Genomic DNA, 72,089 nt, shown 5'->3' on the forward strand with positions numbered 1-72,089 from the left:
AACGGATGTAAACAAATTTGTGCACAAATTGAGAGAAATAAGCTTTTTGTGCTTATGGAACATTTCTGGGATCTTTTATTTCAGCTCATGAAACATGGGACTAACACTTTACATGTTGCATTTATATTTTTCTTCAGTATACATTTCTAAAAAGATAATTCCACTTTGACATTATGGGGTATTGTGTGTAGGCCAGTGACAACTATTTAATCAACTCAAAATTCAGTCTGGAACAACATTTGGAAAGTCAAGGTGTGTGAATACTTTCAGAAGGCACTGTACCACATCACTTCTTACCATTAATAGATGCATTGTTTTAGAAACATTTCAAAGCATGCTCATCCGTATGTGGTTTTCGGGGTAAATATAGCAAAGAATTACAGCAGGTATATAAAAAAAATCTACCTGCCACAGTGCCTAGTGGACCAAAATGTTAATTTCAGTCCCTGGTGCTGATTCAATAAACAAAATGACTGCCTTCACTCAGCTTGGTTGTCAGAGATGGCTGCCATGGTGACTGATTCCCTGTTGACATATCACTGATTAAGCAGAGTGAACTGTCACAGTGGGAGTAGCCTATGGGGGAAGAGACGAGTGCCACTGTCGGCATCATTTCGGGAAACAACGTTAATGGAAAAATACTGAGAACAATTTCAGCTACCCAGGCTAAAAATTAGGGTGGCAAAAAAAGGTGGAGTTCATAACCTAATTCAAGTCTGCACTTGCGACAAAAAGGCCAACCTCTTACATCACTGAGACATTGTGCCAGATTACCGACTGCACTGATCAGCCATTTTGCCTAAGCCACAACAGTGTGATCTTGTCCATAATAAGCTTTTCTGTTGGGGTTGCGCTAGCAGAACTGAGAGTAGGTCTATTCTCCAAGCAGGAACAAAACCCATAACCCATTAGCGGTGGTGTTACTGTTCAGACTCTCATATGCAAACGCCACAGCAGACATGTGAAAGCAAAGTAAGAACCATTGTCAACCTTAGAGCTCAAAATCAGAGTAACAGTGATATTAAGTATGAGCGACGTCATAGGCTCATCACTCATTACTACGGTATATTGACTGGAATCACTTGTGGTTCTAGTGAACAAGGTTCCTTTGGAAACAACCTGACCAGATAATTGCAAATAAAATAAAACTAAAACTAGCATCCTTATGTAAAATCCCTGGCCGTTCACAATCCACCTGTAAATTGTTCCCACAGATTCAACTGCACTGCTATTCTACGCCATTCACAAAATTCCTCAAAATCCCCAGACACAAACCATTCATGAAGCGCCTTAACTTGACAGCTGGCTTAGTCAGGTGGGAGATGAGTCCACCACTTGCGTAACAGCCTTTACCAGTTGAATGAATCTGATGTGGAAAAATACTGCCTGGCAGAAAATAGAATAGATATTTGGCCAAAGGGGAATGATTTTGGGGCAGTTATGGACACCTTGCAACCTGTACTCAAAGCACTTAAATGGTGGCGCTGGGGACTAAGTTTCAAGAGCCCTCTTCCTCTAGTAACAGACATTTAGCATTATGCTCAATGCCCCACCCATACAACAAACCATAACAGCATTTCACACCCATTGGGCACAGACTGACCAAAACGCGCAAATAGTGCTGTGTCCATTCTGTCAACAGTAGTTGTACTTAGTGAGACTCAGACTGCCGAGGCTAATCATGACGATTTGCAACTATTGAGAATAATCAAATGGAAAATACTCCATGGTGAGCCGACTTGTGTTAGGGCAAGGTCTTTAGTGTTGTCTAGGCTTTATTGGTCTATACTAGTTTTAATTCCCACAGATGAGAAGGGATGTCAATTCTGATAGGGTTAGTGTACACTGCAGTTCCTTAGCTGGGATGTTTTTAGCTAAATAACCAACTTTTTGACTGCACATCCTGTATTTTGTTTTTTAGGCACAAGTACTGACTGGGAACTGAGCCAATAGGTAAGTTAACTAGTTGTCACTCATGTTACCTAGCTAACCTAGGTCGAAAGTATATTGTCGACCCAGTCAAGTCGTCACAGGTTTTTATTGGCCAAACATATGCGAGTGCACATATGATATTGATACCTGCAGGTGAGAAGCTACAAGTGTTGAAGGGTTGCAAGCTATATATTTGCCGCAATGGCTAGTAGTTGCTAACTATAACGTTCGCTAACTGGCTGTGTGACTCTTGCTTAAAACGCACTGTCACTACGTTTCTAGCTACTAACGTCGACAAACGTCTTCCAGAACATTCGACGAAATAAGGTGTTAATCCAATTATCCCAACATTATTGTGAAAACATGTTGCCGTGGCTAACGTTAGTTGGTTTATTAATGCGTCGCAAATAGAGCAATTAGCGTTAAACAGTGCATTGACAAAACCAAAGTAGCTAGTCAAAGAACGAGCTGGCTAGTTAGCATTAGCTGGTAACCTAACTAGCTACCTAACGTTAACCCGTTAGCCAAAAACGTCAGCATAATGCTAAATGACAATTTGTTCGAAATAAACAGCAACCAACTTTAATAACATTATACAGACTTCAATTAGAGCTAAATATAGTCAACTTTGAGATAAAAAGACAGTTCGGCACAATATTGTTCCACTGACTTACATAATATCAACTGTAAAAACAGTAAACAAGTTGCTATCGGAGTAAGGTTACAGTTAGCTAGGCCTCTGCTACTGACCCAATGAGTAATCATAGTCCTTCTGACAATTACAACACTATCTCAACTTACCTTTCACTCTCGGGGTTATTACCGGGCAGTTCGTTAACTGGCATTGTGGATGTGGTTTTCTCTTTTTCTCTGACAAAACAGTGGCTATTTAATATCGTCTGAAGGTTGGATTTAACCATAAGGCCAACAGCGTCCAAGACTGCAGATCCCTTTTGCTTCTCTCCTCACCAAATAATTTTTCTCGTAGGCTCAGGCTGCCACAGCATAAGGGGAGGGCTGCTCGAGTCAGCAGTCACAAAGGAAAGGGAGTGTCCTAAAACCATGACGTTTGATGAATTACATTTTGGCATTAAACCATAGAATTGGGAATTACAATAATTTAATAGGATCTCTATTGTCGTGACTGTACTTTCATTAATCTGATGACTGTTATTTATCAAATCAACTATGTTTAATTATTACCCGATTACCTGAATCATGTAACAATTAACTCATTAGGCTTTGGGGGACTACAAGAGCGGTTCTTTAAGGATCGTACCGTTTAAAAAAAAATTGTTACCCTAAAATTACATACCCAAATCTAACTGCCTGTATCTCAGGACCTGAAGCAAGGATATGAGTATTCTTGGTATCATTTAAACAGAAACACTTTGAAGTTCGTAGAAATGGGAAATGAATGTAGGAGAAAATAATACATGAGACCTGGTAAAAAGGTAATACAAACAAAAAAAACTTTTGAAATGCAAGTGTAATTTAGATTTTGGCCAACAGATGGCAGCCCTGTGTGTGAAAAGTTTCAGACTGATCCAGTGAATAATTACTCCCCTTTTTTTTCTCTACTGTGTTATTGACTTGTTAATTGTTTACTCCATGTGTAACTCTGTGTTGTCTGTTCACGCTGCTATGCTTTATCTTGGCCAGGTCACAGTTGCAAATGAGAACTTGTTCTCAACTAGCCTACCTGGTTAAATAAAGGTGAAATAAAAAATAAAAAAACATGACAATATTACATGACAATAGTTGGTATCAAGTCTGCCAGGAGTTGGCCAATTTGTACATAACTATTGAGAACATACAAAAATGATATGGTAATAAAAATTTAAGTTTACAGAAATGTCATACATGATGGATCATTAGCTTATACACTAACTTTCACAAATCTAGATTTTTTTAATTTAACCTTTATTTAACCAGGTAGGCAAGTTGAGAACAAGTTCTCATTTACAATTGCGACCTGGCCAAGATAAAGCAAAGCAGTTCGACACATACAACAACACAGAGTTACACATGGAGTAAAACAAACATACAGTCAATAATACAGTAGAGAAATAAGTCTATATACAATGTGAGAAAATGAGGTTAGATAAGGGAGGTAAAGGCAAAAAAAGGCCATGGTGGCAAAGTAAATACAATATAGCAAGTAAAACACTGGAATGGTAGATTTGCAGTGGAAGAATGTGCAAAGTAGAGATAGAAATAATGGGGTGCAAAAGTACAAAATAAATAAATACAGTAGGGGGAGAGGTAGTTGTTTGGGCTAAATTATAGATGGGCTATGCACAGGTGCAGTAATCTGTGAGCTGTTGGTGCTGGTGCTTAAAGCTAGTGAGGGAGATAAGTGTTTACAGTTTGAGATTTTTGTAGTTCGTTCCAGTCATTGGCAGCAGAGAACTGGAAGGAGAGGCGACCAAAGAAAGAATTGGTTTTGGGGGTGACCAGTGAGATATACCTGCTGGAGCGCGTGCTACAGGTAGGTGCTGCTATGGTGACCAGCGAGCTGAGATAAGGGGGGACTTTACCTAGCAGTGTCTTGTAGATGACCTGGAGCCAGTGGGTTTGGCGAAGAGTATGAAGCGAGGGCCAGCCAATGAGAGTGTACAGGTCGCAGTGCTGGGTAGTATATGGGGTTTTGGTGACAAAACGGATGGCACTGGGATAGACTGCATCCAGTTTATTGAGTAGGGTATTGGAGGCAATTTTGTAACTGACATCGCAGAAGTCGAGGATCGGTAGGATGGTCAGTTTTACAAGGGTATGTTTGGCAGCATGAGTGAAGGATGCTCTGTTGCAAAATAGGAACCCAATTCTAGATTTAACTTTGGATTGGAGATGTTTGATGTGAGTCTGAAATGCGAGTTTACAGTCTAACCAGACACCTAGGTATTTGTAGTTGTCCACATATTCTAAGTCAGAACCGTCCAGAGTAGTGATGTTGGACGGGCAGGCAGGTAGCGATCATATGAAGAACATGCATTTAGTTTTACTTGTATTTAAGAGCAATTGGAGGCCACGGAAGGAGAGTTGTATGGCATTGAAGCTTGTCTGGAAGGTTGTTAACAGTGTCCAAAGAAAGGCCAGAAGTATACAGAATGGTGTCGTCTGCGTAGAGGTGGATCAGAGATTCACCAGCAGTTAGAGCGACATCATTGATGTATACAGAGAAGAGAGTCGGTCCAAGAATTGAACCCTGTGGCACCCCCCATAGACTGCCAAAGGCCCGGATAACAGGCCCTCCGATTTGACACACTGAACTCTACCAGAGAAGCAGTTGGTGAACCAGGCGAGGCAATCATTTGAGAAACCAAGGCTGTCGAGTCTGCCGATGAGGATGTGGTGATTGACAGAGTCGAAAGCCTTGGCCAGGTCAATGAATACGACTGCACAGTATTGTTTTTTTATCGATGGCGGTTAAGATATTGTTTAGGACCTTGAGCGTGGCTGAGGTGCACCCATGACCAGCTCTGAAACCAGATTGCATAGCGGAGAAGGTATGGTGGGATTCGAAATGGTCAGTAATCTGTTTGTTGACTTGGCTTTTGAAAGGCAGGGTAGGATAGATATAGGTCTGTAGCAGTTTGGTTCAAGAGTGTGTCCCCCCCCCCTTTGAAGAGGGGGATGACCGCAGCTGCTTTCCAATCTTTGGGAATCTCAGACGACACGAAAGAGAGGTTGAACAGGCTAGTAATAGGGGTTGCAACAATTTGGCAGATAATTTTAGAAAGGGTCCAGATTGTCTAGCCTAGCTGATTTGTAGGGGTCCAGATTTTGCAGCTCTTTCAGAACATCAGCTGACTGGATTTGGGAGAAGGAGAAATGGGGAAGGCTTGGGCGAGTTGCTGTGGGGGGTGCAGTGCTGTTGACCGGGGTAGGGGTAGCCAGGTGGAAAGCATGGCCAGCCGTAGAAAATTGCTTATTGAAATTCTCAATAATGGTGGATTTATCGGTGGTGACAGTGTTTCCTATCCTCAGTGCAGTGGGCAGCTGTGAGTAGGTGTTCTTATTCTCCATGGACTTTACAGTGTCCTAGAACTTTTTGCGTTTGTGTTGCAGGAAGCAAATTTCTGCTTGAAAAAGCTAGCCTTGGCTTTTCTAACTGCCTGTGTATATTGGTTTCTAGCGTCCCTGAAAAGTTGCATATCACGTTCTGCATTAGCATCGAACAGCCCGTTCGATGCTAATGCAGAACGCCATAGGATGTTTGTGTGTTGGTTAAGGGCAGTCAGGTCTGATTAGAACCAAGGGCTATATCTTTTCCTGGTTCTAAATTTCTTGAATGGGGCATGCTTATTTAAGATGGTGAGGAAGGCATTTAAAGAAAATAACCAGGCATCCTCTACTGACGGGATGAGATCAATATCCTTCCAGGATACCCCGGCCAGGTCGATTAGAAAGGCCTGCTCGCTGAAGTGTTTCAGGGAGCGTTTGACAGTGATGAGTAGAGGTCGTTTGACCGCTGACCCATTATGGATGCAGACAATGAGGCAGTGATCGCTGAGAGATGGCCCGAGCGAGGTGGGTGTGGAGCCAGAGACAGCAGTGGGGTCAAACTGTAGATCCCAGTTCCTACATTTGAACATAAACATTGATTGTATCAAATAAAACTATGCTACATTTTATCTCTGAGACTCTCAGGATGACAAATCAGAGCAAGATTACTGAATGTAAGTACATCATTTCCCTTCAGAGATGAATGTATCAAACCTGTTGCTGTGATAAGTTGTTGTTGTGCACTCTACTCAAACAATAGCATGGTATTTCACTGTATTCGCTACTGTTAATTGGACACTGCAGTTAGATTAACAATAATCGATGCTTTCTGGCCATATAAGACATGTCTATGTCCCGGAAAGTTGGCTGTTGTATACAACGTCATTCTAGTCACATTAGTAACAACCTTCCCCGTTTAGGGACACCCACCCTGTAGAGGTTAAAGAGTTACCCTCTCCCGAATTAAAAACTAAAAAAGGTCTCTATCACATCCATAAACAGTCAACGTATAATCTCGTAACAAATCATTCTGAAGAGTCGTAACCTCATGCATCTGCAAAAACCTGAGCCTTACTTATGATTCAGTACTACACAAATTGGTTTAATTATTTATTCACTAGCTAATTAAATGGTAACACAGGGTAGACATACACACTTAATACATTAGAAACAGGTCCATAGCAGACTGACAACAACATGGCTGCTTGTACAAAAGAGAGAGGTGGGCGGGGGGCAGAGAGACAGAGACATAATACTTTGGTACATTTAGAAACTACTCTCACAGTGATCATATACTTTGCACACGAACCGCCGCCCGATTGGAGTAAGAAATCATGAATCTATTTACGTGTAAATGCCTAGGTTCTTTGTGTATTTGTCAGAATCAGTCCTTCTTGGAAAGAGTGTTGGGCCTTTGTGGCAGGCTCCGATTGTCTCCGATTGTCCGAAAGAGGTCCCCACCCATCTTCTCCTCTGCAGTCGTCCGGTATCCGGTGACTTGTGTTTATTTTATTTCTATTCGCTCTGAAAGATGCTTCTTTGAAGATTTGGCTAGCCAGTGGTGTAGATGGTTCCCAGTGGGGTGATGAGAGTAGCTTACTACTGTGGATTGAGCCAAGTAGTAGAATGGTTCCACTTCAGTTTGCTTTTCTAGATACTTTTATTAGGACAGCTAATCAGCCGTACCAGTGATTGTCCGGGAGGTGACTTGATCATCTCTACCTTGTGTTGAGATTGAGTTCAAACCACTTTAAAACGTGAGCTGCAGCTTGACGTCTTTCTTGTCTGCTATGCTAATTCTTAACCCATAATTTGATACAGTTTGTTCAAAAGGGGCAGCTCTGTCAGGCTGACACTCTCGGACCTCATTCAAGGGCTCAGTGACTACTTACTTGTACAAAGTTATAGTTTCTATAAGGTTACAAGGCGAGACCCAAATGCAGACACAGAAGGCAGATGGTTGAGCTCCGATATTTATTATAACAAAAGGGGTAGGCAAAAGGAAGGTCGGGGACAGGCGAGAGTTCATAAACCAGGTCAGAGACCAAACAGTACCAGGCGATAGGCAAGCTCGAGGTCAGAACAGGCACAGGTTCAGTGATCAGGTCCGAGGACAAACAGTACAAGGGGATAGGCAGGCTCGAGGTCAGAACAGGCTGAGTGGTCAGGCAGGCGGATTCAGGATCAGGACAGGCAAGGGTCAAAACCAGGAGGACTAGGAAAAACCACTGGTTGACTTGGCAAATCAAGATGAACTAGCACTGAGAGACAGGAAACACAGGGATAAATACACCGGGGACTAATGAGTAAAACAGGTGACACCTAGAGGTGGGTGGAGACAATCACAAAGACAGGTGAAACAGATCAAGGCGTGACAAACAATTTCCTCTTATAGTTTCTAAAATCATGTCCCTCTCAATGAAAACACTCATCAACAAGCATTTTAGAGCAAAGCCCATCCTCCTGGATGTTCATGACCAACAGAAGTATGGAATGGGTCACAAGGTTACTAATTGTTACGAATCCCTTTTGGCCCGACAGTCTAGGGGGGATGGTAATGAGACCCATAACATAACTCATGCAAATGATTATTGTGACAAAGTAAAAGTGTGAACGAAATAAGCTGGAACCAAGGAAAGAAACAATAAATATACAAAAACACCCCTAAGCTAGACTAGCCTACTTTAACAACAGCTAACTAACTAACCAAAAATACAGTGGGTGGTCCACCCAGTTCTAACTAGTGTATTTAACAAAGTTCACCTACGGGTAGTGTATGCCCATGGGCGACTTGTCTTGGTTTCCCCCTTTTCCCACCAGCAACAAACAAACACCATAACCAAAAACAATACTCACAGGTGATGACAAAGTGCTATGGAGGTGCTCAAACAAAAGAGAGGTTAAGACACAAAGCGAGAGTGAAACACAGAGACCTACAGACATGGCATTTACAGAGAGATTGAGCTCTAGAGCAAACAAATGATGGGGTTTTTAAACCATGGGGAAGGAACTGTGATAGGGTAGGAAATAGGAGGAGGTGTGTCTTCTGATTGATGATTGATTGTTGACTGATTGGGCAGTGATGATGTTCACCTGTGAGGGGAGAAGGAGAGAAAAAGAAACACACACAGGATACACACACAGGATACTTATCCGTATCCGTAACACTTGTATCCGTAACACTCCCACCCATAAAAGAGCAACCCTAGGGGTTGTGACTACAGTATTTCCATGAATACTCACAACAAAGCAACAACCTTGCAAAACATACAACAATTATTACACACGAGACAAAGCATCTGCCAACACATTATCTGAACCCTTTTTGTGGCGGATCTCCAAATTATAATTTTGTACATTCAGCGCCCAACGCATCAGGCGCTGGTTCTGGTTGTACATTCGGTGGAGAAAAACTAAGGGGTTATGGTCAGTATATACAATCACGGGTAGGGCACTGGAACCAATATATACTTCAAAGTATTGCAGAGCCAACAACAAAGCAAGAGCTTCTTGTTCTATTGTCGCATAGTTTGTTTGACATTTATTACATTTACGGGAAAAATAACAAACGGGATGATCCACTCCACTCTTGTCCTGCTGCAGTAGAACAGCACCAGCACCTCTGGCACTAGCATCTACCTTAAGTTTGAACGGTTGTTCAAAATCTGGAGCAGCAAGTACAGGTGTACTACATAAGAGTGCTTTCGCTGATTCAAAAGCTCTCTTACAATCAGGGGACCACACAAATGATCTAACCGGACTAAGCAAATCGGTCAATGGAGCAACTACCGCAGAGACATTTTTACAGAAGCTACGGTAGTAGCCAACCATCCCTAAAAAGCGGCGTAGCTCTCGTCTGGTGGTAGGTGCAAGGAATGCAGTTATAGCCAAGACCTTGGCATCAACAGGGCGCACCTGTCCATGGCCAACCTCTTTACCGAGATAGGTAACAGTAGCCTTCCCAAACTCGCACTTTGCCAAGTTCAGGGTTAGAGAAGCAGCTGCCAACCGTTCACATACTACCCTTAGCGAGTCAACATGATCTGACCACTCAGACAAATAAATCACTAGGTCATCAAGGTATGCACTACAATTAGGAACGCCAGCTAATACGGAGTTAACCAGTCGTTGGAAGGTGGCTGGTGCATTTCGCATCCCAAAAGCCATGACTGAGTACTGTAGGAAGTTGTCTGGGGTCACAAAGGCAGAAATCTCAGAAGCACGTGAAGTTAACGGAACCTGCCAGTAACCTTTTAAGAGGTCTAACTTAGTTACATACTTAGCAGCACCAATAGTGTCGATACAGTCGTCCAGTCGGGGTAACGGGAACGAATCTGGCATAGTGACAGAATTTACCTTTCGATAATCCGTACATAACCTGGACGTACCATCAGGTTTAGGAACTAGAATGCAAGGAGAACTCCAAGGGCTTGAACTTGGCTTAGCCAGGTCATTCTCCAACAAATATCTCACCTCATCCCTCATTATCTTCCTCTTGGAAGTGTTGATACGATATGGGTGTTGCTTGATAGGTGTAGCATTTCCAACATTAATGTCATGTTCCAACACATTGGTGCGAGTAGGAACGTCATTAAAGAGACATGGAAAACTGTAGTAGCCTCACAATATCATTGGCCTGTCCATCCGTTAAATGAACCAGACCTGACTGGATTGACAGCAGCATTTCTGAGTTGGGCAATCTAACACACTGCTGTTGAGTGTTGCGCAACTCCAATCCATCATCATCATCATCGATATGACAGTCCACTATGATAGCAGTAGTAGCAGAGGAGACAGCAGTACCTTCCTCTGTTTTTGAACTATCTAACTGTGTGATAAGCTTTCAACATGTTAATGTGACACACACGAGATTGGCGTTGTCTATCAGGAGTTTGAAGCACAGTCAGTTTCACTTATTTTATTTTCAATTAAATAAGGACCAGAGAAACGAGCTGACACTGAAGATCCTGGAACAGGTAATAACACCAGTACTTGGTCACCTGGCTGTAGTGGATGAGAAACAGCCTCTTTATCATAGTGTATTTTCATGCTCCTCTGTGAGGAAGACAGAGCTTCCTTTGCGAGAGCACAAGCTTGGTGTAGGCGCTCAGGAAAGCGACTAACGTAGTCCAACACATTCTCATCTCTGGTACACAACTCTTGGGACAAGAACTGTTCTTTAAGGACTTTCATTGGTCCTCTCACTGTGTGACCAAACACCAGTTCAGCCGGGCTGAAACCTAGGGACTCCTGCACAGTTTCACGAGCAGCAAACAAAACTAGAGGAACTCCCTCATCCCAATCTTTCTCAGATTCCAAACAATATTTACGTAGCATAGACTTCAGTGTCTGATGCCATCTTTCAAGCGCACCCTGAGACTCTGGGTGATAGGCACTTGACACACGGTGCGTAATTGACAAGGATTTTAACACCTGCTTGAAGAGCTTGGATAGGAAATTGGTACCGTGATCGCTTTGTACCACCTTAGGTAACCCGAATGTCGTGAAGAATTTTATTAAGGCTTTACTCACTACCGGGGCTGTAATCCTTCTCAGAGGAATGGCCTCGGGGTGTCTTGATACTTAAGTTAATTTTCGCAATTGCATTTACTTTTGATACTTAATATTTCAAATCAAATACTTAAGACTTTTACTGTAGTATTTTACTGGGTGACTAACTTTTACTTGACTAACCTATTAAAGGTGTCTTTACTTTCACTCAAGTATGACAATCGGTTACTTTGTCCCACCACTGCCAAGCTTGAAACATCATACCGAAGAAGACTCGAGGCTGTAATCACTGCCAAAGGTGCTTCAACAATGTACTGAGTAAAGGGTCTGAATACCTATGTAAATGTAATCCGTTTTATGTGTAATACATTTGCAAATCTTTCTAAAAACCTGTTCTTGCTTTGTCATTAAGGGATATTGTGTGTAGATTGATTCAACCCCCCCCCCCCCCCCCCCAAATAAAAATGGTCAATTTTAGAATAACAAAATGTGGAAAAGTGAAGGGGTCTGAATACTTTCCGAATACACTTTAAAATCTCTCCAGTGCTATATATATTTTTTTTTTTCAAAAGCTCTCAGCTGTGCCTGCCTGTCAGGGACGAAGGCATCTAAAGCAGGGCAAGCTATAAGACACTTACAAGTGAATTGCAATCAATTTCCACAAACTTCTCCCTCCATAGGAGAAAAAAGTCACAGGTAAGACTCATTCTGTCATTTATGAGTTCTTATAGGTTTGCATTAGAATGTAGTTTGAGAATAATTTGACAAGGACTGTTATTTGTCTATTTTAAGAAATGTTTTATTGGTCTATGCCTCATGCTTTATTGCGACTGATCAGCATAAACACGGTGCTTTCAGAAAGTATTCACACCCTTAGACTTTTTCCACATTTAGTTGTGTTACAGCCTTAATATAAAATATATTAAATTTAACATTTGTGTCACTGGTATACACATAATATCCCGTAATGTCAAAGTGGAATTATGGAAAGCTGAAATTAGTAAGAGTATTCAACCACTTTGTAGGAGCCACTCCTTAGTTGCCCTGGCTGTGTGTTTCGGGTCGTTGTCATGCTGGAAGGCCCAGCCACTACCCATCTTCAATGCTCTTACTGAGGGAAGGAGGTTGTTGGCCAAGATCTCGCAATACCTGGCCCCACCCATCCTCCCCTCAATACGGTGCAGTCGTCCTGTCCCCTTTGCAGAAAAGCATCCCCAAAGAATGACGTTTCCACCTCCATGCTTCACGGTTGGGATGGTGTCTTGGGGTTGTACTCATCCTTCTTCCTCCAAACACAGCGAGTGGAGTTTAGACCAAAAAGCTCTATTTTTGTCTCATCAGACCACATGACCTTCTCCTATTCCTCCTCATTGGCAAACTTCAGACGGGCCTGGACATGCGCTGGCTTGAGCAGGGGGACCTTGCCTGCGCTGCAGGATTTTAATCCCTGACGGAGTAGTGTGTTACTAATGGTTCTTTGAGACTCTCTTCAGGTCATTGTAGCCCGTGTAGTTCTGGGCTGATCCCTCTCCTCATGATCATTGATGCCCCACGAGGTGAGATCTTGCATGGAGCCCCAGACCAAGGGTGATTGACCGTCATCTTCAACTTCTTCCATTTTCTAATAATTGCACCAACAGCTGTTGGTAATGGTCCACCCATTCAGTTGGCCTGGCCCTTGCCATTATTACTGTCATTGGACCACATGGAGGAAACAGTGGCAACCACACTCCTTGGCCACCATGTTGGGTTTGTTGGAGATCTTGGTTCCATCTTGATCCAACTCCACCACCTTGAGGTCCTCATTGTCAAAAGGCACACAAAGGTGAGCGCTCCAGGGCCCCTCTGGACCTGGCTGTTCAGAAGGAGGGCCTGGTTGTTACCGTTGGTCAGGGGAAAGCGGTGAGGCTGTGCAGCCGAAACAGGTGTCCCTTCCCTGGGCCCTCCTGCTCCCTCTCCACCCCTATGTGAGTGAATTATTATTATTTTTTAAATAACTTGGCAATGCAATTAATGCACAGACATGTATCATGAATTTACATTGAGGCCTGCTCACTTGCTGGTGGTTCCTCACCTTCTTTGGGAAGAACATAGTTCTCGGGGCCTCTACAGCCTGTCCATCCCTGCCCACCTCCTTCCTCATCTGGACCACAGCCACCTGCAGCCTCTGCCTGAGCACCTCCAGCAGGGCAGGCCGCAGGGCCAGCTCCCTGTGGAGCCCCTGGAATATAGAGCCCAGTGTGGGAAAGGAGAACAGTGTGAGAGCTGAGGAGTTGAGCAGCCCAGCCAGGACGGTCTCACTGGACGACACCCCAAGGGACAGAGTGGAGAGAATGCAAGGTATACAGCGGGACCAGAGCAACCCATGGTTGTGACTGCATCTGTGGTGGCTGGACAGCACTGAGGAACTCCTGCAGCTCATACAGAAAAGCATAGGTCCTGGAGGAAGCAGGGGAAGAACTTGTCACTGGGAGAAGGACAATTACACAAATGTAAGAAAAATAATAATAAAATAAAGAAAAATACATTTAAAAAAACAAACAAAGCCAAAGCCAACTGCCCTTTCATTCATTCCTTTAGCCATTGAGAAAAGCACCAGGGGAATGACACTGACATCACTTCTTGCTCCTTCACCAATCATACCTTGTAGTTCAGACAACTTTTGCCCCGAGAAGGGTAAATAAGCTTTATAATATGCTTTCCTTCCATCAGCATGTAACTTGGAAAATGATAAACTGAACAAGATGAAGTGTTCTTCTTACCCGTATCTGGTGTTTTTGGGTCAACATTGATTTGCCATTTCAGGTGACTTTTGCCCTCTGATAGCTTTCCTGTTAGGATGAGGAACTGTGTTCCCTTAAAATACATACAGTCTGAAATGGGGAAAAGTGGGAGTCCGATACCAACAGCATTACACCAGTCTTGAAATGGTCTATGGTAAGACAAGAGACTTCTAAAATGTGAAAGACAAGAAGTTCAGTAATGTTGTAAATGAGTAGGTAATGAGTTCTAACCTGTTTGTAAGGCTGTAGATTAACTGGTGAAAGTGATGGCGCTTAAGGCTGCTGTTCTAGGTTTTCTAAAGGCAAGGAGCAGTATGAACTTGATCTTGGAAGGGAGGCAGAGAGTAACCCATTTAATTCAGAATCAGATCCATAACTGGTTGGGTGCCAAACATGTAGCCCATGTTTCTCTTTGTTGGTGTCTTCAGCTAGATTGCTCACACAGCTGGTGCTCCAAACTCCAACACCAAGTCAAATCCTGTCTCAGATCGCTTTCCTGGACCTAAGCTTCACAAATTGCTGAAAGCATATCCTCAACTACCTCTACATGAGCTGGTGTACTTCCAAAATATGGAGTGTCCCCACACTGGACAGCATCAGTATCAGGCAGAATGTGCACCACAGCCTCATGGCAGCCCGTCATGTCTGGATCTAACACTTGGTTTGGTTCAGGTCAGCAAGGGAGAATGGTTTTGTGTAGTACACTGCCTCAATACCATGTGATGTGTCCATTGAAAGATGGGGGAAACATTGTTTCCTCAACATGTAGAGGAACAGTATGCTAAAATAAATTCTGTCAGACACCTGGATAAGTGCAGTGAAATGGGTTGTTTTACATTTTCAGCCATACTAGTACAGCCACCCTGGGGCAAATTAGGGTTAAGTGCCTTGCTCAAGGGCATACCGACAGATTTTTCCCTTTGTTGGCTCAGGTATTCGAAAAAGCAATCTTTCGGTTACTGGCCCAACACTAACCGATAGGCTACCTGCCACCCAAAGCAGTGAATACTATGGTGGGCTGAGAAAGCTATGGAAAGGAAGCACAAGACTACGGAGCGTTGTGTGTGTCGCAGATTGACACCTGGCCTCCCTGTGGGTGAGGATAGACTGGGGACTGACAAATACCGAAACAAAGATAAGGACGCTTGGAGACAGAAAAACATGAATGTAATCACATTTCTAAAGGCCTTTCATGGACAACTGGCCGACTCTAAACACTATCCCCTCGTTTCAATCTCCTGCCTTTTCTTAGTTTTTCTACAAAATGTTTTCTTCCAATGCACAAACAGATATTGGAATGTTCATTGAATTGCCTCACAAGTGGCTGCTATTAAAGGTGACGAATTGGATGACAGATTAGACACATTTGCATTCAAAAGTCCTCTCAGCAGTTATTCTAAGGACAGTGGGATGGAGTATGGATGTGCTACATGCTAGATAGATTACAAGTGTGTGCGCTAAATAGGAGCGCCCTTTACATCTGACCGATTAAAGGATCTCTGATGGCCAGACCATGAGATGCTGCTGTTGAGACCTCTGGTGTTGAGAAGGGCCTCCTGGACAAATTCCACAGCTGCAGCCTTCTTTTGCAGACGACCAAGGTCATTGAGTTGAGGCTGTCCTGCTTGGTGGTCAACCATGCCAAGTGATAAAACCAAGGTTCATTTAAAAATTCCTGCAGGGATTCACAAATCCACAAACAAAATTACAAGAATGGTAATTTAACAGCTTGAAAACAGACGTAATAATGCAAAACACTATTTAACAATGTGTACTTCAGAGTAATCCCAGAACATGTTGTAAATAATAGCTAGGCCTACAGGAAAATGGTAACAAGTCCATTATTTCCCCAATTGTGGACATTTTTTTCTGAAATATGCATTCCCCACTAGACAGACAGAACTGAAGAGTAATTTCTCAAAACACTTGTCCATTTTTGGGCAAACCGATAAGCCTAGCTTTGTACATAACGTACTACTCTAATAGTAGTAGAAAAATTATGAACTTATCCCACACCTGCATAGCGTCATTGTGGGGCTCCTTCACTTTAAAGCCTAAAAATCTTGAATAAAAAGCATAAAGAACACCTTTTTAATATGCATAATATCACCAATAAGCAGAGACGGAAATGAAACACTTCATAAGAAAACATTTTATTAATCATAAAAAGCTAAACAAATTTCAATTTGTCATTAATCATATTTAAGATAAAAGCACCAACACCAAGAGTTTCCATGACAACCCAGGGTGTTTTGGAAAGTAGGTTTGCCTATTGCACCTCAAACCTGCCCTGGCTTTACTGAGTTAGTTAAATTAATTCCTTCAACTACACAGCGTTCTCCTATGTAAGGATCACAACACTGAAGGTCAAAGGACATTTCATTTTGAGAAAGAGGAGAGGGATTGAGACGTGTGAGAGAGTAGGAAGAGATGAGGCTTTTCCACGACATCTTCAGACTAGTCGAACAAACCTGCAGTCTTTCGCTGGCGTGGCTGGATGTGTGTGACAGTGAGAAATTGAGACGACAAACATACATCTAAGGCAGTTTGTCAACTCATAGCACCAATATCAATTTAAGTTACATCAAAATATAAATGCGGTCCCTGGTCCTGAGAAAGGGAGAAACATAAGTCCCAGTTTTAAGATAAGTTGGACATACAGTATTCAAAGTGTTATAGCATTTCAAGTTCCTGAGAGAGACTTGGCAGGATTCAGTCTTGGTATGTGGAAAAGTCTTCACTGTAAGTTATGCATTGAGAAAATGTATAGAGCACTATATGACTTCAATATATATCATCCACATTTGCCAGAGAGATCATAGGCGTAGTTCTTCAATGGACATATTAGAAATGGGGCATGTTGTAAAAGTTTGTTAAAACCTGAACAATATTCACTACCCAATACTATTCTCACTCCCACACACACATTGCCACTCCAGCCAACTAGGAAGTATATATATTCAGATTAAAAAGTAAACGAGAGCCTGTGTTGAAGTTTAAACCTTCCCCCTCTAGCACAACAGGAGAAGTGTATTAATCAATAGCTGCATTTTCCCTCATTTTAAGTGTAGGAGAGCACCGCACTGTCTGTTTAAGAGTATTAAAACTTGATCTGAATCTTGTCATAAAAGCATAATTGATACCAACTGTGATGAAATCAAACACCAAGAAAAAAAATGAAAACAATAATGACAAAAAAAGGCCTGTCAGCACTGTTAACAATGGAATTCGCTTTTTTGTTCATGTCTGACATGAACAAATCATTGTCCTCACTTCACTTGAACAGAAGGGTTGATAAACATTCCTGGTTACAAAGCACTCGTTTACCGGACCACATTGTGACTAATGCTTTGAGTCATTTTTCTTTGAGGGTATAGGTGAAACAAACAAAACAATGAAGAGAAATTCATGTCCTGCTGCTTCACGTCCTCAATTAATAAAGACTCATCTGGCAATCAGATCAAAAGGAAGCCTGATTGTTGCAAACTCACATAATACCTACTAGTTATTCTACTACCAGTTATATTGGAACAATTAACATGTAATTACAAACAGATGTAATATGCTCACGCTATGGGAAGGAGGCAGTTTTAAGACATATCCCAGGCAGTAGAAATGAGATGACATTTGGTTTTTGGATGCACCCAGAACATTTTCTGAAATCAGTTTGTGTGGTTGAAAGAGCACCAGTATACGTTTTTCTTTAAAAAGCATAAAGTAAATCTGATACAATCCAGACAGTCTAGTTTCAGCACAAAATCTGTCTGCATGTGTTAAGCACATAGCACAAGCGTCGAGTTTCTCTAGATAAATATATACAGTATCAGTCAAAAGTTTAGACACCTACTCATTCATGGGTTTTTATTTTTTACATTTTCTACATTGTAGAATAGTGAATAGATCAAACTATGACATAACATATGGAATCATGTAGTAACCAAAAAAAGTGTCCAAACTTTTAACTGGTACAGTACATCTCAGAGGAGCCCTCATTGACACTGAATAGTCATGGTGTTTCTCACTATTAAAGCACTGGCTTAACAACTCTGCACCTCTGTCTCCCTTGGGTCCTGGCCCAACCTGTTTGACAGGTTGTAGAAGTTGGCCACATGTCAGCCCCCCCCCCCCCCCAAAAAATAATTAAATAATACCCCAAAGCAATCTAGGCGTTTCATATTCAGCAACACACCCTTAAAATTAAGTTAAAAATAAGAATACAAGAAAAACATTTACAAATAGTCCTGAACAAGTGGCAAGTTTCTGAAAGCAAAAGGGTGTTTCGCAGTATGCCAAAAATACTGTGTGAAAACATCTAATGAGAGCGTTACCTATTGCCTTAACTCTGAGCCAAATCGTCTGCAGTTGTACACTAGTACAACAATTCAAAAATCTGATTACTACACTTTAAATACGAGAAAGAATGCCAGAAAATGGCATTTAAAACGTCCCTGTGTACAAGAAGCACCAAGTATCGACAGTTATTGATGTTCTTAATATTGTATAAATAAAATGAGGCACAGTCCAGAGTTATACAGATTGTAGCACCAATGTTTTCAGACTACGTTAAGTACACACTTATACCTAATGCATTCTACACTGTTACACATTTCAGGAGAACAAAATAAACAAAAAACATGACAGCATAAATATAATCAAAATTATACACAATTAAACAGTCAGAATGTCTCCCATTCACAGTACAATGTTGTTTACAAAAATGAAATAAATCAAGTGAAAATTGCCCAGTAGTTTGTTGTTATGCATGCATTTACCAGTGTGTGGGTGAGGCGTGTTCGTATACCAGTGTGTGGGTGAGGCGTGTTCGTATACCAGTGTGTGGGTGAGGCGTGTTCGTATACCAGTGTGTGGGTGAGGCGTGTTCGTATACCAGTGTGTGGGTGAGGCGTGTTCGTATACCAGTGTGTGGGTGAGGCGTGTTCGTATACCAGTGTGTGGGTGAGGCGTGTTCGTATACCAGTGTGTGGGTGAGGCGTGTTCGTATACCAGTGTGTGGGTGAGGCGTGTTCGTATACCAGTGTGTGGGTGAGGCGTGTTCGTATACCAGTGTGTGGGTGAGGCGTGTTCGTATACCAGTGTGTGGGTGAGGCGTGTTCGTATACCAGTGTGTGGGTGAGGCGTGTTCGTATACCAGTGTGTGGGTGAGGCGTGTTCGTATACCAGTGTGTGGGTGAGGCGTGTTCGTATACCAGTGTGTGGGTGAGGCGTGTTCGTATACCAGTGTGTGGGTGAGGCGTGTTCGTATACCAGTGTGTGGGTGAGGCGTGTTCGTATACCAGTGTGTGGGTGAGGCGTGTTCGTATACCAGTGTGTGGGTGAGGCGTGTTCGTATACCAGTGTGTGGGTGAGGCGTGTTCGTATACCAGTGTGTGGGTGAGGCGTGTTCGTATACCAGTGTGTGGGTGAGGCGTGTTCGTATACCAGTGTGTGGGTGAGGCGTGTTCGTATACCAGTGTGTGGGTGAGGGTGTTCGTATACCAGTGTGTGGGTGAGGGTGTTCGTATACCAGTGTGTGGGTGAGGGTGTTCGTATACCAGTGTGTGGGTGAGGGTGTTCGTATACCAGTGTGTGGGTGAGGGTGTTCGTATACCAGTGTGTGGGTGAGGGTGTTCGTATACCAGTGTGTGGGTGAGGATGTTCGTATACCAGTGTGTGGGTGAGGGTGTTCGTATACCAGTGTGTGGGTGAGGGTGTTCGTATACCAGTGTGTGGGTGAGGGTGTTCGTATACCAGTGTGTGGGTGAGGATGTTCGTATACCAGTGTGTGGGTGAGGATGTTCGTATACCAGTGTGTGCAGGTTGGACAGGCTGCAGAAAGTACCACTACAACCTTCAGTGGACAAAAGGTGACATGTAAAACATTTTTTTTACCCATCCCCTGTGAACTGAGATAGGGTTCCAGAGACTTGCCTGAATACAACACGGACCGTATTAAAAGTCCCAAAATTACACCTGCATTTTTCATCCTATCAGTGTTTCAGCAGGGCTATAAAAACAAAACCAAGAAGCTTAAGTTAGAGTAGTTGAAATTCCTACTTGTGAAGAATGCACACTGCGTTGCAGGTCCCTACTCCCTAGCTGGCTCTATAAGTAGTGATTATCAACTGACTGTCTCAGTAATTGAATCCTGTTTCCCCATTACATCCTCAAGTCTTTCTGCTGTTCACTTCTATACATTTTGACACAGCATTCAAATGAATGAGAAGACCCTAGAGGCTTACTATTACATTTCCAGAAACTGTTGTTATTAACATAAATGATCACACCAATAACTTTTTTCCTCTGAGCTGACTATAGTGCTGTCCCTGCACCAGGGATGTTGCCACAGTGAGGGAACACAAATATGTTATCCAGTGTGTTTGAACCAACAGCTTCTCGTTTCATACTGTATCCTAAAGCTAATGTGGTCAAATCATATTTAATTCACTGTAGAAATTATCAGGGTTAAAGGTCAGCTAGCAGAGCGACAGAGATGCAGTCACAGCTGCATGGTCCCTAGTCCTGTACAGAGTCGGGTTAAACTGGTCTAGACTGTGTGTAATATATATATATTATACACACACACACACACACACACAGTGGGGCAAAAAAGTATTTAGTCAGCCACCAATTGTGCAAGTTCTCCCACTTAAAAAGATAATGCCTGTAATTTTCATCATAGGTACACTTCAACTATGACAGACAAAATGAGAGAAAAAAAAAGAAAAAAAAAAATCAAGAAAATCACATTGTAGGATTTTTAATTAATTTATTTGCAAAATGGTGGAAAATAAGTATTTGGTCAATAACAAAAGTTTCTCAATACTTTGTTATATACCCTTTGTTGGCAATGACAGAGGTCAAACATTTTCTGTAAGTCTTCACAAGGTTTTCACACACTGTTGCTGGTATTTTGGCACATTCCTCCATGCAGATCTCCTCTAGAGCAGTGATGTTTTGGGGCTGTTGCTGGGCAATATGGACATTCAACTCCCTCCAAAGATTTTCCATGGGGTTGAGATCTGGAGACTGGCTAGGCCACTCCAGGACCTTGAAATGCTTCTTACTGCCTCCTGGGTAGCGCAGTGGTTAAGGGCGCTGTACTGCAGCGCCAGCTGTGCCACCAGAGACTCTGGGTTGCGCCCAGGCTCTGTCATAACCGGCCGCGACCGGGAGGTCCGTGGGGACACACACAATTGGCCTAGCGTCGTCCGGGTTAGGGAGGGTTTGGCTGGTAGGGAAATCCTTGTCTCATCGTGCACCAGCGACTCCAGTGGCGGGCCGGGCGCAGTGCGCGCTAACCAAGGTTGCCAGGTGCACGGCGTTTCCTCCGACACATTGGTGCGGTTGGCTTCCAGGTTGGATGGCGCTGTGTTAAGAAGCAGTGCGGCTTGGTTGGATTGTGTATCGGAGGACGCATGACTTTCAACCTTCGTCTCTCCCGAGCCCGTACGGGAGTTGTAGCGATGAGACAAGATAGTAGCTACTAAAACAATTGGATACCACGAAATTGGGGGAGAAAAAGGGGTAAAATAAAAAAAATCTATCATTAAAAAGAAAATGCTTTGTGGCTGGGCCACTCCAGGACCTTGAAATGCTTCTTACAAAGCCACTCCTTTGTTGTGTGTTTGGGATCATTGTCATGCTGAAAGACCCAGCCACATTTCATCTTCAATGCCCTTGCTGATGGAAGGAGGTTTTCACTCAAAATCTCACGATACATGGCCCCATTCATTCTTTCCTTTACACGGATCAGTTGTCCTGGTCCCTTTGCAGAAAAACAGCCTCAAAGCATTGATGTTTCCACCCCCATGCTTCACAGTAGGTATGGTGTTCTTTGGATGCAACTCAGCATTCTTTGTCCTCCAAACACGACGAGTTGAGTTTTTACCAAAAAGTTCTATTTTGGGTTCATCTGACCATATGACATTCTCCCAATCTTCTTCTGGATCATCCAAATGCTCTCTAGCAAACTTCAGACGGGCATGGACATGTACTGGCTTAAGCAAGGGGACACGTCTGGCACTGCAGGATTTGAGTCCCTGGCGACGTAGTGTGTTACTGATGGTCGGCTTTGTTAATTTGGTCCCAGCTCTCTGCAGGTCATTCACTAGGTCTCCCCGTGTGGTTCTGGGATTTTTGCTCACCGTTGTGATCATTTTGATCCCACAGGGTGAGATCTTGCGTGGAGCCCCAGATCGAGGGAGATTATCAGTGGTCTTGTATGTCTTCCATTTCCTAATAATTGCTCCCACAGTTGATTTCTTCAAACCAAGCTGCAACAACCCCAAATTTGAGATTCAGTCTTCCCAGCCTGGTGCAGGTCTACAATTTTTTTTCTGGTGTCCTTTGACAGCTCTTTGGTCTTGGCCATATTGGAGTTTGGAGTGTGACTGTTTGAGGTTGTGGACAGGTGTCTTTTATACTGATAACAAGTTCAAACAGGTGCCATTAATACAGGTAACGAGTGGAGGACAGAGGAGCCTCTTAAAGAAGAAGTTACAGGTCTGCGAGAGCCAGAAATCTTGCTTGTTTGTAGGTGACCAAATACTTATTTTCCACCATAATTTGCAAATAAATTCATAAATCCTACAATGTGATTTTCTGGATTTTTTCTCTCTCATTTTGTCTGTCATAGTTGAAGTGTACCTATGATGAAAATTACAGGCCTCTCATCTTTTTAAGTGGGAGAACCTGCAATTGGTGGCTGACTAAATACTTTTTTGCCCCACTATATAGATGTGTTTACACAGGCAGACAAATCTTTTTTTTTTTTTTTTACACTAATTGGTTATTTGACCAATCACATCAGATATTTTTCAGAGCTGATCAGTCAAACGACCAATTACTGGAAAAAATATCAGAATTGGTCTGCCTGTGTAAACAAATTATTTGTGTGTGTGGGGGGAGGGGGGACAAAGAAAACACCCTGGTGGTCAGATAATGACAGAACAAAGATGATACTGGGATGAAGGTACAACAGGAGTCTCCCGCCATATACAGTCTGTCTTTAGTAATATAACATGTACAACTACACTGCTAACTGTGCTTTCTTCTGTCATCAAATGTCTGAGTTGAGTCTTAAAGCTCAATATAGTTATCTATATTTCATACTTAGTAGCACCAGGTTACATGGTGACAGTGATGTACCTGTACAACTTACTGCCATGGAAACAGTGCATGTCCTGTGTCTCTATAACGTTAATGTTCAGAGCAGGCAGCATACCAATTCATTCAGGATGGGAGGTACACAACTCACGGATTACGGTCAGCCTCAACCCACAACACAAAAACCCCCGTGACCGCTCAACTCCGCTCAGGATGCCATGCTGTGTGTGTCAATGGGAGAGTGTGTGGCAATTTAACAGGCTTAGGAGCACCAGTGAAAGAGTACCGTGGTCCACACCTGGCCATTTGCATAGGTTACGTTGGGTTGAGGTAGATATTCTTCAGTTACCTGCCAGGGAGAGGAAAGAACCAGGTTCAGAAAACAAGACAAATTTCTGCCGTGACCAAGGGCACATAACAGGATAGGACATGGCAGACATGAGACAGCTCATGAAGAACGGATTTATCATAGAGCTAATAATCTATTCACAAACCTAGAGTAGGAGTCTAACTTACCTTGTTGGGACTGAATAGCAGCTTGGGGAGAACAGGGACAACCAGATCTCTCCTCCTTATCCCTCTGACTGACCTACTCCCCCCCCACCCCCCACCCTATCTAGGCCGGGAACTGGTGTGCTGAGAGGACGACATGTAGGAAGCAGGCAAGCCCAGAGTCCTCCACATGATGCCCCCACCTCCTGATATACTGGCCGGGGTCGGAGGGGGCAGGTGAGGGGGGTGGTGTGCTGTGAAGTTACGAGAGGAAGGAGGAAGGTGGGCAGAAGCAGCAGCAGAGGAGCCAGAGAGAGAGATTGAGGAGGACTGTGCCCTCTGATGCTGGAGGGAAGAGGCAACTAGTCGTGAGGAGAGGAAGGACTCAGAGCGAGACGAGGGAGTGGGCTCAGAGGAAAAGGGGACAGAGGAAGAGTAGGAGACATTAAGTAGAGGCGGGGGAGGTGGAAGAGAGCGCATAGGGGGCAGAGGAGTGTGCAGTATTGTCTGGGTGCGGCTGTGCTGGGACTGTGAGAGGGGCAGGGGGATGGTGGAGGACACAGAGGCCAGGAAGGAGGAGCATGAGTGAGGGGCAATGTGCTGATGCTGCTGGGAGGAGGAGAGACTGAGCAGAGAGCTGAGGCCTCCTGTGGCTGGCAGCACAGCCCCAAACTGATGGGACGACACTGAGGGCAACACGTGGTGAAAAATACCTGCGGATTAAACAGCAAGAGAGAGAGATGGGGGGAGGACAGAGAGATGGGGAGGACAGAGAGATGGGGGGAGGACAGAGAGAGAGAGGGGCTGAGCCAGGATTTGCATAGCGCCAAGCAAGTCATACAGACAAGCACACAGAAAGCAGACAGACATTTCACTTTGACACATCAACTCATTCAAGTATACAATATAGCTCAATGGCCATTCCTCTGCTTTAAATGTATTGTGGTGTTCTAATAAAACAGCAATGTGGCATCATCATAGTGAAATGTCTATAAATTACACAGAAGACAAGCAAGTGACACAAACACCCATAGAAAATGGCCATGTTGATTAGGTTTCTTTGATTCAATTTTCAATGCTTGAGAGATCTATATCTTACCAACACAGATAATCACAGATGCAATATGTCTTTATTTAATTAAAGGACATTTCCCATGTCCGTGGCCATGAATTCATTAACCAATTTTGTCATCTTAAGGATCTGTACTCTCATTGAAGTATTAGGCATTTCCCAAGGGTGTCAAACTCAGCTTCTGTACAGCCAGTCCATGGCAAAGCAAAGCAGCAAGGGCATTGAGACAGGCAGCAGCACAGGGCTCCCATACTTACCTGTGTCCAACTTCGGGCCTCTCCATTGAATCCCTCTGGAGCTGTCTAACACAGCAACCCTATCTAAGGACTAATCTCACAGGAAGAGTAGCTCCTGCTTCAGCAACAGCTAATGGGAATCCTAATAAATGCTAAATCCTCTATCCCAACCCATAGTTAACAGTGCTGCTGAAGGGAAGGTAACTGATTAGAATATGCCAGTGGGCCTCACCTCCAGCTGCTCCGCCTGCCAGCCCAGCGCTGGAGAAGCTCCCCAGGGAAGAGTGTCCGTTGACCAGGCGAGAGGCCCCGCTCACCAAGGTGCTGGGCGTCTGGGCCCCAAACAGGGACTGAAGGACAGAGGCCCCCCCGAGGGGGAACTGGGCCCCCAGGTACTGTCCCACAGAAGCCCCTGAGGCTGAGGACACAGCTACTGGGCTTCCCCCCACCTTCCCACTCAGGATACCACTGCTGGCAGCCGCAGAGATGAAGAGGTTTTGGCTGTTTCCTAGGCTGCTGGATGTCTTCAGCTCCCACTCCCCCCTGGGCTTCTGTTTGGGCATAGCCTGCCTCTCAGAGCTGCTTCCTCCCTGGGGGCCTGCCCCTGGCCGGCCACCAGCCTCCTGGCTGAGGAAGGGGCTTGGGGGAATGTACGGAGATGCTGAGGACTCGCCCCCACCCCCTTCCCCCCTCCTCTGCTGCGGTTTGTGATCAGAGTCTGAGTCGGTGCCTAGGCCCAGTGGCTCTCTCCCCATACCGAAGGGGGAGCCCCCCTGCCTCAGCTCACCTGGGGGCTGCTTGGTGTCTGAGATTGGGGAGAAGGTAGACTTCCACTTGCTGTTGGAAGATGAGGATGAAGAGGAGACTTCACTGCCGGTGCTGTTCCCGCTGCTGCCTCCAGATTTCCTTCCTGTTGACCCAATAGAGAGAAAAAGTAAAGTGGGGGAAAAAAGCAAAAAGACCAAGTACAGTAGACATTGGACAAGTGACAGTGCTGGAACGATAAACTCAAGTTACCGACACGGCCTTCCTCTTTCTGAAGCAGGTTATGTACGCCAGTAATTTTCTACACAACGTTCCTGTAGATTGTTCTGAAACCATTATTTGGTCAACAGTAATAGCCTATGCATTGTTGATTCCTGCTATGACAGTATCTACCTGTCCCCGTTTCACTATCGCCTGCTGTGTGAGCAAGCCACTCACAGAGCACAAAGAGATGCCTTTTGAGAAGCACAAGGATGACTGTTGCTAAAAATATAATTGTGGGGGAATACAGTTTAAGCAACTACTTTTGTTCTCCACTGAAAATGTTGCATGTTAGGTTTGTTTTCAAAGATTTCACTGAGTTATAGGTCAAACGAAAATCTGTCAATGGAAATCAATTAAATCAGGTCCTAAACTACAGATTTCACATGACTGGGAAAACAGATATATAAATAAAAAATTAGGTATCTGTGACGAACAAATATATATACATTTACATACACACACTGCTCAAAAAAATAAAGGGAACACTAAAATACCATCCTAGATCTGAATGAATTAAATATTCTTAAATACTTTTTTCTTTACATAGTTGAATGTGCTGACAACAAAATCACACAAAAATGATCAATGGAAATCAAATTTATCAACCCATGGATGTCTGGATTTGGAGTCACACTCAAAATTAAAGTGGAAAACCACACTACAGGCTGATCCAACTTTGATGTAATGTCCTTAAAACAAGTCAAAATGAGGCTCAGTAGTGTGTGTGGCCTCCACGTGCCTGTATGACCTCCTTACAACGCCTGGGCATGCTCCTGATGAGGTGGCGGATGGTCTCCTGAGGGATCTCCTCCCAGACCTGGACTAAAGCTGCCGCCAACTCCTGGACAGTCTGTGGTGCAACATGGCGTTGGTGGATGGAGCGAGACATGATGTCCCAGATGTGTTCAATTGGATTCAGGTCTGGGGAACGGGCGGGCAAGTCCATAGCATCAATGTCTTCCTCTTGCAGGAACTGCTAACGCACTCCAGCCACATGAGGTCTAGCATTGTCTTGCATTAGGAGGAACCCAGGGCCAACCGCACCAGCATATGGTCTCACAAGGGGTCTGAGGATCTCATCTCTGTACCTAATGGCAGTCAGGCTACCTCTGGCGAGCACATGGAAGGCTGTGCGGACCCCCAAAGAAATGCCACCCCACACCATGACTGACCCACAGCCAAACCGGTCATGCTGGAGGATGTTGCAGGCAGCAGAACGTTCTCCACGGCATCTCCAGACTGTAAAGTCTGTCACATGTGCTCAGTGTGAACCTGCTTTCATCTGTGAAGAGCACAGGGCACCAGTGGCGAATTTGCAAATCTTGGTGTTCTCTGGAAAATGCCAAACGTCCTGCACGGTGTTGGGCTGTAAGCACAACCCCCACCTGTGGATGTCGGGCCCTCATACCACCCTCATGGAGTCTGTTTCTGACCGTTTGAGCAGACACATGCACATTTGTGGCCTGCTGGAGGTCATTTTGCAGGGCTCTGGCAGTGCTCCTCCTGCTCCTCCTTGCACAAATGCGGAGGTAGCGGTCCTGCTGCTGGGTTGTTGCCCTCCTACGGCCTCCTCCACGTCTCCTGATGTACTGGCCTGTCTCCTGGTAGCGCCTCCATGAGCTGCACTACCTGAGCCACTTGTGTGGGTTGTAGACTCCGTCTCATGCTACCACTAGAGTGAAAGCACAGCCAGCATTCAAAAGTGACCAAAACATCAGCCAGGAAGCATAGGAACTGAGAAGTGGTCTGTGGTCACCACCTGCAGAACCACTCCTTTAATGGGGGTGTCTTGCTAATTGCCTATAATTTCCACCTGTTGTCTATTCCATTTGCACAACAGCATGTGAAATTTGTCAATCGGTGTTGCTTCCTAAGTGGACAGTTTGATTTCACAGAAGTGTGATTAACTTGGAGTTACATTGTGTTGTTTAAGTGTTCCCTTTATTTTTTTTAGCAATATATATATGACATGTGGATCAGAAAACCAGTCAGTATCTGGTGTGATCACCATTTGCATGATGCAGCTGGACACATGTTCACATAGAGCTGATCAGGCTGTTGATTGTGGCCTGTGGAATGTTGTCCCATTCCTCAATGGCTGTGGGAGGTTGCTGGTTATTGGCGGGAACTGGAACACGCTGTCGTACACATCAATCCAGAGTATCTCCAACATGCTCAATGGGTTACATGTCTGGTGAGTATGGAGGCCATGGAAGAACTGGGACATTTTCAGTCCCATGCTGGATCATGAGGTGATGGCGGCAGATGAATGGCACAACAATGGCCCTCAGGATCTTGTCACCGTATCTCTATGCATTCGAATTGTTATCGGCAAAATGCAAGTGTGTTCGTTGTCCGTAGTTTATGCCTGCCCATACCATAACCCCACCACCAAGGGGCACTGTTCACAATGTTGACATCCACAAACTGCTCACCCACATACACACTGCTGCCATCTGCCCGGTACAGTTGAAACCAGGAATCACTTAGTGTGTTATGGAATCTGTTATGAATGTATTGTAATGTTTAAAAAATGGTATAACTACCTTAATTTAGCCAGACCCCAGGAAGAGTAGCTGCTACCTTGGCAGCAGCTAAGAGAACCAGGGTAGCTAGCCTGGGGCGGCAGGGTAGCCTAGTGGTTAGAGCGTTGGACTAGTAACCGGAAGGTTGCAAGTTAGAATCCCCAAGCTGACAAGGTACAAATCTGTTGTTCTGCCCCTGAACAGACAGTTAAACCCACTGTTCCTAGGCCGTCATTGAAAATAAGAATTTGTTCTTAACTGACTTGCCTAGTTAAATAAAAAGGTAAAAAAATCCAAATATTTCTTCAGCGTGCCAGTGACCATCAAAGGTGAGCATTTGCCCACTGAAGTCAGTTACAACGCCAAACTGCAGTCAGGTCAAGACCCCGGTGAGGACGACGAGCACGCGGATGAGCTTCCCAAAGACGGTTTCTGACAGTTTGTGCAGAAATGATTGGTTGCGCAAACCCAGTTTTATCAGCTGTGGCTGGTCTCAGACTATCCTACAGGTGAAGAAAGCAGATGTGGAAGTCCTGGGCTGGTGTGGTTACACGTGGTCTATGAGGCTGGTTGGACTTACTGCCAAATTTGGTAAAATGACATTGGAGGCTGTTTATGGTAGATAATATTTGAATTCTCTGGCAACAGCTCGTGGACATTCCAGCAGTCAGCAAGCCAATTGCACTCTCCCTCGCATCTTGAGACATCTGTGCCATTGTGTTGTGCCAAAACTGCCCATTTTAGTGGCCTTTTATTGTGCCCAGCACAAGGTGCACATGTGTAATGATCATGCTGTTTAATCAGCTTCTTAATATGCCACCTGTCAAGTGGATGGATTATCTTGGCAAAGGAGAAATGCTCACTAACCGGGATATAAACAAATTTGTGCACAAAAGTTGAGAAATAAGCTTTGTGTGTATGGAACATTTCTGGGATATTTTATTTCAGCTAATGAAACAGCATACATTTACTGATAGATTAATCTATTAGCCTACATGGCTATATAGCAACAATATAATATTTTGAGTTAGCAATCTAGCTTGTATTTTGAGTCAAACCTTTTGAGTTCCCACTTCCTCAGGTGGTGAATAAAGCCTAAAGGCCAATATGCACAAAGATGTCAGCAAATTCTTTGAAGAGCACCCCAAAATTATAATGCAGATAATTTTGGACCCTATTTAATCATGCATTCCCTTGATATGCGAGATGAAATAGCTTACTTTTTAAACCATAGGATACAATCTCAGTTGTCTTAATTGGGACTGAAAAAGTGCCCTGTAAAGTAAACATTATCATTGAATGTATTGTAATCGAGCAAAATAGTAACATTTATCATGATATGACGCTGTCCATATCGGTCCGCTCTATAATATCATGTTTATTATGCAGGTTTCAGCGGTCACATTTGGACGTTCCTTACCCCGCTCGCTGTTCCCTGGTCTGCCTGCTCCATCTCTGCTCTCCAAGGAAATAGTGGCAATCTTCCTTTCAATTCTAAAAAAAAAAAAAAAAAAAAAAGACAAATTCAAAGAAAATATAAAACTTCAAATGTACTCGTGTAGAGAAGCAGCAACGTGGCTTTTCTGCGTCACCATTTACTATACCTTGAGCTGGAGCTGTCAGCAGGGTAGCCAGAGTCGTCGTCGGAACTGGGTGCAGAGGAGTAGTGTCCTGAGCCGTTGATCTCCAGAGGGCGTTCTCTCTTCAGTACGGGAGGCTGGTCCATGTCTGGCCCACAGGGGCTACAACCAGACTGCTCCGGGGAAGAAATGGCAGCAATCTCCAGAGGCTGGTTAATGTTGTTCACCTGACACGACAAACACAGAAACCATTAGGGAATCAAACATACAACTCTTGTTGAAATATGTATAGAGTAGATATTTGGGAATCAAACAACTCCTGTAGCAAGTATCACGCTGCAATCAACTTAGCCATGGACCACATACTGAAGGACAGGGAAGCAACTTGAATGTGGCTTGACTCACCATGGAGTTGATGTTGAGTGGGGATCCTGAGGGTTGGCTGGTAGAGCTGAGCCCAGGAAAGGACCTCCTCTTTGGGGAGCCGCTGGCAGGTTGAGCCCCCGTGGAGCTGCGCTTTCTCCTCCCACGCTTACGCCCCTCTTGTGATCCATGGCCGTGGGTGTGTGTGTGCTGGGAGCCCGGCGAGTGGTGGTGGTTATTGGTGTTGTGGTTGCCGTGGTGATGTTTGCCCTGCCTGCCCGAGCCAAGGTGTAGGCGAGTCACTGCACCCCCTGAAGAGGATGAAGATGAGGAAGAGGAGGAGGAAGAGAAGAACATGCGGCGTCTGGACTCGCTGTCCTGGGGCTCAGAGTCAGACTCACCGTGCCGCTCGGCCCAGTCCTCAGGGAGGATTCTGGGGGGGCCGTCAGCGTAGTGGAGGACCCCCCCGGTGCTGAGAGGGGGGCTGTGGCCTTGTGTTGGTCCCGTTAGAGGGGCACCGTGAGGGGGAGGGGAGGGGGCAGCACTGTCTTGGTCCTCAGAATGAGAGCCTCCGTTCATCAGCCCTGCGCTAGAGGAGTACCCTGAGGAAGAACAGAGACCGTTAGACGCTGGTCCTTCAGGAGATGTCTGTCAACACATGCAGGTTTCAATGGATGTGGTTAAGGTACTAGTGTATTTGGGGCTGCTTACCGTTGGTCTGGCCCATCTGGAACACAGGACTCGGTGTGCTCCTCTACAAAAACAAACGTTCGAGTCAACCGTGTTTTATTACAGCACACGTGACCTTTATTACCCAGTCCAAAATCAAACCCTAGCTCTACATGTACCCACCAGTCTCTCAGCTCGGCTGGGTAGCACCACACTGGCCAGGGGGATGCTAACAGGGAGCTTGCTGGGGTGCACCGTGCTGAGGGGGATACTGATGGGCAGGCTGGTGATGGTGTCACCCTGGATATCACACACAGACAGAGGACAACTTAGGGTGGAACATAAAGGGAGAGTAAATAGTGTTTGAGTCAGCATGGTAGGCTGTGTGTCAGGACTGAGTCAGACAGTGTGGAAACAGAGTGGACAGAGTTACCCTCTCAGCACTCCTGGGTGTGTTGTTCTGCAGACTGTCTGATGAGTTGGGAGAGAGGCAGCTCAGTTTAGCTCCTAATGGAGAGGTGACAGCAACCATATCCCTGCAGGAGCAGAAGTGTCAGAAATACAGTACTCTACAAACATGTAACAAACCGATTAGCAGAGTCCCTACAGTGGTTGTAGATATTAAACATGACTAACCTGAGACCAGTGAAGCCCAGGCCTCTGAAGTGTGCCATACTAGAGTCCTGGTTCAGGTGTCTGCGCAGGGCGATTTTAGCTGGGGAGTAGCGGGTGTAGTCGGGGAGGGGGTGACCCAGCTGCCTGTGTCGGGCATCCGGGGTGGGGGGTACAATCTCGTGGTCGGGCGAGATAGGCAGGTAGCGGGAGAGCAGCCCTCCCTTGGTCCCCACACCACCCCTGTGAAAGCAGGGCGGGGCGATGCTGTTGATGGACAGCTCGGGGCTGAGACTGTTGAGGCCGGCCGCAGCCAGGCTGAGTTTGGGGGTGTGGTGGTCCAGGGGAGGACGTGGGAGGGCCTCCAGGCCGGGGAGGCCCTTGTGGTAGAGGGAGCCATCACAGGGACTGTAGGACTTGAGCTGGAGCAGCTCCTGTTGCCTCTGACTCTTCTCCAGTTCCACAATGCTGATCTGAGAACCAACAACAGGGGGAGTCATTGCATAAGGTAAGAAGAGGAACAAAGCTTTATGAGAACATGCCACTGCTTCACAATAACAGTAGACGGATCCTTTCAATTATTTCGGAGTATGTCAGTAGAAACAGGCAGGGGAGGAAACAGGCAGGGGAGGAAAGAGGGTATTCAGGCAGGGCTATAAAAAAAAAAAAGTTTGGAGCACCAGAAAATACAATTCTTTAAATAGATTAAGATATAGCCTATAGCTGGCCTATATGAATGTGAGCTACTTCTGTTGTGCCCTACAAACTAAAAGGTAACCCTGGAAATACATCTGCTTATTATAAAAAGCAAAAATGTTGATACAAATAACTAATAGAAATTACCAAGTAATTTGTTGAATATTCAGTTGTGTAAGTTGTCAGGTTGTGCTCAAAAAAATTAAAAATAAATAAAAACTTTCATATAAACTAAATAGGAAGTTCCATGTCCACAACAATGCTTAAACCACTTCAGTAGACCACTTGGTGTTGAGTGTTGTTAACCTTTAATTTAAGTGTGCACCATGCCCCTCTATAGCAACAGACTATTGTTTGGTTAGCAGTGTTTGTAGCTCACATCTGTAGGGTTTGCAAAACAAATGGATGCAAATAATCATGATGTCTTGCAGCAGGGTAGGCATAAGCTACATTGTACTTAACTTTTAATTGAGGTTTTTGAGAAACAGACAAGAAAGCCTTTAAATCTACCATTAACGTCACAACAGTGGTAGACATACTCAAACCGCACACAGACGGGCATTCCTGTACTTTGCCTCTTCAGAAAGTTGCAGAAAACACGAATCACTGATGCATTCTGTTCATGTCTTATGATACACTTAAGCAAGTTCATCTTTTGAACTGACTAGCAACAATCTGTTTTCTATGTAGCCTAGTAATGGCGCAATCACAACACTTTCTTCTTCTTTAAAACACTTCGCAACAATACAGAAAAGCCTAATCACCACAATTATCTGGGAGGTTTTTTCCCTAGACGCACTCGTGCTCACAAATAAATTCCAGGACGCACAGTAACATTTTAAGGAGCATAAGCGACCAAAATGCATGCACTTTAGAGCCCTGGGAACAGGTGAGAGGTGTACCTGCAGCTCGAGGCAGTGGCGCTGTTTCTCTGAGATCTGTCTACGCAGGGCCTGCTTCTCTTTCAGCAGGCTCTCAAGACACAGAGAGCTCCAATCCAGCTTCAGCTCCTCACATCGAGACTTCAACTGAGACAAACAGACACTTCCAGTTAGTTACATGCCTCTGGTCCAACAGTGTCAAGCATGCAGATGAAATCCAATGTGAAAGCGGCCAGAGAGAAAATCAGCCAGGAATACAGTATAAGTCGCTCTGGATAAGAGCGTCTGCTAAATGACAAAAAAAGGTTGAGGTCTCACCAGGAGCAGGCTGTGATCCCTCAGCTCGGCCATGTCTCTCTCCAGCTGCTTGGTCTGCTCCTTCAGTTGACGGTTGTGGGCCGAGATCTCCTTCTGGGCCTCCAATAGGTCCTCCATGGTGAGGGCCTTCACTCCCAGCTGAGTGGAACAGACAGGGTACGACTTTCAGGGATCGAGTACTCAACCTATTTGAGTCTCAATATCAGCTCGTTTTATTAGACAGTCACCACTGTCTGCCTACCTCATCCAGTTTGTGGTGGAAGAGCCCTTTGATTTTCTCTTTGTGGGTCTGACACGCAGTCTGCAGATGCTCCGCCTGCCCAGAAAGCCCTCTGTGTTTGAGCTGGAGGAGAGAGGGAGACGGAAGGAGGAACACAAGTGAGGAAGCTTTACAGGTCAAGGCTAAATCGGATGCAACATTCCCAGAAGGATAGTCTCATCCAACATGACTGATAAAGAGAGGGGTGAGAGTTGCGGTGTGAGTCTGAGGGAGTGAATAATTATTACTTTTTAAAAAGGTGGCAATACCATTAGTGATGGTCAGAGTTCACAAGATGGAGTGAGTGATTTGGACATTCCATTTACCTTCTCCTGCTCCAGGACTTGCTGCAGGTTGTTGCGGTACTGAGGTGTCTTCATGTAGGCCATGAACTGGAGGTACTGGACTTTAATGTTGTCTGTGTGAGGAGAGAGCAATGGCTTATCACAACTGCTGACTCTGACTGACTGATGGATGTGATAACTAAGGGTGGGGTCTGGGTAGCGGTGCTCACCAAGAAGCTGTTGTAGGCCAGGAGGACTGGGGCCCAGCAGAAGTTGGCCAGACGCATAGTGCTGAACTTTGGGAGGTAGCTGGTAGAAGGGACTTTGAGGTGACCTGTATGCATCTGTAGAAATACAGAAAGTCAGCTAAACAGACATGGACCACAATGAGTAAAAGGCTGAATAACACAAATGCACAAGGGTATATGGACACAGCCCTGAGTAAAACTGTCACCAGGTGGCTCACCCTGAGGGGGTGCTGCTGAGAGGGTCTTAGCATGCAGCAGATCCAGGGCACTCTGGCTGCTCTTGCTCTTTCGCTCAGCTGCGGCTACAGCAGCCTTCTTGGGACGCCCGCGCTTCCGAGCACTCAGCTTGCGGCCCTTGAGGAGTTTGGCGCGCCGCGGTTTGGGTGGCGCCTTCACGACTGCCAATAGGCCTGGTCGCTCAACCTCCTCACAAGAATCCTAAGACATATACAGGGAAGGGACCAGCATGAGAGAGAAAATTCTGACCTAGAGCTGCTAAAGTGATCTCATATCATAAGGTAAAGCGCAAGAACTTAGCATAGAGACGTGAAAAGACTATAAAGGCAGCTAAGTCACTTGCCTTGTGCTCCTTTGCCTTGGTTGGCGTGGTGCTGTTGCTTTTACTATTCTTTTCTTGACGACGCCTAGCTGCTTCTTGCTCCTCCTAAAAACACATAGGAACATCTGTTGTTTACCATGTGAATCGTTCAGCAGGGCACGAACTAGGTGCAACAGTAAAGCTGGAAGTGACCAAGATTGCCCACAGAGTAATGACAATATAAAATAGTGCAAAAGGAACAAAAAATGTTTAGCTTACCCTGAGTTTAGGATTTTTGAGACTATGAAAATAGTTTTCAAGCTGAAAAGGAAAAAGAAGGTATCAAGTATTGCACAAGGACATAGGGGAGAGTGACCTCTGCTATCTAAGCGCAGTGCCCTTGTTTGACACTGTCCATAAGCCCTCCAACACGTGGATGAGTTAGTGAGGAGCTACAGAAACAATGCAGCAATGACCTCACTGTTTCCACTGCCTCCAGTGAATGGATACATTAACCTCGAAGGCTAAGCCGTTGGATCATTTAGCTATTTAATTTAGAATTTTAGGACCCCTAGTTATAATTTCGTTACCGATTCCAATTTAATTAAATATTAAAAATAAATTGGCTACTACTACTACAGCCCACAGAAATGCAATGAATAACTCCTTCATAAATGTCAAAGATAAAATAAATCAGAAGGAATACGTTTTTGAATTGTCTGTCCTATTTCTAGGACATAAGAAAGCTCAGGAAATATTTGTTTTCTGGACATATTAAACCCCTTATTTTTGTTCACAAAACTACCTCCATACTTCTATTTGTTTGTATGGGTTACCTTCAGACGAGTCCCGTGACACTTGTGGGGGTTGTAGAGCAAAAGAGTCATCTTTCCATAGAGTGGTCATATTAGTTTGTAGGCCAAACCGTTCGGACGCTAGAGACGTTTGTGAGAAGACCGATTTTCAGGATGTCTCATGGTCTGACAAACACCGCTGTAGCTCGGCCACCTTCCACCACAGATGCGGAAGGCCGACATAGGCAGATGGTGGATTGAGACGCAGCCCATGCAAAAAAACAGATATCTCCATCTTAAAACTGACGGATGCGTCAATCGATTTAAGGATTAAAGACTTAGCCAGTTATTTCACTTGCACTGAGATGGTACAAACCAGTATCAAGACCAAACATAACTAAACAGAAGGACACATTTCTAGGTCAGGATTCTCCAACCCTGTTCCTGGAGAGCTTACCATCCTGTAGGTTGTCTTACTAACCTGATTCATCTTATCAACCAGCAATACTGAACAAAAATAAAAACGTAACATGAAATGATTTTACTGAGTTACAGTTCATATAAAGCAAATCAGTCAATTTAAATAAATTCATTAAGCTCTAATTTATGGATTTCACATGAATGGGCAGGGGCGCAGCCACTGGACAGCCATAGGCCCAGCCAACCAGAAGTTTCCCCCACAAAAAGGGCTTTATTACAGACAAAAACACTATGTTTCATCAGCTGTCCATGTGGCTGGTCTAACATGCAGACCACACCGCTCGTTACGTGCAAGTTGCAAATTAAAATGTACACGTTATTCAATCATTTAATATGAACTGCTCACTGAACTTGATATATTTTTTAAGATTGATGTGCTTGCAAGTCACACCTCTCCCATATCCTCCTTGGTTTTTAGGAACATATACCCACATGAAATTGAAAGATGAAGTGAGGTCCACACTCCAGCCCAGTTGGTGGTGGTAATGCACCTTAAAGTTGGTTGCCAACTGCCATATAAAGTCCACCGAAAACTGGAAAGATTACTAGAAAATAACTAGGTTTCCCTTTTAATCTGTGGATTAATTGTCGGAGTAGAGGATCTTGTGCATTTCAGGTCAAATAACCCAATATTTATATCTCAGGACAAATTATAATGAATGTTTGATGCGTTTCAACCTGTCCCCAAATTAGTTGTCTCAGAGTTCATTTTGATATTTCAACCTGCGTGTCCTGATCGCGTATGGTCTGGATGGAATGAAATCAACATTCGCACGCCCCGTTCTAGTCAGCATGTAAGACGATCCTGCAGGTGAAGAAGCCAGATGAGGAGGTCCTGGGCTGGCGTGGTTAAACCTGGTCTGTGGTTGTGAGGCCAGTTGGACCTACTGCCAAATTATTTAAATTCTCCGGCAACAGCTCTGGTGGACCTTCCTGCAGTCAGCATGTCAATTGCACACTCCCTCAAAACTTGAGACATCTGTGGCATTGTGTTGTGACAACTGAACAGTTTTGAGTGGCCTTTTATTGTCCCCCAGCACAAGCTACACCTGTGTCAGCTATTTGATATGCCACACCTGTCAGGTGGATGGATTATCTTGGCAAAGGCGAAATGTTCACCAACAGGGATGTAAACAAATTAATGGACAATTTTATAATTAATCTTTTTGTGCATATGGAAAAATTTAGACATTTTATCTCAGCTCATAAAACTAACACTTTACATGTTGTGTTTATATTTTTGTTGTGTTTATATTTTTGTTCAGTATAATTATTAGAATCAGGTGCGCTACATTAGGATTGGCAAGAAACCCTCCAGGACCATAGCCCTCCGGGAACAGGTTTGGAGTGTCCTGTTCTAGGTTCTATTGGCACAATATGCCACCACGACCAACAGGCAGAAAAGTGAAGATTTCCTGCTTGCAGTCAGGCTAACTGAGTGCAAAAGTAAGCAAGCAAGTCCTGTTTTTAATGTTTCTAAACAAGTTGAAAACACTCATGGTACAACATGTAGGCTAGTAGTAATGTTGGTTGCGCCATCACCTGTCTCAGTATCACCTCTCCTCTGTCCACTGCAGGGCTATACCAGCAGATGCAGTTGTTTCCTGCAGGGATATGTCCGACTAAACATGTTCTGAGTACTGCTACCGTACGCATTGGTATTTTATATACACATGAACTGATTGAGAGCTCTCATTCAATTCAAAGTTGCCCTACTATAAACAGACTTTTCCCCCCCGTTTTTTCCCCCCTTTTTATTTTGTATTTTTTTTACAAGGAGCACATGGGCACCTAAGTTGGAACATCTAGGCACACATAGAAATGTAGGAGCACAATGAAAAAATATTGGAGGTAATAAAGCTAGAATCCTTTTTTTTTTCTCTAGGCGCACGGGTGCTCCCAAATAAAAATTATAGGTCGTACAGCAAAATATTTAGGCGCATATGAGTCAAATGGTGGCACTGTAGAGCAACTGCCATTGCAACATTGTGAATGTATTGGGACGGAGGGGATGAGCGTAAAAGAGGGGAAAGCTTGACTCACTATGGTGCGGTCTATCGTATGAAGGTAGTAGGAAACTGGTTTTCCAGTCCAGGACACTGAACCCCTCAACGGAGACAACTCCACGACTCTCATTATTGTGCCAATGTCTGAAAAGGAGAAACAAAGAGCAGAAAGGCAATCCATTTAGTTCATGAAAACACACTAGAATCTTTGAGATCCATAAGAATGATATGAACATGATGAAAACCTACCACTCAAGTTTCGACTGTTGATTCTAAAATTTAGAGGTGCAAAAGGTTTTGAGGATACAATTTTCCCACCTAAAAGAGAAAAAACATGATCTTCCCATGAAGGCACTTCACAAAAGGCTATTTGAGAATGACAGCTTAAAACTAAACAATACAAACACAGATCTATAATGAGTCCCAGATTGATCTGTGTATGTGGCTGCAATAAATAATCAATGGCAGCATAGATCATGCTTTCATGTCTAGCTTTTAAAACACAAGGGTCATGTGGAGGAGAGGTCAAATGACTGAGGGTTCAGAGGTCAAGTGTGTGGTATTGACACAGCTACCTGCATGTTACCCTCTCTCTTGTTATCTCTAATGAAAGCAGCTGAATCAATAACCTATTGAAATTATCCAAGGTTCTTAATTTGCTGTACCAAAATGGCAGGGTGGGCTTGACACAGGGTAACAGAAGGGCCATTTACTACATACCTTCCTTCATGTTAGCAAAGCGCTCCTTCAGCTGGTGATCAACCTCTGGACCAAAAGCAAAGTTGTTCACAAAAATTACACTACTAGACAAACAGGGAAGAGGAGAGAAGGGAGAAGAGGAGAAAACGATTTAGAGTTGAAGCTGTGCAGACGTTTTCCTTTTGTTCAGACGTGTGTAAATACACAGTGACATCTCAGTGGGAGTGGAAGCCTCCAGATTATATAGAGGTACTGTACCTTGTGTTGGCTATCCTCTCCTTCCACACTTCAGACAGGAAATCACCCCTCTCCAGCTTGAAAATAAACAGGAAAATAAGTTGCATGTCTGCAAACCAAAACCATTTGTGTATTTCTGAATGACACTTCTGTCAGATCAACTCATAATCTTACCGAGTAGTCCCCATGTTTCTTCCCATACCACTTCATCCACCTCTTAAATTCTTTGTCCATGGACTGAAAGAAAAAGCACACAAATTACTTTTATGACAACCATCTGGAATAGATGACAAACCATCAAGCTCGTTGTGGGATGTTAGGAACTTACCTCTGCATAAGTGGCTGGAATGTCTGCCTTCTCCACACCAAAGTAGTGTTTACAGTTTGTTGCTGCAGCAACCTGCAGCACCACTTGTCCCACTCCTGCAATTACAGATGATTAAGATGGCAAATAATACACTGGGCTGCGAGTCACAGTAAGACTGATTATCTCATTAGGAACTAAACATTGAGGTAAACACTGACCGCTGCCGAGGTCTACAAAGGTGTCGTCCTCCATCATTTCCATCTCGTTGATGATCTGGGCCACCAGGTCAAAGGATGTCTCACCGTACACCTCGGGGGAGAATGGCTCATAGTTGTTGAGCTTCTCTGGGTCCGTGACCGAGTGGTTGTACACCTGCTGCAGGATATGCCTGAGGAGCCCGTTGGACGGCCGCTTGTTCAGCTTCAGGGGCGGGGTGGTGCCTTTCCACTGACACACAGGACAGGGAGTTCAGTATGACTATATTACATAGCTAGGTTATACACATGTCACTGTGCACAAGTGAGCTAGGTTTTCCCTACGGTGACAAGTAAGATAATTAAATGTAACATTTCAGCGTTTTAACATAACGTGTTCAGAAATAAGCTTTGGACTAAACTGTAGAGACATTCCAACTCACCAGCTGGTGGATGCTGTCGATGGCTCTGTTGTATTTGTCACAAAGTCTTTGCATACTCTCGAAGCTGTAACACACAGAAAAATAAATAACGTCTATCAACATCTTATGACAAGACATGGACAAGGAAGCTAGCAGCCCATGACTTGTATTTTTGTGCTGATGTTAGTTTGGCCAGGACCGTGGATACAAGAAGGCTAATTGCATATCAGTTTGCCTCCAATCTACAAGACTCATCTCTCGGGCTGCTACCACACCAAAACATTCCTAAATGAGCATCCCTGTCATTAGCATCTGTATCCCCCCCTGGGAAGAACATTTCAATGTAAAAAAAAGTGCTGTCCATTCTACTCATACTCTGGATGTTACTATGGTATTGGACTGTGACTACGGGTGTTCTGGTAGACTGTGCTTAAGATCAGCGTCACAGTCCGTGTTCCTCATAGTCTGATGCTCAGCTCACCTCTTCGTGTCGTAGTCGATGAGGACATAGTTCTCCATAGCCAACTTAAGGTCTGGGATCTCCTCACACACCCAACTGAGAACAATGACCAATACAGGGGTTAGTTTACAAAGACCTAGTCTAACTCAGTCAAGAAGTAGTCACTCACCGCACCATGCTTTTGAGATAGAAAGGTGGTAGTTACTTACCGAATGGTCTCAATGATTTCATGAGCAGCATCATGGTGTTTATCCTGGAGATAAAGTAAACAAAAAGAGGAGAAAAGATAGTGGGTTTGAATAGATCCTTTTCCAGTACATGACTCTTGGCTGCAGATGGCTTTCTTACTGCTGCCATTCAACATAGCCTAGATTTAAATTTGTATTACTTCCAAACAAAATGACTTTTTTTGGTTCTCATACACGTAACAATTATATGATTATTGCTTGAACGGTTGCTAAGATCATATTTGTTGACTGCCTTCATGACCTGTGACTGCCGGGGTGGCGGTAATACAGTCACCATAACAGCCCTAGTCAGTCAGAATCCAAATAGAGGAGACAAAGAATGTACACAGATATGCTAACAGCTACCAACACGAGTTCAGCCAACTGGCTCATATAAGGCCAGCAGCACTCAATGACTTAACAATCCACACAGTGCAAACCACAGTAGTTAGTGTGACTCATTCACTACGACTGCCAGCATAACAATTCAAGAGACCACCGAGTGTATCACTTATCAAGCTGACATTCTCTAAAATGGCTGTGGTCTGGGAGAATGAGTGCATTTAAAGCTCAGTAACTTAATTAGATGGGTTGTCAGGCCACTGCTGTACCTACTGCCATTGCAGCATGGGAGGAACTGCAGGATTCCAGTCAGACTGGTTGCCAGCAGCCTAAGATGACCCAGTGACCTACTTTTTGCTCCAACGCGGGACCTCCTGGGAGGGCCTCGGCGGGAAGGAAGAAGGGAAGGAGGTAGAAAGCCAGGCCTAGCTGCACTCAGCTGGACTGGCTCTGGCACAACAGCAGGCTAGAGTTACAGGGCTCTGCTTTTCCTGCCCAATACCTCCACAAATTTCGCCATGAAAACGCTTACAATAACATCAGGTCTGAGATTACAGGACCAGAGAGCATGCCATGAAATAAAATATATTTAGCCACAAAGGAAGCAAAGCATTTCACAAAAGGAGCAAACGCTGCTATGAATAGCCTAGTAATAAAATAACCAATGAATTCAGTGCCTTCAGAAAGTATTCACACCCCTGGACTTAATCAACATTTTGTCTTAAAGCCAGAATTAAATAGATATTTGACGCCACTGGCCTTTACACCCCATAAAGTCAAGGTTGAATTATGTTGTTGCTTGGTTTTTGCTCTGACATGAAGGGTCAACTGTGGGACCTTATATAGACAGGTGTTCCTTTCCAAATCTTGTCCACTCAATTGAATTTACCACAGGTGGACTCCAAATCAAGTAGTTGAAACATCAAGGACGATCAATGGAAACAGAATTGTTTTATTTAACTAGGCAAGTCAGTTAAGAAAAAATTCTTACTTACAATGACTGCCTAGGAACAAGGCAGTCTGACTTGTTCAGGGACAGAATGACAGATTTACCCTGTCAGCTTGGGGATTCGAGGAAGCAACCTTTTGTCTACTGGCCCAGCACTAACCACAAGGCTACCTGCCACCCCAATGCACCAGAGCTCAATTTCAAGTCTCATAGCATACTAACATAAATAAGGTAGTTTAATTTATACATTTGCAAAAAACATATCTAAAAACCTGTTTTTGCATTATTGTTATGGGTTATTGTCTGTAGATTGGAGGGAAATAAATACAAATTAAAACATTTTTAGAAAAAGGCTGTAACGTAACAAAATGTGGAAAAAGTCAAGGGTTTATGATAATATATTTTGATACATTCAATGTAAAGATTGTGAACCCATGTTACATTTACCACCCATTTCAGGAATTGAGGTCACTGGGTACTGCCCCTATATACAGTGCCTTCGGAAAGTATTCAGACCTTCGACTTGCCCCACATTGTTACAGCCTTATTCTAAAATTGTCATCTCTCTACACACACACCAAAAAACAGGTTTAGAAATATTGCTAATTTATTAAAAATACAACTGAAATATCAGATTTAAATGAGTATTCAGACCCTTTACTAAGTACTTTGAAGCATCTTTAGCAGCGATTACAGCATAGATTGTTCTAGGGTAAGACGCTACAAGCTTGGAACACCTATATTTGGGGAGTTTCTCACATTCTTGTCTGCATATCCTCTCAAGCCATGTCAGGTGGGATGGGGAATGTTGATGCACAGCTGTTTTCAGGTCTCTCCAGAGACGTTAGAACAGGTTCAAGTTGAGGCTCTAGCTGGGCCACTCAAGAACATTCAGAGACTTGTCCCGAAGCCACTCCTGCGTTGTCTTGGCTGTGTGCTTAGGGTCATTGTCCTGTTGGAAGGGGAACCGTCTTCCCCAGTCGGAGATCCTGGGCGCTCTGGAGCAGGTTTCCATCAAGGCTGGCTATACACTTTACTCCATTCAGCTTTCTCTCGATCCGGACTCGTCTCCAGGTTGCTGAAAAACATCCCCACAGCATGATGCTGCCACCACGCTACACTGTAGAGATGGTGCCAGGTTCCCTCCAGACGTGACACTTGGCATTGAGGCCAAAAAGTTCAATCTTGGTTTCATTAGACGAGAGAAGGTTGTTTCTCATGGTTTGAGTCTTTAGGTGGCTTTTGTCAAATGCCAAGAGGGCTGTCATGTGCATTTTACTGAGGAGCGGTTTCCATCTGGATAGTCTAAAGGCCTGATTTGGTGGAGTGCTGCAGAGATGATTGACCTTCTGGAAGGTTCTCCCATCTCTACAGAGAAACTCTGGAGCTCTGTCAGAGTGACCATCAGGTTCTTGGTCACCTCCCTGATCAAGGCACTTTATTTATTTCACCTTTATTTAACCAGGTACAAGTTCTCATTTACAATTGTGACTGTGCCAAGATAAAACAAAGCAGTTTGACACATACAACAGAGTTAGACATGGAGTAAAACAAACATACAGTCAATAATACAGTAGAAAAATAAGTCTATATACAATGTGAGCAAATGAGGTGAGATAAGGGAGGTAAAGGCAAAAAAAGGCCATGGTGGCAAAGTAAATACAATATAGCAAGTAAAACACTGGAATAGTTGATTTGCAGTGGAAGAATGTGCAAAGTAGAGATAGAAATAATGGGGTGCAAAAGTGCAAAATAAATAAATACACTAGGGAAAGAGGTAGTTGTTTGGGGTAAATTATAGATGGGCTATGTACAGGTGCAGTAATCTGTGAGCTGCTCTGACAGCTGGTGCTTAAAGCTAGTGAGGGAAATAAGTGTTTCCAGTTTGAGAGATTTTTGTAGTTCGTTCCAGTCATTGGCAGCAGAGAACTGGAAGGAGAGGCGGCCAAAGAAAGAATTGGTTTTGGGAGTGACCAGAGATATATACTTGCTGGAGCGCGTGCTACAGGTGGGTGCTGCTATGGTGACCAGCGAGCTGAGATAAGGGGGGACTTTACCTAGCAGGGTTTTGTAGATGGCCTGGAGCCAGTGGGTTTGGCGACGAGCACGAAGCGAGGGCCAGCCAACGAGAGCGTACAGATCCTAGTGGTGGGTAGTATATGGGGTTTTGGTGACAAAACGGATGGCACTGGGATAGACTGCATCCAGTTTATTGAGTAGGGTATTGGAGGCAATTTTGTAAATGACATCGCAGAAGTCGAGGATCGGTAGGATGGTCAGTTTTACAAGGGTATGTTTGGCAGCATGAGTGACGGATGCTTTGTTGCGAAATAGGAAGCCAATTCTAGATTTAACTTTGGATTGGAGATGTTTGATGCGATTTTGGAAGGCGAGTTTACAGTCTAACCAGACACCTAGGTATTTGTAGTTGTCCACATATTCTAAGTCAGAGCCGTCCAGAGTAGTGATGTTGGACAGGCGGACAGGTGCAGGCAGCGATCGGTTGAAGAGCATGGGGCTTTGGTGACGTTTCGTTTTACTTGTATTCAAGAGCAATTGAGGCAACGGAAGAAGAGTTGTATGGCATTGAAGCTCACCTGGAGGGTTGTTAACTAGGGGGCACTATTTTTACTTTGGGAAAAAATAACGTTCCCAAAGTAAACCGCCTATTTATCAGGACCAGATGCTAGAATATGCATATAATTGACAGCTTACGATAGAAAACTCTAAAAGTTTCCAAAACTGTAAAAATATTGTCTGTGAGTATAACAGAACTGATATTGCAGGCGAAAGCCTAAAGAAAAATCCAATCAGGAAGTGACTCATGTTTTGAAACCGTTGTGTTCCTATGCACCCCTATTGGTCACTGAAAGTGATATCAACCAGATTCCTTTTTCTACGTATTTCCTAAGGTGTCTACAGAATTGTGACGTAGTTTAACGCCTTTATGTTGAAGAATGAGCGTAAACGACTACATTGCGTAAGTGGCCAGCTGAGGGCTCTGAGTGATTCTTGCGTAAAAGACAGAGGTAGTCATTTTCCTCTTGCTCCTACTGAAAAGCCAATTGTCCCGGTTGATATATTATCGAATAGATATTTGAAAAACACCTTGAGGATTGATTATAAAAAACGTTTGCTATGTCTGTCGATATTATTCACATAATTTTGATATTTTTCCCCGGCGTTGTCGTGACCGCTATTTCCGGTGGATTTCTGAACATGACAAGCAAACGGAGGATTTTGGGGTATAAAAATTATCTTTTGGAACAAAAGGAACATTTGCTGTCTAACGAAGTCTCGTCAGTGAAAACATCCGAACATCAAAGGTAAACAGTTCATTTGATTGCTTTTCTGATTTGTGACCAAGCTTCCTGCTGCTAGCTGGACATAATGCTATGCTATCAATAAACTTACAAACGCTTGTCTTGCTTTGACTGTAATGCATCATTTCAAAATCTGAGATGACACGGTGATTAACAAAAGGCTAAGCTGTGTTTCACTATATTTCACTTGTGATTTCATGAATATGAATTTTTCTAGGAATATTTTTTTGACGGTTGCGCTATGCTAATTAGTGTAGTTGATAATTCTTCCGGATCCGGGATGGGTAGTTCTACGAGGTTAACATGCATGAAACCAAGGCTATTACAGTTACAGAAGTCATCAAAAGAGAGCGCCTGGGGAATAGGAGTGGAGCTAGGCACTGCAGGGCCTGGATTCATCTCTACATCACCAGAGGAACAGAGGAGTAGGATAAGGGTACGGCTAAAAGCTATGAGAATTGGTTGTCTAGAACAGAGAATAAAAGGAGGTTTCTGGGGGTGATAAAATAGCTTCAAGGTATAATGTACAGACAAAGGTATGGTAGGATGTGAATACAGTGGAGGTAAACCTAGGTATTGTGTGATGAGAGAGAGTCTCTAGAAACACATTGAAACCAGGTGATGACATTGCATGTGTGGGTGGTGGAACTGAAAAGGTTGGATAAGGTCTAGTGAGCAGGGCTAGAGGCTCTACAGTGAAATAAGCCAATAAACACTAACCAGAACAGCAATGGACAAGGAGAGGCATGCTTAGTCGAGTGATCATAAGGGTCCAGTGAGTAGTGAGGTTGGTTGGGGTCACGGCGATTCAGACAGCTAGTCGGGCCATAGGTAGCAAGCTAGCATAGGATGTATGTCTGTTTCTAGCCACCTCATGCGTTTCCGTTGGTAGATTAGTGGGGTTCCGTGTGGTAGAGGGGATCAATCCAATTGGCAAAATAGATAGTGACCCAAGAAAAATTGTCCGACAGACCTTTTCAGATAGCAGCCGATAACGATTAGCGGGCCGCAGATGGGCGTTCAGGTCACGCCGTGACGGAGGGGCCAGTTGGATAACTCCCTCGAGAAGATAACGTCGGTAGTCCAGTCATGAAGGCCCGGTGGGGCTCCGCATTGGCAGTAAAACGGGTCCGGATAGGTGATTGCAGCCCAGGAGTGGCTGATGGAACTCTTCAGCTGGCTAGCTCCGGAATTTGCGGTTGAAATCCGGGGATATGGAGAGAAAAATAGGTCCGGTATGTTCTGTTCTGAGTCGCGTTGTACAAAACTGGCGATAGATTTGAGCTTAATGATAGCTGATGAACACAAACCGTGGTTAGCTGAATACTAACGTTAGCCAGTAAACTGGCTAGCTTCTGGCTCTAGCTTCTGGCTCTAGCTTTCCCGAATGCCCAGTTTGGCCGGGCAGCCAGCTCTAGGAAGAGTCTTGGTGGTTCCAAACTTTTTCCATTTAAGAATGACGGGGCCATTGTGTTCTTGGGGACCTTCAAATGCTGCAGAAATGCCACGACACAATCCTGTCTGAGCTCTTTCAACCTCATGGCTTGGCTTTTGCACTGACATGCATTGTATGTCCTATTGCTATAGGACATTATATAGGACATTATATAGACAGGTGTGCCTTTCCAAATCATGTCCAATCAATTGAATTTACCACAGGTGGACTCCAAATCAAGTTGTAGAAACATCAAGGATGACCACGCTCAATTTAGTCTCAAAGGGTCTGAATACTTGCGTAAATAAGGTATCAGTTCATTTTAAATACATTTGCAAACATTTCTAAAAACCTTTTTTGGCTTTGTCATTCTGGGGTATTGGGTGTAGATTGACGAGGATGTTGTATGTATTCAATCCATTTTAGAGTAGGGCAGTAACATAACAAAATGTGGAAAAATTCAAGGGATCTGAATACTTTAAGGCACTGTATAGGACCTTCCACCCGTCTGGGATATGGATGCCCCATGAAGACCTAAGGGTCGAAATGTTATAAATAAAAGCACCTGGGAGAATGAGCAGCGTTTTCCTCTATTTTCCATTAGTTTGCCTACAACTCCAGTACCTGGATGTGCACATGTTCTTCAGCTTTTGTACAATAGTGTTTAACATGATTTTTGAATGAGAACCTCATCTCTGTACCTCACACATACGATTATCTGTAAAGGTCCCACAGTCGAGCAGTGAATTAAAAAAATAAAGATTCAACCACAAAGACCAGGGAGGTTTTCCAATGCCTTGCAAATAAGGCCACCTATCAGTAGATGGGTAAAAATACAGATAGACATTGAATATTCCTTACAGAATGGTGACGTAATTAATTACACTTTGGGTGTATTGATACACCATCCAGTCACTAAGAAGATACAAGCTTCATTCCTAACTCGGTTGCCGGAGAGGAAGGAAACCGTTTAGTTACTTCACCATGAGGTGAATAGTGACTTTAAAACAGTTTAATGGCTGTGATAGAAACTGAGAATGGATCAACAACATTGTAGTTACTCCACAATAATCTAAATTGACATAGTGAAAATGGAGAAGCCTGTACAGAATAAACATATATTCTAAAAACAGCAGCAATTGTGGCAAAGAAATTAACTTCCTGTCCTGAAAATGTTATGTTTAGGGGAAATCCAACACAACAAATCACTGAGTACCACTTTATATTTTCAAGCATGAAGATGACGGCATCATGTTACGTGCATGTATGTCATCGGCAAGGACTAGGAAGTTTCAGGATAAAAAATTTAAAAACTGAGCTAAGCACAGGCAAAATCAGCTTTCCACAAGACACGGAGATGAATTAACCTAAAACACAAGACCAAATCGACACAGGAGTTGCTTAACAAGAAGACAGTGAATGTTCCTCAGTGGCTGAGTTACAGTTGACTTAAATCTACTTCAAAATCTATGGCAAGACCTGAAAATGGTTCATCTAGCAATGATCAACAAACAATTTGACAGAGCATGAAGATTATTATTATTTTTTTTTAAGGCAAATGTTGCACAATCCAGGTGTGGAAAGCGCTTAGTGACTTACCCAGAAAAACTCACAGCTCTAATCATTGCTTATGGTGCTTCCACAAAAGTATTGACTCGGGGGTGTGAATACTTAAAGAAATCTCATTTACACATTTCAATACTTCTAGAAACATGTTTTCACTGTCATTATGGGGTATTGTATGTAGGGATCCTGAGTGGCGCAGCGGTCTAAGGCACTGCATCGCGTCACTACAGACCCGGGTTCCGGGTCTGTCCCATAGGACAGTACACGATTGGCCCATCGTCGCCTGGGTTAGGGGAGGGTTTGACCGGGGTAGGCCGTCATTGTAAATACAAATTTCTTAACTGACTTGACTAGTAAAAAAATAAAACAAAAGCTGGATGAGAAATCTATTAAATCCATTTTGAATTCAGGCTGTAACAACAAAATGTGAAGACAGTCAAGGGTTATGTATATTTTGAAGGCAATGGACATGCAGCCAAAATTAGAGGGCTCCAATGAGCTTACTGTGCTACAATTTTGTGACGGGTTAATATGCTGGTCCCAGACAGACCGCGTGTGCACATACAAATCAGCCTCTTCACAGTGTGGGTGTGTGGAGGCGGCGAGAGAGGGGGGAGTTCCTGCTGCTCACACACAGACAGCACGCAGCAACACCAGCGCTGCTTCTAAAAATAAATGCTGGCTTAGAGTAAGAATGCGTGTGACGCTTGAGAGGCACTCTAACAGCCAATCATCCTCTCTTCCCCTCCTAGCACCCCTGTTGTGGGCACGATGACGGAACTGACTCAACCGCTCACTACCTTCCCCGCCTTTTCATTCTGTCGTTACCTCACCATGACGCACTGCCAGGGAATAATATCGCTCCACTACGCATTACTCATGACCAATGAACAAATAACTAACCAGGTGCAGCAGCGATATTACCACAGAGAAAAACTGATTCATCAACCCATCCATCACAGTCTAGCTTAGGCAGAACTGCCTTAATATGCCTGTATGCTTGATCTTCCCTGATAACACCACAGGTCACGTTGGCCCAAGGAGTGCTTCTTAATTCATTGATGTATGGCTTGTTAGTTTCACTTTAACATAGGTAGAAATACTGGAAGAAACAAACATCTGACAACACAAAATAGGCAAGATGACATCGATTCAAATATGGTCTTGTACGAAAGCATTCTGGCTTTAGTTAGAGCCAAGAAAATAATTTAACAAAGGGCTCTGCAGCACAAGAGCTGTTCCTCATATGGAAGCAGTTACAAATTTAAATCCGCAGATGGTGACAGTGAGAGAATGAGCGTTTAAGCATGTGATTGGTAGCAGCTTCAGCGTGGGGAGACAGGAAGGCAGCATATATTACTATCATGTTGTGCAGTGAACAACAGAACAGTGCACGTTCCATCTCTGTGGGGGGAGTGGAGTAATTTGGTCAGAAGTACTGGAATATGTATGATGTACAGCATCTTTTGGCTGGGCAGGAGCACTGGGCCTAAAGCACGTGTCAAACTCATTCCCCGGAGGGCTGAGTATCTGTGGGTTTCTGCTCCTCCCTTGGACTTTATGAATTAAAAAGACACTGATTAGTATGAAACTCCCCTTACCTGGTTGTCTAGGTCTTCATTGAAAGGAAAAATCAAAAACCAGCAGACACTAGGTCATCTATGGAATGAGTGACACCCCTGACCTGAAGCATTATTACTGAGAAAGATGAACAAACAAAATACAACCCAATGAATACCAAAATATTGCACCATTATACATTAATATGCTCAGGAGTTAGTCATAGTCCTCTTCAATAGATCAAACTGCAAAAAAGAAACCACCCCAATGAAACATCCACAGGCTTGTGATGTGTAGACTGAAGAGCCAGGCAGAATCTGCAGCTAATCAAGTGCTTTGTAACGCTGGTCTTATCTTCTGCCCCTCCCAGTGGTGCATATTGAGAAGTCTAGGAGGCCCTTATTTTAAAAACATGGCCAGAACTCCACACAGATAAAGACTAGAATCCAGTTAAAGTGCCTTGCGAAAGTATTCGGCCCCCTTGAACTTTGCGACCTTTTGCCACATTTCAGGCTTCAAACATAAAGATATAAAACTGTATTTTTTTGTGAAGAATCAACAACAAGTGGGATACAATCATGAAGTGGAACGACATTTATTGGATATTTCAAACTTGTTTAACAAATCAAAAACTGAAAAATTGGGCGTGCAAAATTATTCAGCCCCTTTACTTTCAGTGCAGCAAACTCTCTCCAAAAGTTCAGTGAGGATCTCTGAATGATCCAATGTTGACCTAAATGACTAATGATGATAAATACAATCCACCTGTGTGTAATCAAGTCTCCGTATAAATGCACCTGCACTGTGATAGTCTCAGAGGTCCGTTAAAAGCGCAGAGAGCATCATGAAGAACAAGGAACACACCAGGCAGGTCCGAGATACTGTTGTGAAGAAGTTTGAAGCGGGATTTGGATACAAAAAGATTTCCCAAGCTTTAAACATCCCAAGGAGCACTGTGCAAGCGATAATATTGAAATGGAAGGAGTATCAGACCACTGCAAATCTACCAAGACCTGGCCGTCCCTCTAAACTTTCAGCTCATACAAGGAGAAGACTGATCAGAGATGCAGCCAAGAGGCACATGATCCCTCTGGATGAACTGCAGAGATCTACAGCTGAGGTGGGAGACTCTGTCCATAGGACAACAATCAGTCGTATATTGCACAAATCTGGCCTTTATGGAAGAGTGGCAAGAAGAAAGCCATTTCTTAAAGATATCCATAAAAAGTGTCGTTTAAAGTTTGCCACAAGCCACCTGGGAGACACACCAAACATGTGGAAGAAGGTGCTCTGGTCAGATGAAACCAAAATTGAACTTTTTGGCAACAATGCAAAACGTTATGTTTGGCGTAAAAGCAACACAGCTCATCACCCTGAACACACCCCCCCCCCACTGTCAAACATGGTGGTGGCAGCATCATGGTTTGGGCCTGCTTTTCTTCAGCAGGGACAGGGAAGATGGTTAAAATTGATGGGAAGATGGATGGAGCCAAATACAGGACCATTCTGGAAGAAAACCTGATGGAGTCTGCAAAAGACCTGAGACTGGGATGGAGATTTGTCTTCCAACAAGACAATGATCCAAAACATGAAGCAAAATCTACAATGGAATGGTTCAAAAATCAACATATCCAGGTGTTAGAATAGCCAAGTCAAAGTCCAGACCTGAATCCAATCGAGAATCTGTGGAAAGAACTGAAAACTGCTGTTCACAAATGCTCTCCATCCAACCTCACTGAGCTCGAGCTGTTTTGCAAGGAGGAATGGGAAAAAATGTCAGTCTCTCGATGTGCAAAACTGATAGAGACATACCCCAAGCGACTTACAGCTGTAATCGCAGCAAAAGGTGGCGCTACAAAGTATTAACTTAACCATGAAAAAATAGCCCCAGATCATTATTCCTCCTCCAACTAAGTGATGTTATTGTGAAATGGAAACGTCTAGGCATAACAACGGCTCAACCGCGAAGTGGTAGGCCACACAAGCTCACAGAACAGGAAGGGCGTGAAAAATCGTCCTCTGGAATGAATTAAGCATCACCATCTTCCAGTCCAATAGACCAATCTGGGTTTGGCAGATGCCAGGAAAACACTACCTGCCCAAATGCATAGTGCCAACTGTAAAGTTTTGCGGAGGAGGAATAATGGTCTGGGGCTGTTTTTCGTGGTTCGGGCTAGTTCCCTTCGTTCAAGTGAAAGCAAATCTTAACGCTACAGCAAACAATGAGATTCTAGATAATTATGTGCCTCCAACATTTGTGGCAACAGTTTGGGGAAGGCCCTTTTCTTTCAGCATGACAATTCCCCTGTGCAGAAAGCAAGGTCCATACAGAAATTGTCGATATCAGTGCAGAAGAACTGGCCTGCAGAGAGCCCTGACCTCAACACCTTCGGGATGAATTGGAAAGCTGACTGCGAGCCATGACTAATTGTCCAACATCAGTGCACACATTCACTACTACACGTGGCTGAATGGAAGCAAATCCCCGCAGCAATGTTCAAACATCTAGTGGAAATTCTTCTCCAGGAGAGTGGAGGATGTAGTAGCAGCAAAGGGGGGGACCAAATCCACATGCCCATGATTTTGGAATGACAAGCAGTTGGTTTTCAACAGCGGAGACTTGTAATAACCATGCTGTCTGTCTCTCCGATATCTGCAACATTGCTTTAATATTGAAATTCGATCTCCATCTGTCCTATGGTAAACACGTTGGGACTTAGGACGAAACAGACAGGCTGGCAGCTTCTCAGCCAGGCAAAATCATCAATAAGCTGGCATAATATTGGTTGGATATATAAATAGAAATGTCAATAGAAAAAACACAAAATTCAGCAAGTATGCTGTCATTCCAGCTTCAGTTTGAAGTGATTGTGTTAGTTGGCTCTCTTCTGAAGAGTGGCCTGGAGAGAGAGCACATGTTCTATGCCAGGTGAAATTGCACATCATTAGCTCATGCATTGTTATGGATGTATCCCCCACCACAATTTTTTTAATATATATATTTAAAAAAAAAATGTATACACTATACCGAAATAGCTCTGCCATTTCCTGGTTGTTAAAACTAATATAGTTTGCAAGTATAGTGCAGAGTATCATTGTACCATCAAAACCGCTGTGAACTATATTTTCCATAACCGAAAATAATCTTGTTTCAGCTTTTTGAAGCTGGTGTACAAAACCGAATGTAAAAGACAAACTGTTTGTTTGTTTTGTTTTTACCTTTAACTAGGCAAGAACAAATTCTTATTTTCAATGACAGCCTAGGAACAGTGGGCTAAATGCCTTTTTCAGGGGGAGAATGAAAGATTTTTAACTTGTCAGTTCGGGGATTTGATCTTGCAACCTTTCGGTTACTAGTCCAACGCTCTAACCACTAGGCTACCTGCTGCCCCACAACTCTGTGCTTAACGGGAAGCATAGAAATAGCGCACATAGAACAGATTTACCGCTTCTTAAACTTGCTTTCAAGTCAAATGAGAGGTCCGGAAGTATCATTTCTATGTGAATTTGATTGCTTGCTCAAAAAGTTACATATTGCTACAATAAACGCAACTGCAGCTACTTCGCTGTTATTCTGGTTGCACTGTTTGACATGACTGTGTTAGCCAAAGTTGGCTAGCTAAAAAGGGATACGAATGGTGCCAGCCATCACGGCAATGAAACATTTAGAACAAACAATCTGGTCACGTCCATAGATTTATAACAAAAACTGGTACCCTGGCAACTGAAACGATAGAATGAACAACCAGCCGTCTTAGGTAGCAACCCTATATTTGTCAGGCCTGTATCTTGTGGAAGGATGAAATTGTATGAATGAATTCATCAAAATAAAGTTGATGAAAATATGGCAATAATTATTTGAATATGTTGGTAACACATTGTATAAAAGTGATAATGCCCTCGAAGCAGTCATGCCAATATATCCTCCAAACACCAGTTTCTCAGGCATTATCACTTAAATAATGCCCTTCAAGGCAATTAGAAACGAGTATTCAACAATTCCATGGTATAACACAGAAGCAGTTGTGAGGCAGCTCCATCACCAAAACATGACATATTGTGTATTTATTGATTGTGTTATTTTTCTACTATTCTCTCGGCTTTGTTGGGAAGGGCCTGTAAGAAAGCATTTTTCCCTGTTAATCTACAACGGTTTATGAAGCATGTGACATAAAATATTATTGATTTGTTTGCGTTGCCTTTTTCTGAGGATGCCAGCCATGCAACAGTCCGGTTATCAGTCTCTGGTGTAATGGGAGTGAAGTCAGCCAGGGCCAACTGTGGAGGATTGCGTCAGCAGTAGTACTGCTTAGTTCCTGAACTCTGATGTTAAAGGGTATTACCCAGTGTGACACAGAACACTAGACATGCCACAGACAACACTCCGCTGTTCTGAGAAATACACTTTCAGGTAGTCCCCCAGCACCGTCTTACCGCAATTTTCTATAAACGAGTAAAACAGCTGAAACACACTTGAAGCCACCAGAGAAACCACAATGATTTCATCTGCTTCCATTTCGTTCCCCTTTGTACAATCTGGCAAACTATAGTATGAACTTCAGCTAAAAACAAATATGTTCAAAGCATGCTGCACACACTCAAGGTGCAAACACAATCAACTCTGCCTTAACAATAGAGGTCGACCGATTAAATCGGAATGGCCGATTAATTGGGGCCGATTTCAAGTTTTCATAACAATCAGAAATCGGTATTTTTGGGCGCCGATTTCACCATTTTTAAAAATACCTTTATTTAACTAGGCAAGTCAGTTAACACTGTCATCTCAGATTTTCAAAATATGCTTTTCAACCATAGCTACACAAGCATTTGTGTAAGAGTATTGATAGCTAGCATAGCATTAAGCCTAGCATTCAGCAGGCAACATTTTCACAAAAACAAGAAAAGCATTCAAATAAAATCATTTACCTTTGAAGAACTTCGGATGTTTTCAATGGGGAGACTCTCAGATAGCAAATGTTCAGTTTTTCCAAAAATATTATTTGTGTAGGAGAAATCGCTCCGTTTTGTTCATCACGTTTGGCTAAGAAAAAACCCTGAAAATTCAGTCATTACAACACCGAACCTTTCCCCAAATTAACTCCATAATAATCGACAGAAACATGGCAAACGTTGTTTAGAATCAATCCTCAAGGTGTTTTTCACATATCTATTCGATGATAAATCATTCGTGGCAGTTGGGTTTCTCCTCTGGAGCGAATGGAAAAATGCACGCAGCTGGAGATTAGGCAATAATTTCGACGGAGGACACCAAGCGGGCACCTGGTAAATGTAGTCTCTTATGGTCAATCTTCCAATGATATGCCTACAAATACGTCACAATGCTGCAGACACCTTGGGGAAACGACAGAAAGTGTAGGCTCATTCCTGGCGCATTCACAGCCATATAAGGAGACATTGGAACACAGCGCCTTCAAAATCTGGGCCATTTCCTGTTTGAAATTTCATCTTGGTTTCGCCTGTAGCATCAGTTCTGTGGCACTCACAGATAATATCTTTGCAGTTTTGGAAACGTCAGAGTTTTCTTTCCAAAGCTGTCAATTATATGCATAGTCGAGCATCTTTTCGTGACAACATCTCTTGTTTAAAACGGGAACGGTTTTTTTTATCCAAAAATTAAAAGAGCGCCCCCTATATCGAAGAATTTAAGAACCAATTCTTATTTTCAATGACGGCCTAGGAACAGTGGGTTAACTGCCCTGTTCAGGGGCAGAACGACAGATTTTCACCTTGTCCACTCGGGGGATCCAGTCTTGCAACCTTACAGTTAACTAGTCCAACGCAATAACGACCTGCCTCTCTCTCGTTGCACTCCACAAGGTGACTGCCTGTTATGCGAATGCAGTAAGCCAAGGTAAGTTGCTAGCTAGCATTAAACTTCTTATAAAAAAATAATCAATCATAATCACTAGTTAACTACACATGGTTGATATTATAACTAGATATTATCTAGCGTGTCCTGCATTACATATAATCTGACTGAGCATACAAGTATCTGACTGAGCGGTGGTAGGCAGAAGCAGATGCGTAAACATTCATTCCAACAGCACTTTCTTTGAGTTTTGCCAGCAGCTCTTCGTTGTGTCTCAAGCATTGCGCTGTTTATGACTTCAAGCCTATCAACTCCCGAGATGAGGCTGGTGTAACCGAAGTGAAATGGCTAGCTAGTTAGAGCGCGCTAATAGCTTTTCAAGCGTCACTCGCTCTGAGGCATCTAGTAGTTGTTCCCCTTGCTCTGCATGGGTAACGCTGCTTCGTTGGTGGCTGTTGTTGTGTTGCTGGTTCGAGCCCAGGGAGGAGCGAGGAGAGGGACGGAAGCTATACTCTTACACTGGCAATACTAAAGTGCCTATAAGAACATCCAATAGTCAACGGTTAATGAAATACAAATGGTATAAAGGGAAATAGTCCTATAATAACTACAACCTAAAACTTCTTACCTGGGAATATTGAAGACTCATGTTAAAAGGAACCACCAGCTTTCATATGTTCTCATGTTCTGAGCAAGGAACTGAAACGTTAGCTTTCTTAAATAGCACATATTGCACTTTTACTTTCTTCGCAAACATTTTGTTTTTGCATTATTTAAACCAAATTGAACATGTTCCATTATTTATGAGGCTAAATTGATTTTATTGATGTATTATATTAAGTAAAATAAGTGTTCATTCAGCATTGTCGTAATTGTCATTATTACAAATACATTATTTATTTATTATTATTACTATTACTTTTATTTATTTATTTAAATCGGCCGATTAAATCAGTATCGGCTTTTTTGGTCCCCCAATAAATCGGTATCAGCGTTGAAAAATCATAATCGGTCGACCTCTACTTAACACATTAGGTCCTAACTATGAAAATATGTTTTTGCATATAGCCTATCTAGTAAGATCCACATAGGTTAAAATACAGCATCATAGTATGTGCATGTAACAACAACAAAAAGCAATCTACGGAAGATTGAGAAGCTTGGTCATAACACACAGCAATGATTCACTGTTTTTAATCTACACATGACATGCATGCAAAAGTGTAAACAAAAAAAGACTTGTGTTATTCAGTAGGCCTTTGCCCACAGTCAACCCACACTACTGGTTTATTTAGTGGCATTTGCGTAGAACAACCGAAACTTAGCCTGTATACCTTGAGAAATCTGTGGAGGACTAGGCTATCTTCTGGATTCCAAAATAGTTGCAATAGGCTTCTGTCTAACACCCTTTCGGTTGGATGTTACCAGTCTCCTCTGCACTAACAAAAACATGTTTTGAGTAACCTACATACTGCAAAACAGTATTGGATGTTCACATTTATGGTTAAAACTAGGTTTCAAGTTCAAGTCTGTCAGCTAATCCACTGAATTTGTGGAACTGGTTTTAGAAGTGGGATGGATAACTGGTCAAACCATGTGAGACACATGTGAGTCATATGGGATGGTACTACCCAGAAGCGCTATTTATTTGATTTACTGGACCTAGTGGAAAAGCAACTTATATATCCATATAAGGGACTAGAGTTGTGGGGAATTGTGCAGTGTTTCTGCTATATTAACGCAAATTATACCTTCAGATTGTACTCTATTGGCATGAGTGCAGTATTGCATCAAGAGTGCAGGATTTTAGGTGCAATTCCAGCTGGCAGCTATACCCTAAATTCAGTCAGACTGGAGTATGCAACAATCTTTCTGTGCAATAACAGTAAATCTCAACAAGACAGTGACCACCAGGCAGAGAGTCATTTGAAGTCCAGCTACTGTAGTAATAACGTTTCAGCAAAATTTTTTGAAAAACACATGGTACAATATATTGTTTAAGTTCTGGTAAAATTCCTTGCATGCATGAGTCGAATTACACGTATTGCAAATGACAGTGGTGTTAAAACATCGCTCTCTGACTCACTTCAAAATGATGGCATGGTAGCTAGTTACATTAAATCATGGATAGATGCATAAAATAAAAAGTTAGCAAGCTAGCGTTCTAAATAGCTAAATAAATGCTTAACGTTACTCAGAACTATAATGCGAGTCAAAGAAAGCCGTTAAGAACACTAGCTAGCCGAGTTTAACCAAATATATTTATAACTAACCCTTTATGTGGTTGAACCGTAACTAGTTAGCTACAGTACCTAGCTAACTTACTAACCCAACAGAAACCAAATGGTGGAGAGCTTCTAGACTTCTGAGAGTTACCGGGACCTATAACTAGCTAACATACTGTACTTAGCTAGCCAAGTGTGCAGCGCTTCTCGTGTGTAATTTGTGTCATGCTCCATCTAACGATGTGTATACTTTAATCCGTTAGTAATCTATTTACTAGTAAGGTGTTCCGCACAGTCAGTAGCCACATTGTTGGCTATACACTCCACTGAGAATCGGTGGATATAACGTTAATGATACCCACTTCGAACAGCTTCTGGCTAGCCCTGTGGTGGACCGTCTGTCTGGCCTGTATGCATGTAACCTTAGCTAACACATAAGCTAGTAGCTTTACACATAGCTAGCTTACAACAGCTAGGTAGGTACATTAAGAGATGAATAGCTAATCCTCACTTGGTTGGCCAAGTTATAACTGGCAACTTGGTTGGTTTAATTAAATACTCACGTATACTGGTAATGGCCACGAGTAGCCAGCAGCTTCGGCTCCAACTGGCGACTTCAGCTTGAGTTCTAGCTTTTCTCCCATTCTACACTTTCTCCGGCGTTTCCTAACGTTAGCTAGTTTAGCGAGCTACTACAATGATCATTTTGTCAGAAATAAATCCTTATCACAACATATAAAATTAGATATCGATGAATGTAATGAGTGGTAAGTGGTCCCCGCTCCCTATAGTCCGGTGTTCAAATATTTGTTTGATTTTAATCAATTTGTTAAAAAATGACTTCATGCCGAGCGGCTCCTACACCTCGGCAGTACAGCCGCCATCTTGCCCGGCGTGAAAATCGGTCACTACCAAAGGGACAGAAACGCAAAGGGAGGGGGGGGGGCTGTTTTAATGTCTATGTGGGGGGAGCTGCAGTCGGAGAATGGGAACTATCAACGGTTACCGGGGCTGTACAACCGGATTGTTACTTTTCGAAAGATGAGTATGACGAAAACAACCAACCATTCTCCTCTGTATAAAACAGTTTGAATTAGAATTTCCCGGGACCAATAACGGACAACTGGCGGGAGATACCATTTTACTCGATTACTCACTGCATGTGATGACATTGAACAATAAAACCAATGTCTTGGATGGAGCAGACCGAGGTCGTTTGTTTTCCTCAATTTACCTAAAGTGTGTCAAGTGTGTTTATCAAGGAGCCAATGGCTGTATATAATATAAATGGACAAAGCCATTGATCACGTGACACCATTCATTCCTATGTTTAGACTAAATAGCGAATTGATGCCAAATTAAGTCGATTAAAATGAGTTGTCTCGAAGGGTTACAGCTTTTGTCAAAATTGACTTTTCGTAGGATCACTTATGCAGCAGGTTAGGATTAAGAACGTCAAATGCGCACAACAATCAACCCCCCCCAAAAGAAAATAATATATATATATATATACACACACACTTTGACAAAAGCTGTATCCCAGCTTGACATGACCCTAAAAATGGTTTCTCATGGAGACAAAGGTTGTGTCCCCTGCTCAAACATTGCACACATCAACCAATGTTTGCATGCCACGTCATCGACCAACATAATACTTTAACATATGAGAGATGGCATGTGTCAGCAGATGGGCAGAGGAACGCACCCATAACATGCACCGTTTGAGCTACTCCAGGAAGTGACATTACAGGCTTGGTCAGTGCTGTCCCCTCGCATTGACTAATTTAACCACCGCGGTATAAAATGAACTGAGGAATGCACCCAAGATATTTTAACATTGTTTTCAAGGTAATCTACTCACATTCGTATACGCCTATTCATGGACCGACTATATCCGGGTTGCATCCGGTTTATATGGCAGAACGTCAAATGCGCACAACGTCAACACGTCATCCAAACACATGGCAGACATTGTATGAATAGAAAATGTTTGTGTGACACCTTCATATTATGGTATTCCAGTAAAAGAAGAACTTACATATTTAGGCATAACCATTACAAAGGATCAGAAGTCTAGAGGCTTACTAAATTTTAACCCTCTTATTAAAAAACCCCAGAAGAAACTAAATCAATGGCTACAGAGGGACTTATCTTTAAAAGGTAGAGTCCTAATAACCAATGCTGAAGGTATCTCTAGACTAACATATGGTGCTCTATCTTTATATCTTGACCGTAAAATAAGCAAGGAGATAGACCAGATGCTTTTCAACTTTCTTTGGAGAAACCGTACCCATTACATTAGGAAAACTGTTGTAATGAACACTTATGAGAATGGTGGACTGAATTTTCTGGATTTTACTACTTTAAATAATACTTTCAAGATCAATTGGATAAAACAATTCCTAAGAAGACCCACTTCTATCTGGAATTTTATTCCTCATCATGTCTTCTCTACTTTTGGTGGCCTTAACTTCATGTTGTTTTGCAATTATAATATTGACAAAGTTCCAGTGAAACTTTCTGCTTTTCATCGGCAGGTTTTCTTGTCATGGTCCTTAATTTATAAACACAATTTTTCTCCACACAGATATTATATATGGAATAATCGGGATATATTGTATAAAAATACCTCTCTGTTTTTAGAATATTGGTTCAGATATAATATCCTATTGGTGAGCCAACTGGTAAATGCAGAGGGTCTTTTACTCAATTATAAAGAATTCTTATCACTTTACAAGGTAAAGTTGTAACACCTAAAGATTTTGAAATTGTTTTAGATGCCATTCCCTCAGGTGTTGCTATGTTATTCAGGAACATGTCAAGACCTGACCCTCAGAGCCTACCTTCTATTGACCCTGTTGACTCATCAGTAGGAAAGATTTGTTTCTCTTTTGGTCCATTCAACAACAGAGCGATACGATCCTTGTTTCAGCAGGATGTTGTATCTATACCTTATGTCATGCCTTATTGGAATGGATTTATTGATAATATCAGTTGGAAAAAAGTTTGGATGTTGCCACACACATACCTACTTGTTAACAAAATTAAGGAAGTTTCCTTTAAAATTATTCATAAATATTATCCTGCCAACCACTATATGAAGAAGTTTAAGGAAAACATCAACTCAAATTGCTCCTTTTGTAATGACCACCCAGAAACAGTTGTGCATCTTTTTTGGCATTGTATGCATGTAAGAAAACTGTGGCAAGACATCAGTAGGTTTATAATTGAACACATTTATGAAGATTTTACACTATTGTGGAGAGATGTACTGTTTGGATTCTTTACATACAATAGAAATAAGCGGAATCATTTTTATGTAATTAATTTCATTATTCTTTTGACCAAATTTCATATACACAAATGTAAATTTACAAACAGAAAACCACATTTTCGTACCCTACAAAAAGAAATTGAACTGTATTTTAAGACGGTTAAATGCTCTACTAACAAAAAAGTTGTTAGAATTGTAAATATATGCATGTCCCTTAAGGTCCTTGTGTAATTGTAATATGTGATATTGTACCCCCTAGCGCGATTGTCCATTGTTTGTAATCTATGTATGCTTGTGTTCCCTCATGTGCTTTATGTATTGATTTGTTGTTAATAAAAAAATAAAAAATAAAAATAAAAATAATAATAATAAATGAATAGAAAATGTTGATCTCGGCTGTGAGTGATAGAAAAAATAAATCTGCCTCAGCAACAACGATTTTAATAATTCAATGGATATTTTGTTAGCAATGTCCAAATATTTTAGCAATGTTCAAATCTGACTTCTCCGTGTTAAACAGCAGTACCGAAGCAAAACTGTAGGAGCAGTTGAAATCTGGGCCATTGAACTCAAGCAGGGGTGAACTCCCTGTCATTGAAGCCAGGGAGTTCAAGGCCAACCATGGTACTGCAGCATTGTTAGCAGAAAACAGGATCCCCTATTATTGTGAATCGAAACATGGCGATCTTCGTGGTCAATCTTCTTGTAAATAAAAGTTTTGAAGATAATCATGTTACCAATAATTGCTTCTAATAGACCAGATGTATTTCCTCGAACCAATTATTTTAAAATCGCACACAGAAAAAGTAATGATAATTTAGTTGCTAATTGCAGCCTGGAGTAACCCAGTCGGCCTTCAAATCAAAAGGTAATTGCTCACATACGCATGTTTAGCAGATGTTATTGAGGGTGAGGCGAAATGCTTGTTTTCTAGCTCCAACAATATAGTAATATATAACAATTCTCAACAATACATACAAACCTAAAAGTAAAAGAATGAAATGAAGGAATATAGAAATATTAGGTCGAGCAATGTCAGAGTGGCATAGACTCAAATACAGTAGAATAGAATACAGTACATACATATGAGATGAGTAAAGCACAAATTTGTAAACATTATTCAATTGACTAGTGTTCCATTATTAAAGTGGCCAGTAATTTCAAGTCTTATGTATATAGAGCAGCAGCCTCTAAGGTGCAGGGTTACGTAACCGGGTGGAAGCCGCCTAGTGATGGCTATTTAACAGTCTGATGGCCTTGAGATAGAAGTTGTTTTTCCAGTCTCTCGGTCCCAGCTTAGATGCACTTGCACTGACCTTGCTTTCTGGATGATAGTGGAGTGAACAGGCAGTGGCTCGGCTGGATGTTGCCCTGGAGGGCTGGTAGTTTGCCACTGGTGATGCGCTGGGCAGACTGCATCACCCTCTGGAGAGCCCTGCGGTTGCAGGCGGTGCAGTTGCCTTGCCAGGCGGTGATACAGCCCAACAGGATGATCTCAATTGTGCATCTGTAAAAGTTGAGGGTTTTAGGTGCCAAGCGAAATTTCTTCAGCCTCCTGAGGTTGAAGACGCTGTTGCACCTTCTTCACCACTCTGTCGGCGTGGTTGGACCAATTCCGATGGAGCAGTGGACCGTCGGTGATGTGTACGCTGAGGAACTTGAATCTTTCCACCTGCTCAACTGCGGTCCCGTCAATGTGGATAGGAGCATGCTCCCTCTGCTGTTTCCTGAAGTCCATGAGCAGCTCCTTTGTTTTGTCGACATTACCAGGGCTCTCACCTCCTCCCTGAAGGCTGTCTCGTCATTGTTTGTAATCAGGCCTACTACTGTTGTGTCATCTGCAAACTTGATGATTGAGTTGGTGGCGTGTGTGGCCACACAGTCATGGGGGAACAGGGAGTACAGGAGGGGACTGAGTACAGGAGGGGGCTGAGTGGAGGTGTTGTTTCCTACCTTCACCACCTGGGGGGGCGGCCCATCAGGAAGTTCAGGACCCAGTTGCACAGGGCGGGGTTCAGACCCAGGGCCCGGAGTGTAATTGTGAGCTTGAAGGGTACTATGGTGTTGAATGCTGAGCTATAGTCAATGAACAGCATTCTTACATAGGTATTCCTCTTGTCCAGACGGGATAGGGCAGTGCGATGGCATCATCTGCGGATCTATTGGAGGCGGTAAGCAAATTGAGGTGGGTCTATCTACGGTGTCAGGTAAGGTAGTGGTGATATGATCCTTAACTAGCCTCTCAAAGCACTTCATGATGACAGAAGTGAGTGCTACGGGGCGAGAGTCATTTAGTTCAGTTACCTTTGCTTTCTTGGGTACAGGAACAATGGTGGACATCTTGAAGCAAGTGGGGACAGCAGACTGGGATAGGGAGAGTTTGAATATGTCCGTAAACACTCCAGCCAACTGGTCTGTGAATGCTCTGAGTACGCGGCTAGGGATGCCGTCTGTTCCGGCAGCCTTGCGAGAGTTAACACCTTCAACTTGAGTTCAATGACTGTATATGAATGGACAAAGCTATTGATCATCTGCCACTATTAATTCCTATGTGAAGCCTCAATAATGTATTAAAGCCAAATAAAGTATTGAGCAACCCCACTTCTGACCATTGAAGCAAATTCGGGGTGGGTGTAGGCAGCTCAAACCTGTCACTGCACATTATACCAGAAGGTCAAAAACTCTTGATGAAGTCACTAGGCATTGTTCTAAGGTAAACAAATACCTATAGGCATCCCATCGCTGCCACCAATGTAGCCAACCGATGTAGCGCGAGTGAATGCTATAGTGCCTTCCAGGGGGTTTTCAAACCTCTCGTAGCGGACCTCCAGTCATGTATTTGAACTATTCCAGAGCTAGCACACCTGATTCAACTAAGCAACTAATTATCAAGCCCTTGATTAGGTCAGTTACACTGAACAAAAATATAAACCCAACATGTAAAGTGTTGGTCCCATATCTCATGAGCTGAATAAAAGATCCCATAAATGTTCCACACGCTCAAAAAGCTTATTTATCAAAAATTTGGTGCACAAATTTGTTTACATCCACATTAGTGAGCATTTCTCCTTTTCCAAAATAATCCATGGCATATCAAGTAGCTGATTAATCAGCATGATCATTACACAGGTAATACACCTTGTGCTTGGGACAATAAAAGGCCACTCTAAAATGTGCAGTTTTGTTACCCAACACAATGCCATAGATGTCTCAATTGTTGAGGGAGTGTGCAATTGGCATGCTGTGTGCAGGAATGTCCACCAGAGCTGTCGCCAGAGATTTTAATGTTCCATTTTCTACCATAAGCCGCCTCTAACGTTGTTTTAGAGAATTTGGCAGTACAACCAACCGGCCTCAGAACCTCAGACCAAATGCAACCACGCCAGCCCAGGACCTCCACATCCGACTTCTTCACCTGCGGGAACGTCTGAGACCAGCCACCCAGACAGCTGATGAAACTGTGGGTTTGCACAGCCGAAGAATTTCTGCACAAACTGTCAGAAACCGTCTCAGGGAAGCTCATCTGCGTGCTCGTCATCCTCACCAGGGTGTTGACCTGACTGCAGTTTGGCATAGTAGCCGACTTCAGTGGGCAAGGGCTTGCCTTTGATGAGCACTGGCACGCTGGAGGTGTGCGGATTAATCCCGGTTTCAACTGTACTGGGCAGATGGCATTGTGTGGGTGAGTGGTTTGCAGATGTCAACGTTGTGAACAGTGCCCCATGGTGGCGGTTATGGTATGGGCAGGCATAAGCTAAGGACAACAAACACAATTGCATTTTTATACAATTTCAATACACAGAGATGCCGTGACAAGATCCTGAGGCCCATTGTCGTGCCATTCATCCACCGGCATCATGATAATGCACAGCCCCATGTCGCAAGGATCTGTACACAATTCCTGGAAGCTGAAAATGTCCGTTCTTCCATAGCCTGCATACTCACCAGACATGCCACCCATTGAACATGTTTGGGATGCTCTAGAGTCTGGCTTGACGTGTAAGACAGCGTGTTCCAGTTCCCGGGAATATCCATCAAGTTCACACAGCCATTGAGGAGGAGTGGGACAACATTCCACAGGCCATAATCATCAGCCTGATCAACTCTATGCAAGGAGATGTGTCACGCTGCATGAGCCAAATGGCGGTCACACCAGATACTGCCTGGTTTTCTTATCCACTCCCCTACCTTTAAAAAAAAGATATGTGACCACCAAATGCATCTGTATTCACAGTCACGTGAAATCCATAGATTAGGGCCGAATTAATTTACTTGAATTTACTGATTTCTGTAACTCAGTAAACTCTTTGAAATGGTTGCATGTTTCGTTTATATTTATGTTTAGTGTAGTTCAGGGCTACAACCAAATTGTGAAACTGGGGGTCCCCAAAGAGAGCTTTGAAAACCACTGCTGTAGTCAATGAGTTTTACCACCTCCACCGGCTCACCAATCACAACAGCAGGCACAACTTGATAAAAATGTCCCAAAATGGTGACCGTGAAAAGATCGATGTTCCTGGCACAAGCTCTATGAATATGTTGTGGAGCAGTTGGGATCTCCCCGGTGGCAGCGCTGCAGGCAGAGTTGGGAGAGATGCCGTTAAAGTTAAGACAACAACTAACCATGACATATTGGGTTATTCAAGAGTTCTGGCCAGGTGTCCGGTTGGTGTATGCCATTCCTTAAACCAAGGATAACACATTGCGGAAGAGCTGACAGTAACGTGTGTAGAACCTTAAGAAACATTTGTGTCTGCACTGAGGTGAGTAGCTAGCTAGTGCATTTGCTAGGCTAGATATACACTACATCACCAAAAGTTTGTGGACACCTCTTCAAGTTAGTGTATTTGGCTATTTCAGCCACACCCGTTGCTGACAGGTGTATAAGATCGAGTGCATAGCCATGCAATCTCCATAGACAAACATTGGCAGTAGAATGGCCCATACAGAAGAGCTCAGTGACATGCAACAACGGATCAGCCTCAAAGTGGTAGGCCACACAAGCTCACAGAACGGGACCGTTGAGTGCTAATATGCATGGAGTGGTGTAAAGCTCACCGCCATTGAACACTGGAGCATTGGAAACGCGTTCTCAGGAGTGATTAATCACACTTCCCCATCTGGCAGTCCAACGGACAAATCTGTGTTTGGGGGATGCCAGGAGAATACTACCTGCTCCACTGCATAGTGCCACCTGTAAAGTTTGGTGGAGGAGGAATACGGGTCTAGGGCTGTTTTGCATGGTTCGAGCTAGGCCCCTTAGTTCCAGTGAAGGGAAATCTTAACGCTACAGCATACAATGACATTCTAGATGATTCTGTGCTTCCAACTTTGTGGCAACAGTTTGGAGAAAGCCCTTTTCCTGTTTCAGCATAACAATGCCCCTGTGCACAAAGTGAGGTCCATACAGAAACCCTATCAAACACCTTCGGGATGAATTGGAACGCCGACTGCAAGCCAGGCCTAATCGTTTGGCTGAATGGAAGCAAGTCCCCGCAGCAATGTTCCACCATCTAGTGGAAATCTTCCCAGAAGAGTGGAGGCTGTTATAGCAGCAAAGGTGGGATCAACTCCATATTAATGCCCATGATTTTGGAATGACATGTTCGACGAGTAGGTGTCCACATACTTTTGGTCATGTAGTGTATTTTGGATGTAGCTAACGAATCAGACACAACTAACCAGTTTTGTTAGCAGGTTTCCAGGGCTTGGATCCTGAATGCTCAGATGTACTGTGAGCCTCACTGTATTACAATTTACATGGTAGTTTAGTTCCGTGTATAGCATCTACAGGCCTCAAACTTGACTCTAGATCTTGAAGCCCGTTCCACTGGATTTTTTTCATTGTTCCCCTCTAATCAGGGACTGATTTAGACCTGAGACACCAGGTGTGTGCAATTAATTATCAGAACAAAAAGCAGCAGGATCTGGACCTCGTACTGTTAGAGTTGAGTACCCCTGATCTACAGTATGTCTACATTGGGATTTAACAACTCAACATTGATTTGACTTAAAATGGTTATATCACAGCAGAGCCAACAGTGAGATACCCTCCCTGACCCAGTGACTTTTGATCCTCAAGGTATACTTGTCATAGGGAAGAGAATGATAACGCCCAATGACAGAGATAGAAGTCATTACATCTCAAAAAGCACAAGAAAGAGGATTTCGACAGCCACCATCTCAGATTGTTCTGAAATCGTTTCTGTAGTTAAAAATGGTTAAGATTAGCATTCCTAGTCTTATTTATTGCACCCAAATTAGCCCGTTTAATTTACAAGATTCTTGCACCTTAATCTGATTTGGACCATAACTACATCTAACAATGAATAAGACATGGAGAATCCAATGAACTGATCATAAGCCACCAACGGACCCCACACACCCCACGCCAATCCCACCCCAACATCCAGTATACAGTATCAGTTCTCTATGTTTGACAAGTAGTGTGCAGCTGCTGCTTAGACTATTGCTTCTTCATCCTTTTTAATGTATTCCCTGTGAATCTGGTGATTTTTTTTCCTTTCAAAGAAATTAGAGAATTGAAGTTGACGCATTATTTACTGTAATAATTAGTGGAAAGTACCACGTTTTGCCCACTAGACACCACTGTTCCTGCTACTGCCACCACACTATTTTATCCATGTTGCTGGTCTTTTGTGTTTATTAAATGGATCACAACATTTTCTTTGTAACTTTGGGTAGAAAACCAATAGATTTTGCTCATGATGAAAATACATTGTATGGTCATCCTCACAATTCAAGCAATTCAGTTTGTCCTTCTCTTAGGCTTTATTTGTGTCCTGGAAACTGAATGATTCATTCTGTTCAAAAACAGGTCTGGATTGTGACTAAAATGTTGTGACTAAAAATGTTGTACTTTCACACTAATTTATGGTAAATAATTCCATGTCAAATTTCTCTGAACAAGGGGAAAAAAACATCAACATATTCACAGGTAATATATATCAAAGGGTGAAGAACAATACTCCAAGCCTCAGCTCAATACTACTTATCAAACATGGAGATCTGATGCTGCAGACTGGTTGTTGGGGTGGGATTGCTGTGGAGTGTGGGGGTCCATGGGTGACTTTCAACAATGTTTTGGATTCCTCATGTCTTACTCAAGGGTAGGAAGAATTTTGGTCCAAATCGGTAGTTGGGTACTGTATTTGTTGAATATTATGTGAATCCTATAAATAAAAAATGGTCAATTTGGGTGCAAGAAATTTGCCTAATTTCCCAGAGATCAAATGCAATTTAAACAAACAAGATTAGCATTCCTGATTTTAAAAATCTGTTTTGAACACAAGAAACTATTTCAGAACCATCTGAGATGGTGGGTGAAATAACATGGAATGAACCACAGGTTAGTTATTTGCAATATACTAATTCCTATTAAACAACTGAAGAAATGATTTAACCTCTACGGGATTGGTGTCCCTAAACCGGGGCAGTTGTTGCTCAATATGCGATAATGTGACTAGAAAACATTGTAAACAACAGCCAACTTCCGGGACATAGACATGTCTGACATGGGCATAAAGCTTATATTCTTGTTAATCTAACAGCAGTGTTGAATATACAGTAGCTATTACAGCAAAAGACTACCATGCTAAGACTACCATGCTAAGAATACCATGCTGTTTGATGACGACAAAATACTTTTCTCACGGTTTGATACATTCCCCTCTGAAGGTAAATAATGTACTAACATTCAGTAATCTTGCTCTGATTTGTCATCTTGAGGGTCCCAGAGATAAAATGAGTGTAGATTTGTTTGAAAAAATACATTTCTATATTCAATTGTAGGAACTGGTTCTACAGTTTGAACCCATTGCTGTCTCTGGCTCCACACCCACCCTGCCCGGTCATCTAGATGTGTGAAGGTTAGTGTCTTTTCTGTAGGGAAGCTAATTATCTATCATGAATGACATTCCTGGGAGTGTGTACAGTCATGGCCAAAAGTTTTGAGAATGAAACAAATATTAATTCCACAAAGTTTGCTGCTTCAATGTCTTTAGATATTTTTGTCAGATGTTACTATGGAATACTGAAGTATAATTACAAGCATTTCATAAGTGTCAAAGGCTTTTATTGACAATTACATGAAGTTGATGAAAAGAGTCAATATTTGCAGTGTTGACCCTTCTTTTTCAAGACTTCTGCAATCCTCCCTGGCATGCTGTCAATTAACTTCTGGGCCACATTCCTGACTGATGGCAGCCCATTCTTGCATAATCAATGCTTGGAGTTTGTCAGAATTTGTGGGGTTTTGTTTGTTCACCTGCCTCATGAGGCTTGACCACAAGTCCTCAATGGGATTAAGGTCTGGGGAGTTTCCTGGCCATGGACCCAAAATATTGATGTTTTGTTCCCCGAGCCACTTAGTTATCACTTTTGCCTTATGGCAAGGTGCTCCATCATGCTGGAAAAGACAGCTGCACAGTATTGTCTCTTATCGATGGCAGTTATGATATCGTTTAGGATCTTGAGCGTGGCTGAGGTGCACCCATGACCAGCTCGGAAACCAGATTGCATAGCGGAGAAGGTACGGTGGGATTCGAAATGGTCGGTGATCTGTTTTGTTAACTTAGCTTTCGAAGACTTCAGAAAGGCAGGGTAGGATAGATATAGGTCTGAAGGAGTTTGGGTCTAGAGTGTCTCCCCCTTTGAAGAGGGGATGACCGCGGCAGCTTTCCAATCGGATAATTTTAGAAAGTGGATAATTTTAAGAGAGGGTCCAGATTGTCTAGCCCAGCTGATTTGTAGGGGTCCAGATTTTGCAGCTCTTTCAGAACATCAGCTATCTGGGTGAAGGAGAAATGGGGAGGCTTGGGCAAGTTGCTGTTGGTGGTGCAGAGCTGTTGACTGGGGTAGGGGCCAGAAAAATGCTTATTGAAATTCTTGTGTAACATAGATTTATCGGTGAGGACAGTGTTTCCTAGCCTCAGTGTAGTGGGCAGCTGGGAGGAGGTGCTCTTATTCTCCAGTGTCCCAGAACTTGTAAATGGAAATCCTGATGTCTTTATAAGGCAAATTATTTGAATTTATTTATTTAGTTTAGCTTTTGTAAGACCGTCCACATTGTGAATTAATTTAAATATCAGAGATGATTTGAGATTTATTTTATTTTGTAATCTAGGAGGCCTTAATGACTTGTTGATCATGTTTGTATGGAAATAGTGAGTCAATGGTATGATGACACCAATAAAAAGGCAGAATAATTTTAAAAGCCTTTTCTCAGCACCAACTCTTTTGCACTCATCGCAAATTACGTATTGGTTGGTATCATATACACTTCACAATGTATATGTAACCGAGTTAAGAACGTACAGCTCACTCCATAGCTTGCTTGAAAAATCACCAATGGAGCCATCCAAGAGTTACAGTTGAATTCGGAAGTTTACATACACTTTCTTACATACAAATTTCTTGTTAACAAACTGTCGTTTTGGCAAGTAGGTTAGGACATCTACTTTGTGCATGCACAAGTAATTTTTCCAACAATTGTTTACAGACAGATTATTTAATTTATAATTTACTGTATCACAATTGCAGTGGGTCAGAAGTTTACATACAATAAGTTGACTGTGGCTTTAAACAGCTTGGGAAATTCCAGAAGATTATGTCATGGCGTTAGAAGCTTCTGATAGGCTAATTTGAGTCAATTGGAGGTGTTTGAGTCAAAAGGCCGCTCAGCAAAGAAGTAGCCACTGCTCCAAAACCGCCATAAAAAAGCAAGACTACGGTTTGCAACTGCACATGGGGGAAAAGATTGTACTTTTTGGAGAAATGTCCCCTGGTCTGATGAAACAAAAATAGAACTGGGGGAGGCTTGCAAGCCGAACAACACCATCCCAATTGTGAAGCACGTGGGTGGCAGAATCATGTTGTGTGGGTGCTTTGCTGCAGGAGGGACTGGTGCACTTCACAAAATAAGGCCAGCATCACGGAGTCGCCTCTTCACTGTTGACGTTGAGACTGGTGTTTTGCGGGTACTATTTAATGAAGCTGCCAGTTGAGGACTTGTGAGGTCTCTGTTTCTGGACACTCTAATGTACCTGTCCTCTTGCTCAGTTCTGCACCGGTGCCTCCCACTCTTTCTATTCTGGTTAGAGACAGTTTGTGCTGTTCTGTGAAGAGAGTAGTACACAGGGTTGTACGAGATCTTTAGTTTCTTGGCAATTTCTCGCATGGAATAGCTTTCATTTCTCAGAACAAGAATAGACTGAGTTTCAGAAGAAAGGTCTTTCTGGCCATTTTGAGCCTGTAAATCGAACCCACAAATGCTCCAGATACTGGAGTCCAGTTTTTTAAAGTCCAGTTTTATTACTTCTTTAATCAGCATAACAGTTTCAGCTGTTCTAACATAATTGCAAAGGTTTTCTAATGATCAATTAGACTTTTAAAATGACAAACTTGGATTAGCTAACACAACATGCCATTGGAACACTGGAATGATGGTTGCTGATAATGGGCCTTTAGTACGCCTATGTAGATATTCCATAAAGAATCTGCAGTTTCCAGCTACAATAGTAATTTACAACATTAACATCATCTACACTGTATTTCTGATCAATTATGTTATTTTAATGGAAAAAAAGAAGCTTTTTTT

The 72,089-nt window shown here is 43.1% G+C and overlaps 2 protein-coding genes across 5 annotated transcripts in view; both read right to left on the reverse strand.

The window, feature by feature from the left end:
• LOC109897855 (ornithine decarboxylase antizyme 1-like) overlaps positions 1-2,951 on the reverse strand; it is a 10,422-nt gene extending 7,471 nt beyond the window's left edge. Inside the window, 1 exon segment of the mRNA XM_020492468.2 lies at positions 2,734-2,951. Coding sequence (XP_020348057.1) covers positions 2,734-2,852 — 119 coding nt within the window. The 5' untranslated portion in view covers positions 2,853-2,951.
• A 20,098-nt stretch (positions 2,952-23,049) lies between these two features.
• Positions 23,050-59,096, reverse strand: LOC109897856 (histone-lysine N-methyltransferase, H3 lysine-79 specific). 4 transcript variants are annotated; one of them, XM_031833253.1, is made up of 30 exons: positions 58,761-59,096; positions 40,950-40,993; positions 40,762-40,836; positions 40,302-40,365; positions 39,883-40,111; positions 39,686-39,780; positions 39,532-39,594; positions 39,379-39,434; positions 39,142-39,224; positions 38,671-38,739; positions 38,459-38,565; positions 35,421-35,462; positions 35,184-35,267; positions 34,822-35,041; positions 34,586-34,699; positions 34,398-34,489; positions 34,054-34,155; positions 33,813-33,950; positions 33,516-33,641; positions 31,942-32,390; positions 31,739-31,841; positions 31,489-31,605; positions 31,348-31,390; positions 31,038-31,238; positions 30,679-30,947; positions 30,298-30,500; positions 30,114-30,187; positions 25,372-26,049; positions 23,856-24,544; positions 23,050-23,688 (listed from the first exon to the last, which is right to left on the reverse strand). In XM_031833253.1, exons 1-29 carry the CDS (start codon positions 58,839-58,841, stop codon positions 23,952-23,954), a joined length of 4,614 nt encoding a protein of 1,537 aa, XP_031689113.1. In that variant the 5' UTR covers positions 58,842-59,096; the 3' UTR covers positions 23,050-23,688; positions 23,856-23,951. The 4 variants fall into 4 exon arrangements, with proteins under 4 accessions (XP_031689113.1, XP_031689112.1, XP_031689111.1 ...); XM_031833252.1 differs by having other exon boundaries at positions 30,679-31,238; positions 39,142-39,221; XM_031833251.1 differs by having other exon boundaries at positions 30,679-31,238.
• Between the last annotated feature and the right edge of the window lie 12,993 nt (positions 59,097-72,089).

Source organism: Oncorhynchus kisutch, linkage group LG10, assembly GCF_002021735.2.
Source record: "Oncorhynchus kisutch isolate 150728-3 linkage group LG10, Okis_V2, whole genome shotgun sequence".
NCBI classification, from domain to species: Eukaryota; Metazoa; Chordata; class Actinopteri; order Salmoniformes; family Salmonidae; genus Oncorhynchus; species Oncorhynchus kisutch.

Excerpts from the sequence above, each read along its gene's own strand:
- LOC109897856 (XM_031833251.1), bottom strand. The coding sequence starts at position 58,841 with ATGGGAGAAAAGCTAGAACTCAAGCTGAAGTCGCCAGTTGGAGCCGAA. Across the intron at positions 31,391-31,488 it reads CCAGCCGAGCTGAGAGACTG|AGGAGCACACCGAGTCCTGT; the intron begins GTGGGTACATGT and ends TTGTTTTTGTAG. Across the intron at positions 24,545-25,371 it reads GGCAGGCGGAGCAGCTGGAG|GTATTTTTCACCACGTGTTG; the intron begins GTGAGGCCCACT and ends TTTAATCCGCAG.